General features: G+C 38.9%; 1 protein-coding gene across 1 annotated transcript; it reads right to left on the bottom strand.

Annotated features, from left to right (window-relative positions):
* Positions 1-37974: 37974 nt before the first annotated feature.
* Positions 37975-65100, bottom strand: LOC112803362 (uncharacterized). The gene is made up of 3 exons (XM_025846861.1): positions 64939-65100; positions 38573-38785; positions 37975-38481 (listed from the first exon to the last, which is right to left on the bottom strand). Exons 1-3 carry the CDS (start codon positions 65098-65100, stop codon positions 37975-37977), a joined length of 882 nt encoding a protein of 293 aa, XP_025702646.1.
* Positions 65101-72089: the final 6989 nt, after the last annotated feature.

Genomic DNA, 72089 nt, shown 5'->3' with positions numbered 1-72089 from the left:
AAACTCCTAGCAGGCGGGGCGTTAGTGACAGACGCAAAAGAATCGCTGGATTCTATTCCGGCCTGACCGAGAACTGACAGATGATTAGCCATGCTGTGACAGAGCATAGGAACGTTTTCACTGAGAGGATGGGAGGTAGCCACTGACAACGGTGAAACCCTACATAAGCTTGCCATGGAAAGGAGTAAGAAGGACTGGATGAAGACAGTAGGAAAGCAGAGAGACGGAAAGGAAGGCATCTTCATGCGCTTATCTGAAGTTCCTACCAATGAATTACATAAGTATCTCTATCTTTATCTTTTATGTTTTTATGCGTTCATCACCATATCCATTTGAGTTTGCCTAACTAAGATTTACAAGATGACCATAGCTTGCTTCATACTAACAATCTCTGTGGGATCGACCCTTACTCGCGTAAGGTTTATTACTTGGACGACCCAGTGCACTTGCTGGTTAGTTGTGCGAAGTTGTGTTAATGCCATGGTATTGAGCACCAAGTTTTTGGGGTTCATGACCGGGGATTATGAGAGTTGTGAAAAGTATTGTTCACAATTTCGCGCTACCACACATTTAGCCACGTTAAGAGCCACGTTATTCTAATTAACGTGAACTCTAACATGGGGGAAGGAAGCAATCGCCAATGTTAGTGACACTCACCTTTGTCACTAACGTTGGACTAAGCCAAGAGTGCCCATGTTAGTGGTCACGTTAAGACCACTAACGTGAAGAGTAACGTGGAGCTAAGCATGATGGGCCAACGTTAGTGACACTCACCTTTGTCACTAACGTTGGAGATGGCAAGCACCACCATGTTAGGGGTCACATTAATCCAATTAACGTGAACTTTAACGTGGGAAGCAGGGGCGTTTGGAGCGTTAGTGACAAAGGTAAGTGTCACTAACGCTCTCGAAGCTTAGGCATGCCCACGTTAAGGGTCACGTTAGTTACACTATCGTGAACTCTAACGTGGGGAGAAAACCCAAGAGCCAATGTTATTGAAAAAGGTGAACGCCAATAACGTTTACGAAGGACCAAGATGGCAACGTTAGTGGTCACGTTAGTGCCACTAACGTTGAAGTTAACGTGGATCACTAGTGGGTTGGAACGTTAGTGGAAAAGGTGATCGTCACTAACGTTCTCGAACCCACATTCTCACTTAACGTTAACACCACTAACATCCTAACTAACGTCCATGCCTAACTCACACTTTTTTGCAAGCAAAGCTGAGCCCAGTGACGGTTGTAACTGCTTCAACTCAAGATCAAAGGCCCATATCCAAGGCTTGAAGAACTAACTAGAAGATAAATAAGAGTAGTATATATATGAGTAGTTTTGAACTAGAAAGGAGCTTGGCAATTTGAAAAACTACACCTTGTATATTTACTTTTCTGCACTTTTCTAGTTACAGGGGGAATGTATTCTTTTCTACCATTTTTCATTTCCAGAGCTATGAACACCTAAACCCGCTTTCATTGGGTTAGGGAGCTCTGTTGTAATTTGATGGATCAATTATAGTTTACATTCTTCTTCCTCTTTCTTTTCTCTTGATTTACTAGAAAGCTTTCGATCTTAATTCAATTGGTTAGTTGTCTTGGAAGAAAAACTCTCCATAATTGGATCTCTTCTGAGCCTTGGAAAGGGGATGAGGAGATCATGCTAGAAATGCTTTCTCATGTTGGACCAAATTGGGGTTTGGACGGATATAGTGACATGTAATCCTCCTAACACTTTGATTTGGAGATACATGTGGTATAATCAGTGACCATACTTTATCTCTTCCCATAAGCAATTAAATCAAGGAATTGGGAAATTGTTCAAGTTTAGAGAGATTGGGTTGCCAAGGAATTGGGATCCAATCACCTAAAATTGCCAAGGAGATCAATGAATGCATTGATTGAGGAAGAGATGAGAATGAATTTTATCTGGAGAATGCAACATCTCCTAAGCCCAATGAATTCCCCATTTCTGATCTTACCCATTCTCTTTAATTTTTGCCATTTATCTTCATGCTCATTTCTCCAAATCCCCATTTAAGATTCTGCAATTTACTTTCTGCACTTTACTTTCCCTCTATTTAAATTTTCTGCAATTCTCAACTCAATTTCTGTTGGCTCAACTAGCACATCTTTCCAACTAAAGTTGCTTGACCAATCAATCCCTGTGGGATCGACCTCACTCTATTGTGAGTTTTTACTTGATGACAATTCGGTATACTTGTCGAAGGGAAATTTGTTGAGAGACAAGTTTTTGTGCATCAAGTTTATGGCGTTGTTGCAGGGGATTGATTTTGTATCGACAATGATTAAGTTGGAAGTTCACTAGATTGAGCATTTTCTTTTGATTGTTTATCTTACTTAGTCAATTACCTTTAGTTTCAGTTATTTTCTTCCTCATTCCATCTCCCCTCTTTGTTTTCTTTTTCTTTGTTATTATTTATAATTCTGCTCACTAACCCACTAACTATTTGATAAATTGCACCACTCATACTAACAGCCACTCTAACAAGAATAATCTCTTCATTTTTCTTCTTGCTATATGATCTGTTAGTTGTATGACAGGGAGAAGAAGTGGAGCTTCAACTTCCTTTGATTCAGAACCTAAGAGGACCTTCCTTAGATTAAGGAGGGAAGCAAGAGGGAAAAGAGTTGTTGGTGCTGAGGAAGAGGAAGAATACTTTGAAACAAACATGGAGGAGAATATGGAAAACAACCATGAAGGAGAAACTCACAACCATGCCAGAGAGGGCCCTGTGAATCATGCTGGGCAAGACAGAAGAGTTCTAGACTCTTACATCAATCCAAACCCAGAAAATTGTGGAAGTAGTATCCAGAAGCCAACCATACATGCCAATAACTTTGAATTAAAACCCCAGCTCATCACCCTTGTTCAGAACAAATGTTCACTCGGAGGGAGTGCCCAAGAAGACCCCAATCAACATCTAACCATCTTTCTAAGAATATGTGACACTGTGAAGTCTAATGGTGTTCATCCGGATGTCTATAGACTGCTTTGTTCCCTTTTTCACTCAGGGACAAAGCATCTAAATGGCTGGAATCTTTCTTGAAGGAGAGTTTAACAAATTGGGAAGATGTGGTGAACAAATTTTTGGCAAAATTCTACCCCTCAAAGAATTAACAGGCTGAGAGCTGAGGTACAAACCTTTAGGCAACAAGATGGTGAAACTCTCTATGAGGCTTGGGAGAGGTTTAAGGACTTAACAAGAAGGTGCCCACCAGACATGTTCAATGAATGGGTTCAACTACACATCTTCTATGAAGGTCTTTCCTATGAGTCAAAGAAGGCTGTGGACCATTCATCAGGGGGCTCTCTAAACAAGAAGAAGACCATTGAAGAGGCCATAGATGTCATTGAGACTGTAGCTGAGAATGACTACTTCTATGCTTCTGAAAGGAGTAACACTCGAGGAGTGATGGAGCTGAACCATATGAATGCACTGCTGGCTCAAAATAAGATGATCACCAAGCAGTTAGCTGACCTTACTAAGAAGGTGGAAGAGAACCAAGTTGCAGCAGCCATCACTTCAGCACCAGCTCAAGAAGGAGTGAATACAAGAGAAGAAGGTGATTGGGAACAAGCCAATTATGTTGGGAACTCACCCAGGCAGACCCATGATCCATACTCCAAAACTTACAATTCTGGTTGGAGAAATCACCCGAATTTTAGGTAGAGAAACCAACAAGACCAAGGCCAAGATCAGATACGCCACAACCACAATCCCAACAACAATGCAACTCACCAACACCCCTCACAGAGATCATATCAACACCCACATAATCACCCTTCTCAACCTCCTAACCTCAACCCACCATCACCAACCGAAGATAGACTCTCCAGAATTGAGACTTTACTTGAAGACATATGTAAGAAAGTCCAAGACAACAGAGTGTTCAAGGATGAAGTGTGAGCCAATATCAAAAACCAGGGAGACACCATCAAAAGGTTGGAGCAATTTCCCAAACCTACTGATAGTTTTCCAAGTGACACAGAGAAGAACCCAAGAAGAGAAGCAAAGAAAGTAAGATGGGAGGAATGCAAAATGATCACTCTAAGTGATGAGAGGAGTATAGAAGAAGCATACACACAAATAGAACACTTCCAAGACAATCCAAAGGAAAAGCAGGAAGAGAGAAATCAAGAGGAGCTAAAGAAAGAAGAGACTCTGAACCCATATGCACCTTTTTCCCAAAGGCTCAAGGGTGGTGTAGCAAGGAGAGTATATTCAAGGTTCCTCAACCTGTTTGCATCCCTTCATGTGAACATACCTTTCATTAAGGCTCTACAGCAGATGCCTTCATACATCAAGTACATATAGAAGCTGATGACAAAAAAAAGTTCACTGAAGAGTGGGCAAATAATAGTGATGAATAAGGAGTGCAGTACTCTTATTCAGACAGAGCCACCTACAAAGAAGAAGGACCCAGGGAGTTTTCACATCCCCTGTGCTATAGGAGAAGCAATGATTGATAAGGGACTCTGTGATCTGGGAGCAAGCATCAACTTAATGCCTCTATTCCTCATGAAAAAGCTCCAAATCAATGAGATAACACCCACAGACGTAATCATCAAATTGGCCGACAAAACTCAAAAACAGGCAATAGGAGTGGTTAAAAACGTGTTAGTAAAGGTTGGGAACTACTTCCTTCCCACAGACTTTGTTATCTTGGAGATGGAAGAGAATCACATCTATCCCATCATCCTTGGGAGACCATTTTTAGCCACAGCCAGGGCACTTATAGATGTGGAGCGAGGAGAACTAATATTGAGGATACATGATGAACAACTCACCTTCAATGTCTTCAAACCCTCACAAGAAGCAAATTATGATAACAAAGATTCAAGGGAAGAGCACACTAAGAAACTGATGGAAGGGACAAACACGAGAGCACAAGCACCACACCTGAGAACCCCTATGATTGACAAGAAATGTGGTAAGAAGAAACAACAGCCAAGTGTAACCCAAGAGGAGCTAGACCCACCAGAGTCACATGAGACAAGCAACAAAACCATCTTAAAAAAAGGAACCACAAGGAAAAATGCACCAAGAGGATAGAGGAACAAGAAGATTCCTACAGAGGGTTTCTCTCCAGGAGATGAGGTGATCTCTGCTTATCTTCCACCTATACCACCTCATCTCCGCACCATCCCATCTCAGCTGCCTCAAGTGTATACCATTAGCAAAATTCAGTCCTTAAAACATGTGGAGCTCCTTAACAAAGTCAATAGAGATAGATTCGCTGCAAGATGGGAGGATCTGAAGCACCACCAACCACCCTGACAAAGGCTAGATATCAAGCTAATGGTGTTAAAGAATCGCTTCATGGGAGGCAACCCATGTCTTATATTCATGCCTTTTTAATCTTTAATAGTAGTTAATAAAGCAAGGTTCATGAATTCTAAACCAACTTTGACAAGCACTTATAAGAACCTCTACATGCAACATATAGTGAATGACAAGTTTGGTGTTCAAGGCACACTAAGAGAGCATGAATACAATTCATATCATGTCAACCTTAGAGCCTTAATCAAATTAATTTTTACAACTTGATCACAAACTAAGTTTGGTGTCACCAACATTGCATGCATGAGCACTTGAGTGGTCGGTTGGTTTGCATTCATGAATGGCTCTTAGTTAGCCAAAAGTAAATAAAAAAGGGGGGTGGCTAGCCTCCAAAATTTATTTTTCTTCCCGCCACAATTCAAACTAATCTCTCTTTTCTTTTGTCTTGCAAGGATATTGAAGGGAATGTTGGAAGAAATTGAAGGGAGGTTTGGCCACTTCACCAAAGGAACTACACACTTGTCTTCAAGGGGAATACCTTGGGAAGTGTTGCCATGCAACATTGGGAGCAAGATAGCCTTGGAGACTGAACCAAGAACCTCATAAAAGAAGTGATCCTTGTGCCCATCCAATGCCAAACCCCAACCGTCCATTATTGAGCCGTACCATCAATCCACACTCTTCAATCACCAATCATCCTCCTATATAAATGAGCCCCACTCCATACCTCTCCATATTCAAACATCCGTCCATTCCATCTCTTGTTCTTCTTTCTTCCGAAACTTTACACCTTCACAGCACCAATCCCCACTCATGGCATCATCGAGCTCTAAAAGAAGAAAAGGGAAGGAGCCTGTGGAGCAACCCCCTTTTGATGAGAATAAATTTAGAACCCTTTACCATGCATTACAATTTGGGTGGATGGCTGAGAAAGAAATCATATATGAGTCGGGCCTCCAAGTCACAAAAACTGAGTGCCCTAAAATCACAGAGAAGGTGGTAAAGAGAAGATGGGGAGCTCCTCACTGATCCGGTCACAAGAGTAAACGCAACTCTTGTAAGAGAGTTCTATGCAAACGCGGTCAGATATGATAAGGCAGATGAATCCTATGTCAGCTTCGTAGGAGGGATGACAGTGGATTTTAGTCCCATGAGCATCATGAGGGTGTTAAAACTACGAATCATACCATTCGAAGAAGAAAGCTATCAATCCAAAATAGATAGCAATCCCGACTATGACCAAATTGTAAAAGATATCTGCATACCAAGAGCAGATTGGGTAAGAGATAAGAAACCCAAATTCATTAAGAGAGGGGATCTCACCCTTGAAGCAAAAGGGTGGTTCGAAATTGTAAAGAGATCCATCCTCCCAGCCGCAAACAATTCTGAGGTCAACATTGCTCGAGCTACCATGGTACATTGCTTAATAAAGGGTGGAGGCATCAATGTGCATGAAATTATAGCTGAGGAAATCCAAGATTCAGCCAAGAAGAATGATCCGGGTGCCAGACTTTGGTACCCCAGCACCATCCTTAGACTATATATGAAAGCCAAGGTGGTATTCGAAGACAACAATCCAAAATGGGTAAATCCTGGGAGGTTAGTTACGCTCTAACACATAACCTATGGCACCCGCTCAACAACAAAGAAGGCTTCAAATCAGAAAGAAAACATCACAAGAAGAACATCACCAAGAAGAACCTCACCAAGAAGAACCTCATCAAGAAGAATACCAGCAAGAAGAGTACTACGATCCAACTAACATAAACTTGAATCACATTCAGGGAGCCATTGAGGATCTAACAAGGAGTTATATGGAGGGACAAGAACAACAACTACACGTTCAATCCCAAAGGATAGATCGTCAAGAAGAACTGGTCTCTAATTGGATGAATCAACAAAGGGAGTGGCAGAAATAACAAATGGAGCAGCAACAGGAGCATTACTCCCAGCTCACCCAAGTCATCAATCAAGTAATTGAAAGGCAAGAGCATCAGGACAAGTGCCTTCAAAAACTCAACCAACGTCAGTTGTCTCAGATGAAAGCATTCAACGAGTTCAGTGTGCTCAATAAAGGATGGCAGCTACTTTGGGAAGAGTTTAGCATAAATACTTAGGCCAAGTTGACTTATATAGCTGGGCATATGCATAATTTACACCCTGCCATCCCAAGATATGATGCAGTTCGCAAGGACCTAACAGAACAAGAGGAGGGGAAGGTAAAACAACAGAAGGAAGAATTGAAGAAAAAGATGGAGGATGCTGGTTTCTGGAAAAAGCTGATTAGAAAGCGCAAGGGAAATGGGGATTCAAGCAATCAAGAAGGATCCCAAGACAAAGGAAACAAGGAAGAGAACATGAGCATTCCAATAAGTAAAAGGTGGTGGAGTTCCCTATTCGTTTATCTTTTTCAAGTCTTAAATAAGAAAAATCATGTATGAAATAGAACATGCTTCCATGGTAGCTTAGGAACCTTCAATTCTGCCTTTAAGATTTCAGTGTTTAAGTCTAAAGTGTTTGGTTTAAGTCCCTAGATTTCATCCTCATCTTGCTTATATGTATGCTTGTCCTTTTAAGTCAATTAAAAAGAAAATGTTATGAAAAACAAGAGGGAGTTTATCTTGTGAAGTGAGTTCTTAAGTTTGTGGTATGGTAATTTAATAGCTAAGTTGGTTCACCAAAAAGGTAATTAGGCAAATATATGCTCTATATCACATGCTTGGAACACATCCTTTTGAGACTAACCAAATAACATGATCCTAATAAGAAAAGAGAAAGAACGATAAGAGTTTGAAAAGGAAGGGAAAACAACAAGAAATAAGGCTAGGCACCAAGGGTTTGAATATTGAGGCATATGTCTGTGGTGTTCATGTGCAAGGGATTTGCTTTGATGAATAAGCTTTCAGGGGTGTCTTATCACTTGGTAACTTGGGTTAACTAACCCGGGATTATCAGCTAAAAGTCCACTATCAAGAGTAACCTTTGCTACAGAGCACTTAGTAACCCAAAGAGGTGCTGGACACCAAGGTCTCAAGAAAGAAAAAAATAACAAACCATGTGTCTGTGGTGTGCATGTATGGGGGAAAGAGACTTGAGGGAGTAAGTCCTTAGGGGTGTCTCAACACCTAGAACCTTGAACCAACTGGTTCGGGAGTATTGGCTGAAAGCTTATCTTAAAGAGTTGCCCTCTCATAGAGCACTTAGCCTAAAAAGAATGCAATAAACCCTGGAAAAGAAGGGAGGATCAATAAATAAGAAGTCTCAAAGGATGCAATCAAGCAAGTATTCAAGGGCATTATAAGGACCTGAAGACCAGTGAAGGAATGAACCCAAGTTGCTATGCATGAAACCCCATAAACCAAGAACTTTACTTCTGTAACAATGGATTGTTCATCTTGTTCTTTCATTCATTTTTTCTATGTTTTAGTACTTGCTTAGGGACAAACAAGCTTTAAGTTTGGTGTTGTGATGCCAGGGCATCTTGGCCAGTTTCACTGACCTTTTCTTTACTGTTTTAAGGTAGTTTCATGCATTTTCTTAGTAAATAAGAAAGTTTTGGATGAAAATACACTTACACCTTGATTCAAGCAAACATTGTGAACTTTACATGATTTCATGAGAATTAGGCAAGAATTGAATGATATAATTGATGATGCCTAATCTCATAACTTGGTACAGAGCTTTGATGCACTTTAATTGCTTGATTTCAGGACAAAGGAAGCAAGAAGGAGCCACGTTAGTTGTCACGTTAAGCTAATTAACGTGACAACTAACGTGGAATGGGGACAAACTTGTAGCATTAATGGAAAAAGTGATCGCCAATAACGCCTTCGACGCCATCATAGCCCACGTTAGTTGCCATGTTAAGTACATTAACGTGGTAGCTAACGTGGAGGAAAAGAGAAGCTCCAACGTTAGTGGTAAAAGTGAATGCCACTAACATTCCACAAGGCACATTTAGCCACGTTAAGAGCCACGTTAATCTAATTAACGTGAACTCTAAAGTGGGGGAAGGAAGCAATCGCCAACGTTAGTGACACTCACCTTTGTCACAAACGTTGGACTAAGCCAAGAGTGCCCACGTTAGTTGTCATGTTAAGACCACTAACGTGAAGAGTAACGTGGAGCTAAGCATGATGGGCCAACGTTAGTGACACTCACCTTTGTCACTAACGTTGGAGATGGCAAGCACTACCACGTTAGGGGTTACGTTAATCCAATTAACGTGAACTCTAGCGTGGGAAGGAGGGGCGTTTGGAGTGTTAGTGGCAAAGGTAAGTGTCACTAACACTCTCGAAGCTTAGGCACGCCCATGTTAAGGGTCACGTTAGTTACACTAACGTGAACTCTAACGTGGGGAGAAAACCCAAGTGCCAACGTTATTGAAAAAGGTGAACGTCAATAACATTTACGAAGGACCAAGATGGCAACGTTAGTGGTCACGTTAGTGCCAATAACGTTGAATTTAACGTGGATCACTTGTGGGTTGGAACGTTAGTGGAAAAGGTGATCGTCACTAACGTTCTCGAACCCACATTCTCACTTAACGTTAACACCACTAACATCCTAACTAACGTCCATGCCTAACTCACACTTTTTTGCAAGCAAAGGTGAGCCCACTGAAGGTTGTAACTGCTTCAACTCAAGATCAAAGGCCCATATCCAAGACTTGAAGAACTAACCAGAATATCAAGAAGAGTAGTATATATAGGAGTAGTTTTGAACTAGAAAGGAGCTTGGCAATTTGGAGAACTACACCTTGTATATTTACTTTTTTGCACTTTTCTAGTTACTGGGGGGAATGTATTCTTTTCTACCATTTTCCATTTCCAGAGCTATGAATAACTAAACCCCCTTTCATTGGGTTAGGGAGCTATGTTGTAATTTGATGGATCAATTATAGTTTACATTTTTCTTTCTCTTTCGTTTCTCTTGATTTACTAGAAAGCTTTCGATCTTAATTCAATTGGTTAGTTGTCTTGGAAGAGAAACTCTTCATAATTGGATCTCCTATGAGCTTTGGAAAAGGGATGAGGAGATCATGCTAGAAATGCTTTGTCATGTTGGACCAAATTAGGGTTTGGACGGATATAGTGACATGTAATCCTCCCAACATTTTGATTTGGAAATACATGTGGTATAATCAATGACCATACTTCATCTCTTTCCATGAGCAATTAAATCATAGAATTGGGCAATTGTTCAAGCTTAGAGAGATTGGGTTGCCAAGGAATTGGGATCCAATCACCTAAGATTGTCAAGGAGATCAATGAATGCATTGATTAAGGAATAGATGAGAATGAATTTGATCCGGAGAATGCAACATCTCCTAAGCCCAATGAATTCCCCATTTCTGATCTTACCCATTCTCTTTAATTTCTGCCATTTATCTTCATGCTCATTTTCTCAAATCCCCATTTAAGATTCTACAATTTACTTTCTGCACTTTAATTTTCCGCTATTTAAATTTTTTGCAATTCTAAACTCAATTTCTGTTAGCTCAACTAGCACATATTTCCAACTAAAGTTGCTTGACCAATCAATCCCTGTGGAATTCAACTTCACTCTATTGTGAGTTTTTACTTGACGACAATTCGGTATACTTGCCGAAGGGAAATTTGTTGAGAGACAAGTTTTCGTGCATCAGTACAACTGAGTGTGATCAAACTCTTCCCTATGTCTTTGGCAAATCAAACAGCTAATGCATTAACCAAAACATTAACACCAGCACCATTCTCTGCTGGTCAGTCCAAATTAGTACTCATTGACTTTTAGACTCCCAAATTGAGGGAGAGGTGACTGGGAAATAATAATCAAGTTGGTTAGCGTTGTAATTGCATAGCATGAAGATTCTGCAATAGTAATTAGTTCAACAAAGTTAATAGAGGTTAGTTTGATAGAGTAGTCACACGCAACACGTGCAATTAGTTAGATCAAGTGTAGATATTTTGTAGCTAGATCAACTTGTATATATATTGATTATGAGAGCAAAATGAATCACATTTTCACCATTTCTACTAGCTCTTGCATCTTATATCTCTTCTCATATGAGTAAGCACCAACTCACATCACACTTCTCTGTAAATCAAAACAGAGTTTTCCTGCCTGACCCCCTTACAATTGACAAGCATGATGGTTTTATACTTAACTTTGCTTGACGAACATGTCATTGTATGCTATTTCTTACTTTGCCAAGATATCAATGAGTCATAGGGGAGAAATAGAATCCAGACACAAAATGGCAACTATTTGGACAAAACTCCAATCAAAATCAGAGAAAGCAATGATATTGAAGTCTTTAGAAGCCGAGAAAAGGGCCCGTTTTGCTAGTTCACCCTTGAGGTAGTGAAGAACATTCTAGGCAGGTGCTTGGTAGTAGCACAATCAAAAAATTGGCTAGGTTGCTAATCGCAAAACAAATATCGGATGTGTATTGATTAAATAGATAGATCATATGGTTAATCAATCTTCAATAAGGTGTGACATCATCCAAAGGAGTTCCAAAGATATTGGAGAGCTTGTAGCGAAATTCATAGGGTATTTGTTGGCTTTGCATTGCTCAAAACAAACTCACGAAGCAAATCTAAGGTATACATATATTGATACATTATTATGCCATGGTGACTCCTAGCAATTTCAAGACTAACGGAGGCCAATCATCGGTCTAGAATTTCTCACAAGAATATGATCAAGTCGAAGTATAGTTCCAAACCAATAACCAGTTATTCGGTCAAAGTTTAGTTTTATTGTCACAAATTCAACCCAATAAAAATAACCGAAAATATTACTCCCAGGTCATCCTCCCTAGAATGTGCAATTGTGTGTATCAAGGTTGGTTGAGGTATCCAGAGTTGATAAGCATAGACAAAAATTTAAACTTAGAAAAACTTAATATGCAAGACTTAAATTGCGAGGGATTAAATCAAAGGTGATCGAACCATTATCTAAGCAAATATCAATCTAACAAGCCAAAGTATGAACTTAAATCTATTCTAAAACTAATTAAACTAACTAAAAGTAACTAAAGCAAGAAATAAGCAAAGGAAGTTTTTAGGTTTTAGTATAATTTGCAAAAGAATATTGGCTAAGGTATGGGAATCGAGATCACTATCCTTGTCTAATAACCATATAATGACAGTTATAAGGAATCAACCCCACTAAGTCTACTCCTATGATTGAAGTACATCAAATAGGCATAGTCAATATCACTCGATAAGTCTCAATATAACTACCAATTGACTAGAAGATTAATGTTAATGGGTATCAAATTGACTAACATAGACTCTCAAATCATCAATCCAATTAGACCCAATGACTCAAGGTCACTCAATTCCTATAACTTAGGCCAAGAGTATGAAAAACTACTCCATAATCAAAGAAAATATTTCATCAAATACTTGATATGAACTAATCAAAGACATGAATAAATTGCAAATTAAATAGAATTTAGAACTACCCACTACATATAATCACTATGAAGGACCATAATAAACATAAAAAGAACATAAAACTTCAAATTCAATTAAAGGAAATTCAATATTCACAAGAGTTCAAACTAGAATCATAAGTAACAAAAGTGAATAATTAACAAACAACTATGAAACTAAGAGTGCAACAACTATTAATTCAAGAGGAAAACTAAAATTAAACAAGATCCAAATTAAAATGCAATAACAAAAGTGTAATGATCCTAAGAAAACCTAAAGAGAAAGTAGAGTTTCTATCTCTAGAAAACTAAGAGCAAAAACTAGGTAAATTCTATCTATATGTGTATGAGTGTTGTTCCCCCTCCATCCTTCCCTCAATTAGCTTCAAGTTGGGCTTGGAAATGGGTTCAAAAGACTTCAGAAATCGCCTCTCACGCGTTATTTTAACGAGGAACGTTCCGAATATCTCGCGTACGCGGCAGGTGCATGCGTACGCGACTTTGTCAAAACTCAAGGGTCAAGTACACGGCCATAGTTTTGCATATGTGGGATTATAAAGATTTAGATGATGCATACGCGGGTGTGATCTCGCGTACTGATGAGCGGATAATTTATACGCTTTTTGGCATTGTTTTTAGTATGTTTTTAGTATGATTTAGTTAGTTTTTAGTATATTTTTATTAGTTTTTAGTTAAAATTCACTTTTCTGGACTTTACTATGAGTTTGTGTGTTTTTCTGTGATTTCAGGTATTTTCTGGCTGAAATTGAGGGTTCTGAGCAAAAATCTGATTCAGAGACTGAAAAGGACTGCAGATGCTGTTAGATTCTGACCTCCCTGCACTCGAAGTGGATTTTCTGGAGCTACAGAAGCCCAATTGGCGCGCTCTCAACGGCGTTGGAAAGTAGACATCCTGGGCTTTCCAGCAATATGTGATAGTCCATACTTTGCCCAAGATTTGATGGCCCAAACTGGCGTGGCAAATCAGCCTCAGAAATTCCAGCGTTTAACGCTGGAACTGGCATAAAACTTGGAGTTAAACGCCCAAACTGGCATAAAAGCTGGCGTTTAACTCCAGAAAAGGTCTCTACACGAAAATGCTTCATTGCTCAGCCCAAGCACACACCAAGTGGACCCAGAAGTGGATTTTTACGTCATTTACTCATTTCTGTATACCTGATGAGCGGATAATTTATACGCTTTTTGGCATTGTTTTTAGGTAGTTTTTAGTAAGTTCAAGCTACTTTTAGGGATGTTTTCATTAGTTTTTATGTTAAATTCACATTTCTAGACTTTAATATGAGTTAATGTGTTTTTCTGTGATTTCAGGTAATTTCTGGCTGAAATTGAGGGACTTGAGCAAAACTCTGAAAAAGGCTGACAAAAGGACTGCTGATGCTGTTGGAATCTGACCTCCCTGCACTCGAAATGGATTTTCTGGAGCTACAGAACTCCAATTGGCGCACTCTCAACAACGTTGGAAAGTAGACATCCATAGCTTTCCATCAATATATAATAGTCCATACTTTATTCGGAAATTGACGACGTAACTTGGCGTTGAACGCCAAGTACATGCTGCTGTCTGGAGTTAAACGCCAGAAAAACGTCATGATCCGGAGTTGAACGCCCAAAACACATTATAACTTGGAGTTCAACTCCAAGAGAAGCCTCAGCTCGTGGATAGATCAAGCTCAGCCCAAACATACACCAAGTGGGCCCCGGAAGTGGATTTATGCATCAATTACTTACTCATGTAAACCCTAGGAGCTAGTTTATTATAAATAGAACTTTTTACTATCATATTATCATCCTGGATTGTATTTTGAATCCTGTGATCACGTTTTGGGGGCTGGCCATTTGGCCATGCCTGAACCTTTCACTTATGTATTTTCAACGGTGGAGTTTCTGCACACCATAGATTAAGGGTGTGGAGCTCTGCTGTACCTCAAGTTTCAATACAATTACTATTACTTTCTATTCAATTCTCTTTTATTCTTATTCCAAGATATACGTTGCACTTCAACTTGATGAATGTGATGATCCGTGACACTCATCATCATTCTCACCCATGAACGCGCGTGACTGACAACCACTTCCGTTCTACCTTAGGCCGGGCACAAATCTCTTAGATTCCCCAACAAAATCTTCGTGGTATAAGCTAGATAGATGGCGGCATTCATGAGGATCCGGAAAGTCTAAACCTTATCTGTGGTATTCCGAGTAGGATTCTGGGATTGAATGACTGTGATGAGCTTCAAACTCCTGAAGGCTGGGCGTGATGACAAGCGCAAAAGAATCAAGGGATTCTATTCCAACCTGATTGAGAACCGACAGATGATTAGCCGTGCTGTGACAGAGCATAGGAACGTTTTCACTGAGAAGATGGGATGTAGCCATTGACAACGGTGATGCCCTACATACAGCTTGCCATGGAAAGGAGTAAGAAGGATAGGATGAATGTAATAAGAAAGTAGAGATTCAAGAGGAGCACAACATCTCCATACGCCTATCTGAAATTTCCACTATTGATTTACATAAGTATCTCTATCCATTTTATTTTCTGTTTATTTTTATTAATCATATTTGATTTTCTAAATTCCATAATTTTATCCTCCTGACTGGGATTTACAAGATGACCATAGCTTGCTTCATACCAACAATCTCTGTGGGATCGACCCTTACTCACGTAAGGTATTACTTGGACGACCCAGTACACTTGCTGGTTAGTTGAACGGAGTTGTGTCCACACATAAGTGCCATAATAAGGATTCCATACAACAACAAAGAATACTACATTGATGTGATCACAATTTCGTCCACCAATACCCTAGGCTACTAGTTTACTATTAATAGGATCTTTTGACATTGTATCAGTATCTCATGACACTTTACACGTTTTCTTTGTGTATCTTCCACGGCATGAGTCTCTAAACCCCATGGTTGGGGGTGAGGAGCTCTGCTGTGTCTTGATGAATTAATGCAATTACTACTGTTTCTCATTCAATCATGCTTGCTTCCATTCTAAGATAATACTTGTTCTTAACCCGGATGAATGTGATGATCCGTGACAATCATCATCATTCTCAACTATGAACGTGTGCCTGACAACCACCTCTGTTCTACCTTAGATTAAGTAGTTATCTCTTGGATTCTTTAACCGGAATCTTCGTGGTATAAGCTAGAACTGATGGCGGCATTCAAGAGAATTCGGAAGGTCTAAACCTTGTCTGTGGTATTCTGAGTAGGATTCAATGATTGGATGACTGTGACGTGCTTCAAACTCCTAGCAGGCAGGGCGTTAGTGACAGACGCAAAAGAATCATTGGATTCTATTCCGGCCTGACCGAGAACCGACAGATGATTAGCCATGCTGTGACAGAGCATAGGAACATTTTCACTGAGAGGATGGGAGGTAGCCATTGAAAACGGTGAAACCCTACATACAGCTTGCCATGGAAGGAGCCTTGCGTGTTTGAAGAAGAAGACAGTAGGAAAGCAGAGATTCAGAAGATGGAGCATCTCCAAAACCTCAACCTATTCTCCATTACTGCAAAACAAGTAATCATTTCATGTTCTTTTGTTCTTTTTCACAATCAATCCTGATAATTTCTGATATCCTGACTAAGATTTACAAGATAACCATAGCTTGCTTCAAGCCGACAATCTCCGTGGGATCGACCCTTGCTCACGCAAGGTATTACTTGGATGACCCAGTGCACTTGCTGGTTAGTTGTGCGGAGTTGCAAAGTGTGATTGCAATTTCGTGCACCAAGTTTTTGGCGCCGCTGCCGGGGATTGTTCGAGTTTGGACAACTGACGGCTTATCTTGTTGCTTAGATTAGGACTGTTTCATTTTTGTTGGTTTAGAGTCTTTTAGTTGAGTCTAGTTTCACATTTTAAGTTTGGTGTCAATTGCATGCTTTTAGTTTTTCAATTTTGCATGTTCTTAGTTCCTTTTTGATTCATAAAAATTCTAAGTTTGGTGTCCTCTTTGTGTTTTTCTCTTAAAGATTTTCGAAAATTAGTGTTTGATTTTCTAAAAGTTTTAAGTTTGGTGTCATTTTGTTGTTTTTCTCTTTCCTCTTTTCAAAAATCAAATCTTTTTCATAAAAACTTTTCAATCATATCTTTTTAATTGCTCTTTTCAAAATCTTTTTAATTAACTAATTGATTCAGTTCTCAATTTGCTTTTATCTTATTTTCTTTTTGATTTTCGAATTTTTATCTTAATTTCCTTTTATTTTATTTTATTTTTTTCGTTTAATTCAAAAAATAAAAAAATAAATAAATAAATATATCTATTTGCAATCCATTATGGATCTAAGTGGGATTGATCAGTCCAAAAGGACTCTGGGGTCATATGCTAACCCCATTACAGCTGCATATGGGAGTAGCATATGTACACCTCCCATCAAAGCAAGCAGCTTTTAGCTAAATCCTCAACTCATTATCATAGTGCAGCAAAATTGCCAGTATTCCGGTCTTCCACAGGAAGAGCCTACTGAGTTTCTGGCACAGTTCTTACAAATTGCTGACACAGTACATGATAAAGAGGTGGATCAGGATGTCTACAGACTATTACTGTTTCCATTTGCTGTAAAAGATCAAGCTAAAAGGTGGTTGAATAACCAACCTACAGCAAGCATAAAGACATGGAAACAGTTATCAGACAAATTCCTGAATCATTTTTACCCTCCAAAGAGGATGACACAGCTAAGGCTGGACATCCAAGGCTTTAAACAAGAGGATAATGAATCCCTTTATAATGCCTGGGAGAGGTATAGAGGTATGCTAAGGAAATGTCCCTCTGAAATGTTTTCAGAGTGGGTACAGTTAGACATTTTCTACTATGGGCTTACAGAAAAAGCTCAGATGTCTTTAGACCACTCAGCTGGTGGATCTATACACATGAGGAAGACAATTGAAGAAGCTCAAGAGCTTATAGACACTGTTGCTAGAAACCAATATTTGTACTCTAGCAATGAGTTCTCTCCAAAAGAGGAAGTCATGGCAATAGTCACTGACCCTAGTCCTCAAGAACAGATAATTGAGCTTAATCAACAATTGCTCCTGATGACAGAACAGTTAGCAGACTTTAAAGAGATGCTCCATGAAACTAAAGTTGCTAACAAGAGCATAGAACTGCAGTTGAATCAAGCAAAACAACAAATATCTAAACAGATAACAGAGGAATGTCAAGCAGTTCAACTGAGGAGTGGGAAGACACTGAATAACACTGCTCAGAAGAGTAAAAAGCCAAAAAAGGAACAATTGACAGGGGACAACCAAACCACTGTGCAAAATCCCTCTGAGGACAGTAAGAGCCCAGAGAGGAATGTTATTGGCGTTCAAACGCCAGAAAGGGAAGGAAAGCTGGCGTTAAACGCCCATTCCTTGCCCAGTTCTGGCGTTCAAACGCCAGAAAAGGGGGAAAAGTTGGCGTTAAACGCCCATTTTCCACCCAATCCTGGCGTTCATACGCCAAGGGATGATCAGACAACTGACAGTGCTGACAGTAATCCCTCTAACAAGGCTTCTTCAACCACTTCTGTAAGGAATAAACCTGCAGCATCTAAGGTTGAAGAATATAAAGCCAAGATGCCTTATCCTCAGAAACTCCGCCAAGCGGAACAGGATAAGCAATTTGCCCGCTTTGCAGACTATCTAAGGACTCTTGAAATAAAGATTCCGTTTGCAGAGGCACTTGAGCAAATACCTTCTTATGCTAAGTTCATGAAAGAAATCTTAAGTCATAAGAAGGATTGGAGAGAAACTGAAAAACTGTTTCTCACTGAAGAATGCAGTGCAGTCATTCTGAAAAGCTTACCAGAAAAGCTTCAAGATCCAGGAAGCTTTATGATACCTTGCACATTAGAAGGTGCCTGCACCAAGACAGCCCTATGTGATCTTGGAGCAAGCATCAATCTAATACCTGCATCTACTATCAGAAAGCTTGGGTTGACTGGAGAAGTCAAACCAACCCGGATATGCCTCCAACTTGCTGATGGCTCCATTAAATATCCATCAGGCATAATAGAGGATATGATTGTCAAGGTTGGGCCATTCGCCTTTCCAACTGACTTTGTGGTGCTGGAAATGGAGGAGCACAAGAGTGCAACTCTCATTCTAGGAAGACCTTTCCTAGCAACTGGACGAACTCTCATTGATGTACAAAAAGGGGAAGTAACCTTGAGAGTCAATGAGGATGAGTTCAAGTTGAATGCTGTAAAAGCTATGCAGCATCCAGACACACCAAATGACTGCATGGGCGCTGACATTATTGACTCTCTGGTAGAAGAGATCAATATGACTGAAAGCCTAGAATCAGAGCTTGAGGACATCTTCAAGGATGCTCAGTGGTGCACGAATTTGTAATCCGCACAACTAACCAGCAAGTGCACTGGGTCGTCCAAGTAATACCTTACGTGAGTAAGGGTCGATCCCACGGAGATTATTGGTTTGAAGCAATCTATGTTTATTTTATTAATCCTAGTCAGGATGCCAATAGGATTAATTCGTTTTAATGATAAGAAGTCAAAGTATTTGGAATAAGGAATTGTTACTTTATTGATGGAGAATATGTTGGAGTTTTGGAGATGCTTTGTCCTTTGACTTCAACTCTTCCTTGAAATCCTTCAACACACGCAAGGCTCCTTCCATGGCAAGCTCTATGTAGGATGTCACCGTTGTCAGTGGCTACTTCCCATCCTCTCAGTGAAAACGTTCCTATGCTCTGTCACAGCACGGCTAATCATTTGTCGGTTCTCAATCAGGTTGGAATAGAATCCATTGATTCTTTTGCGTCTGTCACTAACGCCCAGCCTTCAGGAGTTTGAAGCTCGTCACAGTCATTCAATCCCAGAATACTACTCGGAATACCACAGACAAGGTTTAGACTTTCCGGATTCTCATGAATGCCGCCATCAATCCGGCTTATACCACGAAGATTCTGATTAAGGAATCTAAGAGATATTCATTCAATCTGATGTAGAACGGAGGTGGTTGTCAGGCACACGTTCATGGATTGAGGAAGGTGATGAGTGTCACGGATCATCACTTCCTCCATAATTAAGCGCGAATGAACATCTTAGATAAGAACAAGCGTGTTTGAATGGAAAACAAAGGAATTGTATTAAATCATCGAGACGCTGCAGAGCTCCTCACCCCCAACAATGGAGTTTAGAGACTCATGCCGTCAAAAAGTATGTAATTCAGATCTGAAAATGTCATGAGGTACAAGATAAGTCTCTAAAAGTTGTTTAAATAGTAAACTAGTAACCTAGGTTTACAGAAAATGAGTAAACTAAGATAATTGGTGCAGAAATCCACTTCTGGGGCTCACTTGGTGTGTGCTGGGGCTGAGACTAAAGCTATCCACGAGTAGAGGCCTTTCTTGGCGTTAAACTCCAGGTTATGACGTGTTTTGGGCGTTCAACTCCGGATCATGACGTTTTTCTGGCGTTTAACTCCAGACAGCAGCATAAACTTGGCGTTCAACGCCAAGTTACGTCGTCTATCTTCGCGCAAAGTATGGACTATTATATATTGCTGGAAAGCCCTGGATGTCTACTTTCTAACGCCGTTGAGAGCGCGCCAATTGGACTCCTGTAGCTCCAGAAAATCCATTCCGAGTGCAGGGAGGTCAGGATCCAACAGCATCAGCAGTCCTTTTTCAGCCTAAGTCAGATTTTTGCTCAACTCCCTCAATTTCAGCCAGAAAATACCTGAAATCACAGAAAAATACACACACTCATAGTAAAGTCCAGAAATATGATTTTTGCCTAAAAACTAATATTATTCTACTAAAAACTAACTGAAACATGCTAAGATCTACATGAAATTACTCCCAAAAAGCGTATAAAATATCCGCTCATCACAACACCAAACTTAAACTGTTGCTTGTCCTCAAGCAACTAGATAAATAAAATAGGTTTTAACAGAAATTAAGAAGTAATAATATTTTAGAGTTTTAAATGAAGCTCAGATTCTTATTAGATGAGCGGGGCTTGTAGCTTTTTGTCTCTGAACAGTTTTGGCATCTCCCTGTATCTTTTGAATTTCAGAATGATTGGCATCCTTAGGAACTCAGAATTCAGATAGTATTATTGACTCTCCTAGTGTAGTATGTTGATTCTTGAACACAGTTATTTTATGAGTCTTGGCCGTGGCCCTAAGCACTTTGTTTTCCAGTATTACCACCAGATACATAAATGCCACAGACACATGACTAGGTGAACCTTTTCAGATTGTGACTTAGCTTTGCTAAAGTCCCCAGTTAGAGGTATCCAGAGCTCTTAAGCACACTCTGTTTGCCTTGGATCACGACTTTAACCACTCAGTCTCAAGTTTGTAACTTGAACCTGCATGCCACAAGCACATGGTTAGGGACAGCTTGGTTTAGCCGCTTAGGCCTGGATTTTATTTCCTTGGGCCCTCCTATCCATTGATGCTCAAAGCCTTGGATCCTTTTTACTCTTGCCTAGGGCTCATGGCTTTTTCTATTGCTCCTTCTTCTCTCTCTTTTTTTTTGACTGCTTTTTCTTGCTTCAAGAATCAATTTCATGATTTTTCAGATCATCAATAATATTTTTCGTGTTCCTCATTCTTTCGGGAGCCAATATTCATCAAATTCAAAGTACAAATTATGCACTGTTCAAGCATTCATTCAGAGAACAAAAAGTATTGCCACCACATATAATTAATTATAATTTTTATTATTGAGAACTCGAAAAATATAGATTACTTCTTTATTCTAAAAAAAATCTACTACTTTATTTATGCCTGATGATGATGAGAAAAATAAATTATAGCTTAATTGGAAATAAAATCAAAATAGACACACTAATTACTACTACTCCTATATAACTTCTAAGGTAAATTTCTATAAAAATACTATCACAGAGTTAAAGCTTAAAATTAGAACTTAACAACCTGTATTTTTGGGAAGTGGATGTTCCTCTAGTCTGTGGGGTGCTTGGTCCTTCAAGGAATAGCTTCTGACGCTTTAGTTCCTTCAGTTCACATCCTTGCTCTTCCTGTTCCCTTAGGTTCCATGATCTTGATGAGTTTTGGCTCAGTGATCATGGCAACTCACACCAAACTTAGAGGTTTGCTTGTCCTCAAGCAAAAGAAAGAAAAAGGAGAGGGATAGAGGGAGAGGCAATTTCGAAATCCAGAAGATATGATGAGTTGAAAAAGATTTGAAAAAGATTTGGATTGAAAAAAAAAGATTTGTGTTTATGAATTAAGATATATTTGATACTTTTGAAAAAGGGATTTTAGAAATTAGGATTTTTAGAAAACTAATTTGATTTGAGGGATGACAATTTGAAACATGTTTATGCAAGAAATCATGAATTGAAACATAAAAATTTAGAAAAATTATAAAGAAAAATGAATTTTACCTCCTCCCACCATCCTGGCGTTAAACGCCCAAACGATGCATGTTTTGGGTGTTTAACGCCCAAATGCTGCTTCTCCTGGGCGTTCAACGCCCAGCTGATGCTTCTTTCTGGCGTTGAACGCCAGGAAGTCCTTTGTCACTGGGCGTTTTTCTGAACGCCCAGGATGCTAGCAGACTGGCGTTAAACGCCCAGAAGGTGCTTCTTTCTGGCGTTTAACGCCCAGAAGATGCTCCTTTCTGGCGTTTAACGCCCATATGGCTACCCTTACTGGCGTTAAATGCCCAGTGGGTGCTTCTTTTGGGCGTTTAACGCCCAAAGTGTTTCTTACTGGCTTTCTCATGCCAGTGAGCTTCCAAATTTCCCTGTAACTCTGTGACTTCAACCAATTGCTATTTCACCTTTGAAGATACTTGGACTCATACCTGTAAAGAAAAGAAAATTTATTTTAATTAGTAAATAAACTTTGTAAATGGCTGGGTTGCCTCCCAGCAAGCGCTTCTTTATTGTCTTTAGCTGGACTACCACTGAGCTCTAATCAAGTCTCAGTTTTGAGCAATCTTGCTTGAAGTTGCCTTCAAGATAATGTTTAACTCTCTGTCCATTAACAATGAACTTTTTGTTAGATTCATTATCCTGAAGCTCTACGTATCCATATGGTGACACACTTGTAATTACATATGGACCTCTCCACCGGGATTTTAATTTCCCAGGGAATAATTTGAGCCTAGAATTGAATAGCAGAACTTTCTGCCCTGGCTTAAAGACTCTGGATGACAATTTCTTATCATGCCATCTTTTTGCTTTCTCCTTGTAAATTTTTGCATTCTCGAAAGCATTGAGTCTAAATTCCTCTAGCTCATTTAACTGGAGCAATCGTTTTTCCCCAGCTAACTTGGCATCAAGGTTTAGGAATCTGGTTGCCCAGTAGGCCTTGTGTTCCAGTTCCACTGGCAAGTGACATGCCTTTCCATACACAAGCTGGTATGGAGAGGTCCCTATAGGGGTCTTAAATGCTGTTCTGTATGCCCACAGAGCATCATCCAAGCTTCTTTCCCAATCCTTTCTACGGTTAATTACAGTCCGTTCCAGGATTCTTTTGAGTTCTCTATTTGAGACTTCAGCTTGCCCATTAGTTTGTGGGTGATATGGAGTAGCTACCCTGTGGCTAACTCCATAACGTACCAGAGCAGAGTAAAGCTGTTTATTGCAGAAATGAGTGCCCCCATCACTGATTAATACTCTAGGGATACCAAATCTGCTGAAAATATGTTTCTGGAGGAATTTTAACACTGTTTTAGTGTCATTAATGGGTGTTGCAATAGCCTCCACCCATTTGGATACATAATCCACTGCCACCAGAATATAAGTGTTTGAGTATGATGGTGGGAAAAGACCCATGAAGTCAATACCCCATACATCAAACAACTCAATCTCCAAGATTCCTTGTTGAGGCATGGCATAACTGTGAGGTAGGTTGCCTGATCTTTGGCAACTGTCACAATTAAGCACAAATGCTCTGGAATCTTTATAGAGAGTGGGCCAGTAGAAGCCACTTTGGAGGACTCTTGTGGCTGTTCGCTCACTTCCAAAATGTCCTCCATACTGTGATCCATGGCAGTGCCATAAAATCTTTTGCGCTTCTTCCTTAGGCACACATCTACGGATTACTCCGTCTGCACATCTCTTAAAGAGATATGGTTCATCCCAAAGATAGTACTTTGCATCTGTGATTAATTTCTTTGATTGCACCCTACTGTACTCTTTGGGTATGAATCTCACTGCCTTGTAGTTTGCAATATCTGCAAACCATGGCACTTCCTGGATGGCAAAGAGTTGCTCATCCGGAAAAGTTTCAGAGATTTCAGTGAGAGGGAGGGACACCCCTTCTACTGGCTCTATTCGGGACAAATGATCTGCTACTTGATTCTCTGTCCCTTTTCTGTCTCTTATTTCTATATCAAACTCTTGCAGAAGCAACACCCATCTGATGAGTCTGGGTTTTGAATCCTGCTTTGTGAGTAGATATTTAAGAGCAGCATGATCAGTGTACACAATCACTTTTGATCCTACTAAATAGGACCTGAATTTGTCAATGGCGTAAACCACTGCAAGTAGCTCTTTTTCTGTGGTTGTGTAATTCTTCTGTGCATCATTTAGGACACGGCTAGCATAATAAATGACGTGCAGAAGCTTGTCATGCCTTTGTCCCAGCACTGCACCAATGGCATGGTCACTGGCATCACACATCAATTCAAATGGTAATGTCCAGTCTGGTGCAGAGATGATTGGTGCTGTAACCAATTTAGCCTTCAGAGTCTCAAATGCCTGCAGACACTCTTTATCAAAGATAAATGGCGTGTCAGCTGCTAGCAGGTTGCTCAGAGGTTTGGCGATTTTTGAAAAATCCTTTATAAACCTCCTATAGAATCCTGCATGCCCCAAAAAGCTTCTGATTGCCTTAACATTAGCAGGTGGTGGCAATTTTTCAATTACTTCTACCTTAGCTTGGTCCACCTCTATTCCCTTGTTCGAAATTTTGTGCCCAAGGACTATTCCTTCAGTCACCATAAAGTGACATTTTTCCCAGTTTAAAACCAGGTTAGTCTCTTAGCATCTTTTCAGAACAAGTGCTAAATGGTTAAGGCAGGAGCTGAATGAGTCTCCAAAAACTGAAAAGTCATCCATGAAGACTTCCAGGAATTTTTCCATATCAGAAAATGGAGCATGCACCTCTGAAAGGTTGCAGGTGCATTGCACAGGCCAAATGGCATCCTTCTGTATGCAAATACTCCAGATGGGCATGTGAATGCCGTTTTCTCCTGATCCTGGGGATCTACTGCAATTTGATTATAACCTGAATATCCATCCAAGAAGCAGTAGTATTCATGACCTGCTAGTCTTTCTAGCATCTGGTCTATGAATGGTAAAGGAAAATGATCCTTTCTGGTGGCTGTATTGAGCCTTCTATAATCGATGCACATACGCCACCCTGTAACTGTTCTTGTAGGAACCAGTTCATTTTTTTCATTATGAACCACTGACATCCCTCCTTTCTTAGGGACAACTTGGACAGGGCTCACCCAGGGGCTGTCAGAAATAGGATAAATAATCCCAGCCTCTAGTAATTTAGTGACCTCTTTCTGCACCACTTCTTTCATAGCTGGATTCAGCCGCCTTTGTGGTTGGACCACTGGTTTGGCGTCATCCTCCAGTAAGATCTTGTGCATGCATCTGGCTGGGCTAATGCCCTTAAGATCACTGATGGACCACCCAAGAGCTGTCTTGTGTGTCCTTAGCACTTGAATTAGTGCTTCCTCTTCCTGTGGCTCTAAGGTAGAGCTTATAATTACAGGAAAGGTATCACCTTCTCCCAGAAATGCATATTTCAGGGATGGTGGTAATGGTTTGAGTTCGGGTTTTGGAGGTTTCTCCTCTTCTTGAGGGATTTTCAGAGGTTCTATTATCTTCTCTGATTCCTCTAAATCAGGCTGAACATCTTTAAAGATGTCCTCTAGCTCTGATTCGAGACTCTCAGCCATATTGACCTCTCTTACCAGAGAGTCAATAATATCAACACTCATGCAGTCATTTGGGGTGTCTGGATGTTGCATGGCTTTGACAACATTCAACTTGAACTCCTCCTCATTGACTCTCAAGGTTACTTCCCCTTTTTGGACATCAATGAGGGTTCGGCCAGTTGCTAGGAAAGGTCTTCCTAGAATGAGAGTTGCACTCTTGTGCTCCTCCATTTCCAGCACCACAAAGTCAGTAGGAAAGGCGAATGGCCCAACCTTGACAATCATGTCTTCAATCACTCCTGATGGGTATTTAATGGAGCCATCAGCAAGTTGAAGACATATCCTGGTTGGTTTGATTTCTTCAGTTAAACCAAGCTTTCTGATAGTAGATGCAGGTATTAGGTTGATACTTGCCCCAAGATCACATAAAGCTTGCTTGGTACAAGTACCTTCTAATGTGCATGGTATCATAAAGCTTCCAGGATCTTTAAGCTTCTCAGGTAAGCTTTTCAGAATGACTGCACTGCATTCTTCAGTGAGGTAAACTTTTTCGGTTTCCCTCCAATCCTTCTTATGACTTAAGATCTCTTTCATGAACTTAGCATAAGATGGTATTTGCTCAAGTGCTTCTGCAAACGGAATCTTTATTTCAAGAGTCCTGAGATAGTCTGCAAAGCGGGAAAATTGCTTATCCTGTTCCGCTTGGCGGAGTTTTTGAGGATAAGGCATTTTGGCTTTGTATTCCTCAACCTTAGTTGTTGCAGGTTTATTACCTACAGAAGTGGGTTGGGAAGCCTTTTTAGAAGGGTTGTTATCAGCACTTATTTGTGACTGATCACCCACTGGCATTTGAATGCTAGGGGTAAAAGCTAGAGTGGCGTTAGACGCCATCTCCCCATTTGTTACTGGCGTTTGAACGCCAGAACCATGTTCCCTTTGGGCGTTCAACGCCGGATTCATGCTTGTTTCTGGCGTTGAACGCCAGAAATGAGCATGGTCTGGGCGTTCAACGCCAGCTTTATTCCTCTCTGGGCTCTGACTGTCCTCAGAGGGATTTTGAGTAACCAATTGTTCATTTCTTGGTTTTCTGCTGCTTTGAAGTGAGGTATTTAATGTTTTCCCACTTCTTAATTGAACTGCTTGGCATTCTTCTGCTATTTGTTTTGACAGTTGCTTTTCTATCTGCTTTAATTGCACTTCCATATTCCTGTTTGCCATTCTTGTTTCCTGTAATATTTCCTTGAATTCGGCTAGCTGCTGAGTTAGAAAGTCTAATTGCTGATTAATTTCATTAGCCTGATCCACCGGACTGAGTTCAGCAGTTACTGTTTTAGCTTCTTCTTTCATGGAAGATTCACTGCTTAAATACAGATGCTGATTTCTAGCAACTGTATCAATAAGCTCTTGAGCTTCTTCAATTGTTTTTCTCATATGTATAGATCCACCAGCTGAGTGGTCTAGAGAAATCTGAGCTTTTTCTGTAAGCCCATAGTAGAAGATGTCTAATTGCACCCATTCTGAAAACATTTCAGAGGGGCATTTTCTTAGCATCTCTTTGTATCTCTCCCAGGCATCATAAAGGGATTCATTATCTCCTTGTTTGAAGCCTTGGATGCTTAGCCTTAGCTGTGTCATCCGTTTTGGAGGGAAATAGTGATTCAGGAATTTTTCTGACAGTTGTTTCCATGTTTTTATGCTGTTCTTAGGCTGGTTATTTAACCACCTCTTAGCTTGATCTTTTACAGCAAATGGAAACAGTAATAATCTGTAGACATCCTGATCCACTTCTTTATCATGTACCGTGTCAGCAATTTGTAGGAATTGTGCCAGAAACTCTGTAGGTTCTTCCTGTGGAAGACCAGAATACTGGCAGTTTTGCTGCACCATGATAATGAGCTGAGGATTCAACTCAAAGCTACTAACTCCAATGGAGGGTATACAGATACTACTCCCATATGAAGCAGTAGTGGGGTTAGCATATGACCCCAGAGTCCTCCTGGACTGTTCATTCCCACTTAATTCCATGATGGAATAAAAGAGATGATATGTATGTTGATATTATTTATTTTATAAAAATTTATATTTTTTTATTTTTATTTTTTTTTAAAAATAAAACTAAAAACGAAACAAAAAGAAGAAATTGAAAATATTTTGAAATTGAAATCTGAATTTTTATAGAAAATTTTCGAAAATATAGTTTAAAATTAGTTAGAAAAGATATATTTTTTTGAATTTTGAATTTTATGATGAAAGAGAAAAACACACAAAAGACACAAGACTTAAAATTTTTAGATCCAATGCTCCTTATTTTCGAAAATTTTTGGAGGGAAAACACCAAGGAACACCAAACTTAAAAATTTTAAGATCAGAGCACAAGAAAGACTCAAGAACACCTTGAATATTCACAAGAACACCAAGAACAAAAGAAAGAACACCAAACTTAAAATTTTTAGAAAACCAAGACAAATTTTCGAAAATTATATCAAAATTAACAAGAAAACACCGAACTTAAAGTTTGGCACAGATTAAATCAAGAAAAATTATTTTTGAAAAAGATTTTCAAAAGAACTGGTGCCCAATTGCCAAGAACATAAGCCAACGTTATAACCAACTGAGTTAAAAATGTAATGTATTTTAAAGATGTATTATTTTTGTGGATAAAAGTATAATTTTTGAAAGTTAATGTTTTGAAAAAGCACAAGAAAAATAAGAAAAGACACAAAACAAGAAAAACTCAAGATCAAACAAGAAAAATAACCAAGAACAACTTGAAGATCAATGAAGAACAAATAACACAAGTTCGAAAATTTAAAGAAAAATATCAAATATGCAATTAACACCAAACTTAGAATAAGACACTAAACTCACGAAAAATTAACAATTAATTAAGGAAAATAAATTTTTTTTTGAAAAGAATTTTTTTTGAAAAGAAATTATCCTATCAGAATTTAATGACTCTATAAAAATAAATTATTCCTGATCTAAGAAATAAAATATGCCTTCAATTGTTCAAACTCAATAATCCCCGGCAACGGCGCCAAAAACTTGGTGCACGAATTTGTAATCCGCACAACTAACCAGCAAGTGCACTGGGTCGTCCAAGTAATACCTTACGTGAGTAAGGGTCGATCCCACAGAGATTATTGGTTTGAAGCAATCTATGTTTATTTTATTAATCCTAGTCAGGATGCCAATAGGATTAATTCGTTTTAATGATAAGAAGTCAAAGTATTTCGAATAAGGAATTGTTACTTTATTGATGGAGAATATGTTGGAGTTTTGGAGATGCTTTGTCCTTTGACTTCAACTCTTCCTTGAAATCCTTCAACACACGCAAGGCTCCTTCCATGGCAAGCTCTATGTAGGGTGTCACCGTTGTCAGTGGCTACTTCCCATCCTCTCAGTGAAAACGTTCCTATGCTCTGTCACAGCACGGCTAATCATCTGTCGGTTCTCAATCAGGTTGGAATAGAATCCATTGATTCTTTTGCGTCTGTCACTAACGCCCAGCCTTCAGGAGTTTGAAGCTCGTCACAGTCATTCAATCCCAGAATCCTACTCGGAATACCACAGACAAGGTTTAGACTTTCCGGATTCTCATGAATGCCGCCATCAATCCGGCTTATACCATGAAGATTCTGATTAAGGAATCTAAGAGATATTCATTCAATCTGATGTAGAACGGAGGTGGTTGTCAGGCACACGTTCATGGATTGAGGAAGGTGATGAGTGTCACGGATCATCACTTCCTCCATAATTAAGCGCGAATGAACATCTTAGATAAGAACAAGCGTGTTTGAATGGAAAACAAAGGAATTGTATTAAATCATCGAGACGCTGCAGAGCTCCTCACCCCCAACAATGGAGTTTAGAGACTCATGCCGTCAAAAAGTATGTAATTCAGATCTGAAAATGTCATGAGGTACAAGATAAGTCTCTAAAAGTTGTTTAAATAGTAAACTAGTAACCTAGGTTTACAAAAAATGAGTAAACTAAGATAATTGGTGCAGAAATCCACTTCTGGAGCCCACTTGGTGTGTGCTGGGGCTGAGACTAAAGCTATCCACGATTAGAGGCCTTTCTTGGCGTTAAACTTCAGGTTATGACGTGTTTTGGGCGTTCAACTCCGGATCATGACGTTTTTCTGGCGTTTAACTCCAGACAGCAGCATGAACTTGGCGTTCAACGCCAAGTTACGTCGTCTATCTTCGCACAAAGTATGGACTATTATATATTGCTGGAAAGCCCTGGATGTCTACTTTCCAACGCCGTTGAGAGCGCGCCAATTGGACTCCTGTAGCTCTAGAAAATCCATTCCAAGTGCAGGGAGGTCAGGATCCAACAGCATCAGCAATCCTTTTTCAGCCTAAGTCAGATTTTTGCTCAACTCCCTCAATTTCAGCCAGAAAATACCTGAAATCACAGAAAAATACACACACTCATAGTAAAGTCCAGAAATATGATTTTTGCCTAAAAACTAATATTATTCTACTAAAAACTAACTGAAACATGCTAAGATCTACATGAAATTACTCCCAAAAGGCGTATAAAATATCCGCTCATCACTCAGCCTGATCAAGAAGAATCAGTGGAAACAAGGGAATTTTCGAAATTTCCTCAGGAGGAGGATAAGCCTCCCAAACCTGAACTCAAACCACTACCACCATCCCTGAAGTGCGCATTTCTGGGGGAGGGTGACACTTTTCCAGTGATTATAAGCTCTGCTTTAAATCCACAGGAAGAGGAAGCACTGATTCAAGTGCTAAGGACACACAAGACAGCTCTTGGGTGGTCCATAAGTGATCTCAAGGGCATTATCCCGGCTAGATGCATGCACAAGATCCTATTGGAGGATAATGCCAAACCAGTGGTCCAACCACAGAGGAGGCTAAATCCAGCCATGAAGGAGGTGGTGCAGAAAGAGGTCACTAAATTACTAGAGGCTGGAATTATTTATCCTATTTCTGATAGCCCCTGGGTGAGCCCTGTCCAAGTTGTCCCCAAAAAGGGAGGCATGACAGTGGTTCATAATGAAAAAAATGAACTGGTTCCTACAAGAACAGTCACAGGGTGGCGTATGTGTATTGACTACAGAAGGCTCAATACAGCCACCAGAAAGGATCATTTTCCTTTACCATTCATAGACCAAATGCTAGAAAGACTAGCTGGGCATGACTATTACTGCTTTTTGGATGGCTATTTAGGCTACAACCAAATTGCAGTAGATCCTCAGGACCAAGAGAAAACAGCATTCACCTGCCCTTCTGGCGTGTTTGCCTATAGGAGGATGCCTTTTGGTCTGTGCAATGCACCTGCAACCTTTCAGAGGTGCATGCTCTCTATCTTCTCAGACATGGTAGAGAAATTTCTGGAAGTCTTCATGGATGACTTTTCAGTATATGGAGACTCATTCAGTTCCTGTCTTAATCACCTAGCACTTGTCCTGAAAAGGTGCCAAGAGACTAACCTGGTTTTAAACTGGGAGAAATGTCATTTTATGGTGACTGAAGGAATTGTCCTTGGGCACAAAATTTCAAGCAAGGGAATAGAGGTGGATAAGGCAAAGGTAGAGGTAATTGAAAAATTACCACCACCTGCCAATGTCAAGGCAATCAGAAGCTTTCTGGGGCATGCAGGATTCTACAGAAGGTTCATAAAAGATTTTTCGAAAATTGCAAAACCTTTGAGTAACCTGTTAGCTGCTGACACACCATTTGTGTTTGACACACAATGTCTGCAGGCATTTGAGACCCTGAAAGCTAAGCTGGTCACAGCACCAGTCATCTCTGCACCAGATTGGACATTGCCATTTGAATTAATGTGTGATGCCAGTGACCATGCCATTGGTGCAGTGTTGGGACAGAGGCATAACAAGCTTCTACACGTCATTTATTATGCCAGCCATGTTCTAAATGACGCACAGAAGAATTACACAACCACAGAAAAAGAGTTACTTGCAGTGGTCTATGCCATTGACAAGTTTAGATCCTATCTAGTTGGATCCAAAGTGGTTGTGTACACTGACCATGCTGCTCTTAAATACTTACTCACAAAGCAGGATTCAAAACCCAGGCTTATAAGATGGGTGTTGCTTCTGCAAGAGTTTGATATAGAAATAAGAGATAGAAAAGGGACAGAGAACCAAGTAGCTGATCATCTGTCCCGAATAGAACCAGTAGCTGGGGCGTCCCTCCCTTCTACTGAGATCTCTGAGACTTTCCCAGATGAGCAACTCTTTGCCATTCAGGAAGCTCCATGGTTTGCAGATATTGCAAATTATAAAGCTGTGAGGTTCATACCAAAGGAGTACAGCAACGTGCAAAGAAAGAAATTGATTTCAGATGCCAAGTATTACCTCTGGGATGAACCATATCTCTTTAAGAGATGTGCTGACGGAGTGATCCACAGATGTGTACCCAGAGAAGAAGCACGAAGGATCCTATGGCATTGCCATGGATCACAGTATGGAGGACATTTTGGAAGTGAGCGAACAGCCACTAAAGTCCTCCAATGTGGCTTCTACTGGCCTACTCTCTATAAAGATTTCTGAGAGTTTGTGCGTAACTGTGACAGTTGCCAAAGAGCTGGCAACTTGCCTCATGGATATGCCATGCCTCAACAAGGGATATTAGAGATAGAATTGTTTGATGTATGGGGAATTGACTTCATGGGGCCATTCCCACCATCATACTCAAACACTTACATTCTGGTGGCAGTGGACTATGTATCTAAGTGGGTAGAAGCAATTGCTACACCCACTAATGATACCAAGACCGTGTTGAAATTCCTCCAGAAACACATCTTCAGCAGATTTGGTGTTCCCAGAGTACTAATCAGTGACGGAGGCACTCATTTCTGCAATAGACAGCTATACTCTGCTATGGTTAGATATGGAATTAGCCACAAAGTGGCAACTCCGTATCATCCACAGACAAATGGGCAAGCTGAAGTCTCTAACAGAGAGCTAAAGAGAATCCTGGAATGGACTGTGGTAGCCCGAAGAAAGGATTGGGCATAGAAATGGCATGACAAGAAGTTGTCAACCAGAGTCTTTGAGCCAGGACAAAAAGTCCTGCTCTTCAACTCTAGGCTCAGACTGTTTCCAGGAAAACTTAAATCCCGGTGGAGGGGTCCGTATGTGATTACAGGAGTATCACCATATGGATATGTTGAGCTTCAGGATATTGATTCTGACAAAAAGTTCATTGTTAATGGACAGAGAATCAAGCATTATCTTGAAGGCAATCTTGAGCAGGAATGCTCAAAACTGAGACTTGAATGATTCTCAGTGAAGGTCCAGCTAAAGACAATAAAGAAGCGCTTGCTGGGAGGCAACCCAGTCATTAGGAGGTTATATGTTTTGTTTTTACAGAGGCAAGTATCAAAAATGAAGGAATTCACAGAGTTACAGAAGGATTCAGCTCAAAAAGCAGAGAAAAAGAGCTTACTGGTGAAAAAATGCCAGTAAGGGGCATTTTGGGCGTTAAACGCCAGAATGGGTACCATTCTGGGCGTTTAACGCCAGGAATGGTGCCATTTTGGGCGTTAAACGCCAGAATGGGCACCATTCTGGGCGTTTAACGCCAGGTGTGCAGCATCCTGGGTGTTCAGAAAAACGCCCAGTGATAAAGGATTTCTGGCGTTTAACGCCAGCCAGGGCACCTGGCTGGGCGTTAAACGCCCAAAAGGGGCACCAAATGGGCGTTAAACGCCAGAATGGGTGCCATTCTGGGCGTTTAACGCCAGTAAGATGGGGGGACCACAATTTTGTTTTCAAATCAAATTTTTTCAAACTTTCCTTTTCTTACCCATATTTTTCTACAAAAACACATTTCAATCTCTTATCATTCACTTTCAAATTTTCAAAAATCTAAAATCATTCTTCAAATCTTTTAAATCATTCCCAAATTTTGTTCAAAAACTCACCTTTCTCTCAATTTCTTTCTATATCTTCTCAAATCTCTTTTCAAGAACTCCCCTCCCCACCTTATAAATTCACGTTTGGCTCCCTCTTTCCACCACACCATTCGAATTTCCTCTTCCTCTCTCTCTCTTCTTTCCTTTCTTTTGCTCGAGGACAAGCAAACCTCTAAGTTTGGTGTGCTTTTCCGTGATCACTAAGCCAAGATTCATCAAGATCATGGCTCCTAAGGGAAAACAAACCAATTTAAGAGGAAAGAAAGAGAATAATCCAAAGAATCTTTGGAATCAAGAGAAGTTCTTAACCAAAGAACATGAAGACCATTATCACAAAATAATGGGTCTGAGGTCAGTGATCCCGGAAGTTAAATTTGATGTGAAAGAAGATGAATATCCGGGGATCCAAGAGCAAATTCGAAACAGAGGATGGGAAGTTCTAACCAATCCTGAAATAAAGGTTGGAAGGAACATGGTTTAGGAATTCTACTCAAATCTGTGGCTAACAGATAAGCAGAGAATGACTGGAACTGCTTACCATACCTATAGAACCATGGTCAGAGGGAAAGTTATGTACTTCCATCTGGACAAAATAAGAGAAATCTTCAAACTACCTCAACTGCAAGATGATCCTGATTCCTTTAATAGGAGGATGGTGAGAGCAGATAAAGGGTTGGATCAAGTTCTAGAGGACATATGTCTCCCTGGAACTAAGTGGATAACCAATTCAAAGGGTGTCCCAAACCAACTCAAGAGGGGAGACCTCAAACCAATTGCAAGAGGTTGGCTAGACTTTATTGGGCGTTCCATACTACCCACTAGCAACCGTTCTGAGGTCACCATCAAGAGAGCAGTGATGATTCATTGCATCATGCTTGGAAAAGAAGTGGAGGTTCATCATGTGATTGCTTGTGAAATCTACACAATTGCAAATAAGAATTCCACTGAAGCCAAATTGGCTTACCCAAGCTTGATCTCCTTGCTCTGTAAAGAGGCTGGGGTGAAGATGGGAGTAGATGAGTTCATACCCATTGAACACCCAATCACCAAGAAGTCAATGGAAGGACAAATGCAAGACAACTCTATCAAGAGGAGGGCGCAGGAATTCCTCCATGAATTCCCAAGAATTGACTACTGGACCAGCCTGGAAGCATCTATCACCAAGTTGCAAGAGACTATGGAGCAACTGAAGGAAGAACAGCAGAATCAGAACTGCATGCTCTGCAAATTGCTGAAGGAACAAGAGAAGCAGGGGCGTGAACTCCAAGAGTTGAAATGCCAAAAGCTCTCCTCTCAAGCTGAGGGAGCATCCACTTCTCAAAATCAAGGTTGTTGAGTCCTAACTCTGTGAAAACCTCTATCATTAGGAGCCTATGTTTTTGCGTTTTTTTTCTTTTGTTTTGTTTTCTATTTTTATTTTTTTTTATTTTTAGTCTCATCTTATATTTATCTTTGAGTCTTGTTCTTAATTCATAATTAATAAAATTGAAACTTTATGCCTTAAAGATATGAATGTCCTATGAATCCATCACCTCTCTTAAATGAAAAATGCTTTAATCACAAAAGAACAAGAAGTACAGGATTTCGAAATTTATCCTTGAAACTAGTTGAATTAGTTTGATGTGGTGACAATACTTTTTGTTTTCTGAATGAATGCTTGAACAGTGCATATGTCTTTTGAATTTATTGTTTTGAGAATGTTAAAATTGTTGGCTCTTGAAAGAATGAGGAAAAAAGAGAACTGTTATTGAGGATCTAAAAAATCATTAGATTGATTCTTGAAGTAAGAAAAAGCAGTGGATACAAAAAAAAAATTTCGAAAAAAAAGAGAAAAGAAAAAGAAATAAAGTTGTGATCCAAGGCAACAAGAGTGTGCTTAAGAACCCTGGACACCTCCAATTGGGGACTCTAGCAAAGCTGGGTCACAATCTGAAAAAGGTTCACCCAATTATGTGTCTGTGGCATGTATGTATCCGGTGGTAATACTGGAAGACAGAGTGCTTTGGGCCACAGCCAAGACTCATACACTGGCTATGTTCAAGAATCATTGTACTTAACTAGGAGAATCAATAACACTATCTGAGTTCTGAGTTCTTATAGATGCCAACCATTCTGAACTTCAAAGGATAGAGTGAGATGCCAAAACTGTTCGGAGGCAAAAAGCTACTAGTCCCGCTCATCTAATTGGAGCTATGTTTCCTTGATATTTTGGAGTCTATAGTATATTCTCTTCTTTTTATCCTATTTTGATTTTCAGTTGCTTGGGGACAAGCAACAATTTAAGTTTGGTGTTGTGATGAGCGGATAATTTATACGCTTTTTGGCATTGTTTTTAGTATGTTTTTAGTATGATTTAGTTAGTTTTTAGTATATTTTTATTAGTTTTTAGTTAAAATTCACTTTTCTGGACTTTACTATGAGTTTGTGTGTTTTTCTGTGATTTCAGGTATTTTCTGGCTGAAATTGAGGGATCTGAGCAAAAATCTGATTCAGAGACTGAAAAGGACTGCAGATGCTGTTGGATTCTGACCTCCCTGCACTCGAAGTGGATTTTCTGGAGCTACAGAAGCCCAATTGGCGCGCTCTCAACGGCGTTGGAAAGTAGACATCCTGGGCTTTCCAACAATATATGATAGTCCATACTTTTCCCAAGATTTGATGGCCCAAACCGGCGTGGCAAATCAGCCTCAGAAATTCCAGCGTTTAACGCTGGAACTGGCATAAAACTTGGAGTTAAACGCCCAAACTGGCATAAAAGCTGGCGTTTAACTCCAGAAAAGGTCTCTACACGAAAATGCTTCATTGCTCAGCCCAAGCACACACCAAGTGGACCCAGAAGTGGATTTTTATGTTATTTACTCATTTCTGTATACCCTAGGCTACTAGTTTACTATTAATAGGATCTTTTGACATTGTATCAGTATCTCATGACACTTTACACGTTTTCTTTGTGTATCTTCCACGGCATGAGTCTCTAAACCCCATGGTTGGGGGTGAGGAGCTCTGCTGTGTCTTGATGGATTAATGCAATTACTACTGTTTCTCATTCAATCATGCTTGCTTCCATTCTAAGATAATACTTGTTCTTAACCCGGATGAATGTGATGATCCGTGACAATTATCATCATTCTCAACTATGAACGTGTGCCTGACAACCACCTCCGTTCTACCTTAGATTAAGTAGTTATCTCTTGGATTCTTTAACCGGAATCTTCGTGGTATAAGCTAGAACTGATGGCGGCATTCAAGAGAATCCGGAAGGTCTAAACCTTGTCTGTGGTATTCTGAGTAGGATTCAATGATTGGATGACTGTGACGTGCTTCAAACTCCTAGCAGGCGGGGCGTTAGTGACAGACGCAAAAGAATCATTGGATTCTATTCCGGCCTGACCGAGAACCGACAGATGATTAGCCATGCTGTGACAGAGCATAGGAACATTTTCACTGAGAGGATGGGAGGTAGCCATTGACAACGGTGAAACCCTACATACAGCTTGCCATGGAAGGAGCCTTGCGTGTTTGAAGAAGAAGACAGTAGGAAAGCAGAGATTCAGAAGATGGAGCATCTCCAAAACCTCAACCTATTCTCCATTACTGCAAAACAAGTAATCATTTCATGTTCTTTTGTTCTTTTTCACAATCAATCCTGATAATTTCTGATATCCTGACTAAGATTTACAAGATAACCATAGCTTGCTTCAAGCCGACAATCTCCGTGGGATCGACCCTTGCTCACGCAAGGTATTACTTGGACGACCCAGTGCACTTGCTGGTTAGTTGTGCGGAGTTGCAAAGTGTGATTGCAATTTCGTGCACCACGTACGCAGGCTGGCAAAATTCCTAAGCATCTAATTTTTATGATTCCTCACTTTTGCATGTTATCTTCTTCACTTTTCCATACCATTCTTACCCTATATATCTTGAAACACTTGAATACATATGTCAAGGCACCAAATAGAAGGAATAAGTGAAATAAATCAATTACTTAAAGTCTCAAAAAGTATGTTTTTAATCACTAAGCACAATTAGGAGAAATTCACAAAACCATGCTATATCAGTGAATAAATATAAGATAAGTTGATAAAATCCACTCAATTCAATACAAGATAAACCATAAAATTATGGTTTATCACGCTTCTGCATACGCGAAGAGTGGCTGTGTACGCGGGGTTGGAACAAAAAAAAGGGTCGCTTACGCAAAAACCTGGTCACGTACACGAGTATATTAAGACTCCAAAACCAAACTACTACAACAAAACTCTTTAGAACTTAACTATTTACATCCTATATGACTAAACTTTTAGAAGACAACCAAAAATGAAAAAATGAACTAGACATAAGAAAGGAAATTGGAAGATCATATCATGGTGGGGTGACTCCCACCGAGCACCTTTCTTTAACGTCCTTAAGTTAGACAGGTGCATCCATGAGAAGATACACCTCCAACTCCTTCTGTGATTTATAGCCATGATAACGCTTCACCTGATGACCATTCACTTTAAACGTGGTTCCACTTTGAGGATGAAAGAGCTTCATTACGCCATAGGGCTTCACTTCCTTAACCTTATAAGGACCATTCCATCTTGAACAAAGCTTGCCCGGCATGAGATAGAGTCTTGAATTGTAGAAGAGAACCTCATCACCTTCTTGAAAGTCCTTCTTGTGGATACAGTAATTATGGAATGCCTTAGTCCTTTCCTTATAGATCCTTGCACTTTTATATGCTTTGATTCTAAGGCATTCTAGTTCTTCTATTTGTATATTTCTGGCAATACCCGCTTGTGTAAAGTCCATGTTGTACTGCTTAACTGCCCAATATGCTTTGTGCTCTATCTCAACTGGGAAGTGGCATGTCATACCATAGACGATCCAAAAGGGACCCATCCCTAATGGGGTGTTATAAACCGTCTGGTAAGCCTAAAAGGCATCACCCAACCAAGAACTCCAATCTTTCTAATGTGGGTTCACCACTTTCTCCAAAAATTCTTTTGATCTCTCGGTTGGATACCTCAGAATGAAAATTGGTTTGAGGGTGATAAGTAGTGGTAACTTTGTGCATTACACCATATCTCTTCATCAATGCTTCCATTTCTCTATTGCAAAAATGCGTTCTGTGGTCGCTCACGATTGCTTGTGGTGACCCATATCGGCAAACAATATTGTATCTTATGAAAGAAACAACCATGTTAGCATCGTCAACATGGGTTGGAATCGCTTCTACCTACTTTGACATATAGTGAACAGCTAAAAAGATGTAAAGAAACCCATTTGAACTAGAAAAAGGTCTCATAAAATCAATGCTCCATACATCAAAGATTTTACAAAAATACATGGGTTGCTAGGGCATCTCATCCCTTTGGAAGACATTTACATATTTCTGACATTGGTAACAAACAAGACAATATTGGTTTGCAACTCTAGATAACGTCGGTGACGTTAGAATTTTTGCTAGTAAAGAATTTTATAAAAATAGTCGTGTTGTAGATATAGATTCTAAACCAAAAGAAATCCCTTCGTACAAACGTTTTGGTTGTCACAAGTAACAAACCCCTTTAAAATTGATAACAGAGTATTTAAACCTCGGGTCGTCTTCTCAAGGAATTGCAGGGAGGTATGTTCTTATTATTGGTTATGAAGATTGTAAATCGGGGTTTTGAAGTTTGGGCAATGGGCACAGGTATATTTAAATGACAAGTAAAATAAATTAACAATAATAAAATCTCTTGGCAAGGTATAAGAACTGGAAGTCCTATCCTAGATATCCTTATCAATTGTGATGAGAATTGGATTTTTCTCCCACTTTGTTAACCTCTAACTATGAAGGTAAGTTAAGTGGATGAATTAATTCGAATCCTCAAGTCCCAGTCTTTCCTTGGGAAAAGTTAGAGTTATTGGATCTCGAATCAATTCTTGATGAATTCCAATTTTCAATCAACAATGAGTTTGATAACTCAAGAGTTACTGATGCCAGGGCATCTTGGCCAGTTTCACTGACTTTTTCTTTACTGTTTTTAAGGTAGTTTCATGCATTTCCTTAGGAAATAAGCTAGTTTTGGGTAGATATTCACTTATACCTTGATTCAAGCATACATTGTGAATTTTACATGATTTCATGAGGATTTTGCATGAGTTTAATAACAAATTGTATGTTGCATTACCCATGACTTGGACTAGAACTTTGATGCACTCTACTGCTTGATTTCAAGACCAAAGGAAGCAAGGAAGAACCACTTAGCAGTCACGTTAATCTAATTAACGTTACCACTAACGTGGAATGGGAGGTAACTTGCAAAGTTAATGAGAAAAGTGATTGCCAATAACGCTCTCGAAGCCATCATTGCCCACGTTAAGAGTCACGTTAACTAAGTTAACGTGAAGAAAGGACTTTGAGCCAACGTTAGTGACACTTAACATTATCACTAACGTTGGCCAATGATCATAAGTGGCTACGTTAGAGTCCATGTTAACTTAGTTAACGTGGCCTCTAACGTTAAAAGGGGGAAGGAAGCCAACGTTAGTGACACTCAACATTGTCACTAACGTTGGCCTAAGGTGCAATGTACCACGTTAACTCTCACGTTAACTTGGTTAACGTGGGAGCTAACGTAAGAGGCAAGGGTGGTCGACAACGTTAGTGACACCCAACATTGTCACTAACGTTGGAAGCAACCACAAAACCCCAAGGAGCCACGTTAACTTCCACGTTAACTTAGTTAACGTGGAAAGCTAACGTTGATGAGTGAAAGATGAGCCAACGTTAGTGACACTCAACATTGTCACTAACGTTGGGGATGGCTAAGAATGGCCACGTTAGAAGCCACGTTAACCTAGTTAACGTGGACTCTAGCGTGAGACATAGGGGCACATTGGAACGTTAGTGACAATGTTGAGTGTCACTAACATTCTCGAAGGATGGCAAGGCCACGTTAGAAGCCACGTTAACCTAGTTAACGTGGACTCTAACGTGAGACATTGGGGCACATTGGAACGTTAGTGACAATGTTGAGTGTCACTAACGTTCTCGAACTCATACTTTCACTAAAACGTTAACATCCCTAACGTCCTGAGCTAAAGTTTCTGCCCACTTCACACTTTCTCTCTGCAAGTAAAACCAAGCCCAAATGAAGAAAAGAACTGCTTCAATCTCAAGATCCAAAGGCCCAAGACTTGAAGAGCCAACTAGAAGCTGAGAAGAGTAGTATATATAGGAGTAGCTTTGAATTATTTGTGAGTTCGGGAAGTTGGGGAAAATAGCACTACTCTCTGTATTTTACTCTGCTCTTCTAGTTCCATGATGTATTCTCCATCTTTGTTTTCATTTTCTAGAGCTATGAACAACTAAACCCCTTTCATTGGGTTAGGGAGCTCTGTTGTAAGTTGATGGATCAATACTAATTTTCATTATTCTTCTTCTATCTTTTCTCTTGATTTTACTTGAAAGCTTTCGATCTTCATCCCATTGGGTAGTTATCTTGGAAAAGGAGCTATTCAAACTTGGATCTCTTCTGAACCTTGAAAGAGGAATGAAGAGATCAAGCTAGAAATGCTTTCTCATGCTGGACCAAATTGGGTTTAGATGGATATGTGACTATAATCCTCTCAATACTAGATTTGGGAAATGCATGTGGTATAATCAGTGACCACACTTCATCTCTTCTCATGAGCAATTGACCAAGAAATTGGCTATTGATCAATATTTGAGGGATTGAATTGCAAGAAATTGTAATTCAATCAATTAAGATTGCCAAGGAGATCAATGAGTGCATTGATTGAGGAAGAGATGAAAATGAACTTGATCCGGAGAATTGCAACATTTCCTACGCCCAATGAACCCCCAATTCTAATCTCACCCATTCTATTTAATTTTTGCGTTTACTTTCATGAGCAAACACCTCATTCCCATTTACAATTCTGCAATTTACTTTCAGTCATTTACTTTCAGCCCTTTAATTCTAGCATTTACTTTTTCTGTTATTTACATTCCCGCCATTTTATTTTCTGCAAATCTCAAGCCAAATTCTGAATTTGCTCAACTAGAACATTCTTCTAATTAAAGTTGCTTGATCAATCAATCCCTGTGGGATTCGACCTCACTCTATTGTGAGTTTTTACTTGACGACAAATTCGGTACACTTGCCGAAGGAAATTTGTTGAGAGACAGTTTCCACATGCATCAAGTTTATGGCGCCGTTGCCGGGGATTGATTGTGCATCAACAATGATTAAATTAGGAGATCACTAGATTGAGCTTTTTTGTTTTGTTGATTTAATTTTCTGTATGAGTAATTTACTTTCTGTCTTAGTTAACCTCTCCCCTTCCCCCTCTACTCTTTCGTGTTCTTTGTTATTTACTATTCAGTTTGCTAACCCACTAACTGTTTGATATATTGCATCACTCACAACTAACAGTAATTCTGACAGCAATACTATCTGAACATATTGTTACTTGCTTGTACTTGTTGGTTGTATGACAGGGAGAAGAAGCGGGGCTTCAACTTCCTTCGATTCTGAACCAGAGAGGACCCTCCTTAGATTAAGGAGGGAAGCAAGAGGAAAACGTGCAATCGGTGCTGAAGAGGAGGAGGAACACTTTGAACTAAACATGAAAGGCAACATGGAAAACCAACATGAAGAAGAGGCTAATAACCATGGGGGAGGAGGTAGAGCAAATCATGCTGGGGAGGATAGAAGAGTGTTAGGCTCTTACATCAATCCAAACCCAGGCAACTGTGGAAGTAGCATTCAGAAGCCCACCATACATGCCAACAATTTTGAGCTAAAACCTCAGCTCATCACTCTTGTGCAGAATAATTGCTCATTTGGAGGAGGTTCTCAAGAAGACCCGAATCAACATTTGACCACCTTCTTGAGGATTTGTGACATAGTGAAGTCCAATAGAGTCCACCCGGATGTCTATAGGCTACTCTTGTTCCCTTTTTCACTTAGGGACAAGGCATCTAAATGGCTTGAATCCTTCCCAAAAGAAAGCCTGACAAATTGGGAGGAGGTAGTGAATAAGTTTTTGGCAAGGTTTTACCCCCTCAAAGGATCAATAGGCTGAGAACTGAAGTGCAGACGTTCAGACAGCAAGATGGGGAGACACTTTATGAAGCTTGGGAAAGGTTCAAAGACCTAACAAGGAGGTGTCCACCAAATATGTTCAATGAATGGGTGCAGTTGCACATCTTCTATGAAGGCTTGTCATATGAATCAAAGAAGGCAGTAGACCATTCCTCTGGAGGATCATTGAACAAGAAGAAGACCATTGAAGAAGCCATAGATGTAATTGAGACTGTAGCTAAGAATGACTACTTCTATGCTTCCGAAAGAGAGAACACTAGAGGAGTGATAGAGCTAAACAATGTAGATGCTCTGCTGGCTCAAAACAAGCTCATTACCAAGTAGCTAGCTGACCTCACCAAGAAGATGGAGAGGAACCAAGTGGCAGCAATCACCACCTCCTCAATAACCCCAGAAGGAGTTGAAGAAGAAGCAGAGGGTAACCTTGAGCAAGCCAACTACATTGGGAATTCACCTAGACAGAACCATGATCCATACTCCAAGACATACAACTCTGGATGGAGGAACCACCCAAACTTTGGGTGGGGGAATCAGCAAGATCAAAGCCAAGACCAGAGATGTTACAACTCCAACAACAATGCAGCTCATCAACAATTCACACAGAGGACATATCAACACCCCCACAACAACACTTCTCCACACCCATATCAAAACCACAACAACACCTCTCATCCTTCCACCTCTAATCCCAATCTACCATCAATTGATGACAGACTCTCTAAGCTTAAAACCTTACTTGAAGGAATATGCCAAGAGATTCAAGAAAACAAGGTGTTCAAAGAGGAGGTGCGAGCCAATATTAAGAACTAGGGAGAGACCATCAAGAAGCTGGAATTCCAAGTGGGATGCCTAGCTTAGAAGATTCCCAAACCTACTGATAGCTTCCCAAGTGACACGGAGAAAAACCCAAGAGGAGAAGCAAAGAAAGTAAGATGGGAAGATTGCAAAATGGTCACTACAAGTGATCAAGAGGCTGAAGACAAGCAAGGCAAACTCTCCAAACAGCCTGAAGACAACTCAACAGAGGAGGAGGATAGAGATCACCAAGAACCAGAAATCTCACAACAAGAGTTGCTTAAGCTCTATGCACCATTTCCCCAACTGCTCAATGGTGCTGTGGGGAAGAGAATATACTCAAGGTTCCTAGACTTGTTTGCATCTCTGCATGTGAACATACCATTCATCAGGGCCATCCAACAAATGCCTGCATTCATCAAGTATATGAAGGAACTTCTTCCCAGGAAAAGCTCACTCAAAGAAGGCCAGACTATAGTGTTGAACAAGGAATGTAGTGCCCTTATTCAACCTGAGTTGCCTGCAAAAAGAAAAGACCCAGGGAGTTTTCACATCCCCTGTGCCATAGGAGAAAAAATGTTCGATAGAGCACTCTATGATTTGGGGGCAAGCATCAATTTACTGCCATTATCATTGGTAAAGAGGCTGCAGATCAATGAGATAATGCCCACAGATGTGGTCATCAGACTGGCTGACAAGACTCAAAAGCAAGCAATAGGAGTGGTGGAAAATATGTTGCTAAAAGTTGGGAAATACTTTCTCCCATCAGACTTTGTCATTCTGGACATGGAAGAGAGTCACACTCACCCAATCATATTGGGAAGACCATTCCTAGCTACAGCCAGAGCATTCATAGATGTGGAGAAAGGGGAGCTAATATTGAGGATCCATGATGAACGACTCAGCTTTAATGTCTTCAAACTCTCACAAGAAGCAGACCAAGAGCACAAGGAACCAAGCCAAGATCACAATGAGATGTTGAAGGAGGAAGCAAGCATTGAAGCACACCCAACCCATCTAGGGAAACCCATGCATGAGGAACAAGGAAATAGGCAATTGTCACAACTCAAGGAAAAACTAGAGGAACCTAAACCACCAGAGATATGTGAAGGAAGCAACAAAACCACCTTAGAAGAAGGAGTCATCAAGAGCAAGGCAATGTCAAAAGACACAAGGAAGAAGGTACCAAGGAAGTAGAGGAACAAAAAGATCCCTACGGAAGACTTCTCTCCAGGGGATAGAGTGATCTCAGCTTACTTCCCAGATATTCCCCCTAATCTCCCCACTGTACCATCTCAGTTACCTAAGGTCTTCACTATCAACAGAGTTCTCTCCCTGGAACATGTCGAGATCATTGATACAACCAATGGATACAAGTCCACAGCAAGAAGGGAAGACTTCAAGCATTACCAACCACCCTGATGAGGGAGAAACGTCGAGCTAGCGACGATAAAAGAGCGCTTTGTTGGGAGGCAACCCAACCTTAGGTAACTACTTTTTCAGCTGCATTTCAATAAAGATCACAAGTTGTTTCCCCTGCATTGCCAGGAGCTAAGTTTGGTGTTCTACACCAAAACAATTCAAGAGTGAAAGTGCGATTCTAAGTTTGGTGTCCCACCAAAGGATGCTAGTTAGAATCACACTACACTCTCAAAGCACATTGCTAGCTTTGACCAATCAAGGGAACCACTTGGATATAGATTAGTCTTTAGTTAATTAGTTGCTAACAGCAAGATACGAGGTTCTACGCATGCATGCAAGGTTTTGTAGTAGGCAAGGAACTAAGTTTGGTATTCACACACCAAAATAAGTTCAGAAATCATAAGCATACATGCAAGCTGACTATTCCTCAAGTGCTTGGGAAACAAGCAACTTCCAATAACCTTGCAGGAAGCTTATGAGGAGATGGTGCACCTTCAACTAAGAAAGTGGGGCATCAAGAACTATGACAATGACAACAAGAGGGCAACTGGATTGGTGTGGCAAACCATCTCCCAAAGGTTGTATTGCTACTTAATTCCATCTACTCATCGTGTTAAAAATTGGAAGTCCGAATGCACTGTTAATTAATAGTCATGTGTTGATTGGAACCTAGTTCAACTATGCATTTGAAGTTTTCTGATGAAGAAGTCTATGCTTGCTAGTCTTTGTGTTACTGCATCATACCATTACTTATTGTATGCTTGTCTTTTAAATCAAATGAAAAAAAAGAGAATGATTGTGTTTTAAATAGACCAGAGTGGAGTTCATAATATGGAAGTGCATTCATGAGTCTTTGGTGTGATCATAAGTTAGCTAAGTTGGTTCAACCATAAGGTGGGGATGACAACTATCTGGCCTGAATACTATACTTTGAATATACTCATGAGACTAAGTAAATAACAAGATCCTAATAAAAGAAAGGGAAAGAACACTTAAAGTGAAAAACAAAAGAAAAAGAGTAAGCAATAAGGCTAGGCACCAATGGTTTTAATCTTGAGGCATGTGTCTGTGGTGTTCTTGTGTGAGGGATTTACTTGGATGAATAAGCTCTTAGGGGTGCCTTATCACTTGGTAACTTGGGTTAACTAACTCGGGATTATCAGCTGAAAGTCCACTATCAAGAGTAACCCTCACTACAGAGCATTTAGTAACCCAAAGAGGTGCTAGACACCAAGGTCTCAAGAAGGAAAATAAATGAACCAGATGCCTGTGGTGTGTATGTATGGGGGAGAGACTTGAGGGAGTAAGTTCTTAGGGGTATCTCAACACCTAGCACCTTGAACCAACTGGTTCGGGAGTGTTGGCTGAAAGCTTATCTTAAAGAGTTGCCCCCTTACAGAGCACTTAGCTTGAAGAACACAAATAAGCCCTGGAATGACAATAAAAGGATCAATAAAAGTCTCATGGGATGTAAGCAAAATCAGTGTTTTAGGACATGATAAAGGTCTGAAAGCCAGTAATGGAATGAACCTAAGTTGCTATGCATGAAACCACCATAAAATCAGTGACATGACTTCCACAAGAATGACTCATTTCTCTTGGCATTCCATTCATCATTTTCTTGTTCCAGTACTTGCTTAGGGACAAGCAAGCTTTAAGTTTGGTGTTGTGATGCCAGGGCATCTTGGCTAGTTTCACTGACCTTTTCTTTACTGTTTTTAAGGTAGTTTCATGCATTTTCTTAGAAAATAAGCTAGTTTTGGGTAGATATTCACTTATACCTTGATTCAAGCATACATTGTGAATTTTACATGATTTTATGAGGATTTTGCATGAGTTTAATAACAAATTGTATGTTGCATTACCCATGACTTGGGCTAGAACTTTGATGCACTCTATTGCTTGATTTCAGGACCAAAGGAAGCAAGGAAGAACCACTTAGCAGTCACATTAATCTAATTAACGTTACCACTAACGTGGAATGGGAGGTAACTTGCAAAGGTAATGAGAAAAGTGATTGCCAATAACGCTCTCGAAGCCATCATTGCCCACGTTAAGAGTCACGTTAACTAAGTTAACGTGAACACTAACGTGAAGAAAGGACTTTGAGCCAACGTTAGTGACACTTAACATTATCACTAACGTTGGCCAATGATCATAAGTGGCTACGTTAGAGTCCATGTTAACTTAGTTAACGTGGCCTCTAACGTTAAAAGGGGGAAGGAAGCCAACGTTAGTGACACTCAACATTGTCACTAACATTGGCCTAAGGTGCAATGTACCACGTTAACTCTCATGTTAACTTGGTTAACGTGGGAGCTAACGTAAGAGGCAAGGGTGGTTGACAACGTTAGTGACACCCAACATTGTCACTAACGTTGGAAGCAACCACAAAACCCCAAGGAGCCACGTTAACTTCCACGTTAACTTAGTTAACGTGGAAAGCTAACGTTGATGAGTGAAAGATGAGCCAACGTTAGTGACACTCAACATTGTCACTAACGTTGGGGATGGCTAAGAATGGCCACGTTAGAAGCCACGTTAACCTAGTTAACGTGGACTCTAACGTGAGACATAGGGGCACATTGGAACGTTAGTGACAATGTTGAGTGTCACTAACATTCTCGAAGGATGGCAAGGCCACGTTAGAAGCCACATTAACCTAGTTAACGTGGACTCTAACGTGAGACATAGGGGCACATTGAAACGTTAGTGACAATGTTGAGTGTCACTAACGTTCTCGAAGGATGGCAAGGCCACGTTAGAAGCCACGTTAACCTAGTTAACGTGGACTCTAACATGAGACATTGGGGCACATTGGAACGTTAGTGACAATGTTGAGTGTCACTAACGTTCTCGAACTCATACTTTCACTAAACCGTTAACACCCCTAACGTCCTGAGCTAAAGTTTCTGCCCACTTCACACTTTCTCTCTGCAAGTAAAACCAAGCCCAAATGAAGAAAAGAACTGCTTCAATCTCAAGATCCAAAGGCCCAAGACTTGAAGAGCCAACTAGAAGCTGAGAAGAGTAGTATATATAGGGGTAGCTTTGAATTATTTGTGAGTTCGGGAAGTTGGGGAAAATAGCACTACTCTCTGTATTTTACTCTGCTCTTCTAGTTCCATGATGTATTCTCCATCTTTGTTTTCATTTTCTAGAGCTATGAACAACTAAACCCCTTTCATTGGGTTAGGGAGCTCTGTTGTAAGTTGATGGATCAATACTAATTTTCATTATTCTTCTTCTATCTTTTCTCTTAATTTTACTTGAAACCTTTCGATCTTCATCCCATTGGGTAGTTATCTTGGAAAAGGAGCTATTCAAACTTTGATCTTTTCTGAACCTTGAAAGAGGAATGAAGAGATCAAGCTAGAAATGCTTTCTCATGCTGGACCAAATTGGGTTTGGATGGATATGTGACTATAATCCTCTCAATACTTGATTTGGAAAATACATGTGGTATAATCAGTGACCACACTTCATCTCTTCTCATGAGCAATTGACCAAGGAATTGGCTATTGATCAAGATTTGAGAGATTGAATTGCAAGAAATTGTAATTCAATCAATTAAGATTGCCAAGGAGATCAATGAGTGCATTGATTGAGGAAGAGATGAAAATGAACTTGATCCGGAGAATTGCAACATTTCCTGTGCCCAATGAACCCCCTAATTCTGATCTCACCCATTCTATTTAATTTCTGCGTTTACTTTCATGAGCAAACACCCCATTCCCATTTACAATTCTGCAATTTACTTTCAGTCATTTACTTTCAGCCCTTTTAATTCTAGCATTTACTTTTTCTGTTATTTACATTCCCGCCATTTTATTTTCTGCAAATCTCAACCCAAATTCTGAATTCGCTCAACTAGAACATTCTTCTAATTAAAGTTGCTTGATCAATCAATCCCTGTGGGATTCGACCTCACTCTATTGTGAGTTTTTACTTGACGACAAATTCGGTACACTTGCCGAAGGAAATTTGTTGAGAGACAGTTTCCACCTGCATCAAGTTACCAATTAATCAACCAAAGCCAAAAGGGAAAATATCTAAATTAAATTAAAAATATTCATGTAAATAAAGCAATCAAACTACGTCTAAATATAAATTCAAGTCATAACATGGAAAGGTTCATAAGCCAATTGGGCACGATAAATCAAATACAAATAAAAGTATTAGAGTAAATAAAAGTAGAAAGTAAATATTGAAGGAATATATAACCTGGAATAAAGATGAATTGAACTAAACTAATAGAAATCCTAAAATCCTAAGAGAGAGGAGAGAACCTCTCTCTCTAAAAACTATATCTAATCCTAAAATCGTGAATTATGAGAGCATGATGATAAATGGATGCATTCTCCCACTTTATAGCCTCTAATCCTTATTTTTCGGGCCAAAAACTGGGTCAAAAATAGCCTAGAAATCGCCCCCTGCGTATTCTAGTACGTTCATGTCACGGGCAAGTGACGCGGAGGCGTCGCCCACGCGGCCGCACGGATTGAAGTTCGCAGATGCGATGCGTCTGCGTGGATCACACGTTCGCGTCACCTAGCATCAGGGCAACTATGGCATATTATATATCAAATCGAAGCCCCAGACGTTAGCTTTCCAACGCAAATGAAACCGCATCGTTTGGACCTCTGTAGCTAAAGTTATAGCCGTTTGAGTGCGAAGAGGTCAGGCTGGACAACTTAGTAGTTTCTCCAACTTCTTGTATTCCTTCCATTTTTGCATTCTTCCTTTCCATCCTCTGAGCATTCCTTCCCTATAATATCTGAAAACACTTAACATACATATCAAGGCATCTAATGATAATAAGAGAGGATTAAACATAGGAAACTTAAGGCCAAAGAGAAGCATGTTTTCAATCAAAGCACATAATTAGGAAGGCAAATGTAAAACCATACAAATAGTATGAATAAGTGGGTAAAGAGTTGATAAAATCCACTCAATTAAGCACAAGATAAACCATAAAATAGTGGTTTATCAACCTCCCCACACTTAAACAATAGCATGCCCTCATGCTAAGCTCAAGAGAAACTATAAAGATGAAGAGGAATGGTAGGATGTATGAAATGCAACCTATCTATATGAATGCAACTACATGCAAAAATGTTTCTACCTACTTGGTTAAAAATAAATAAGTTCTCCAAGAAAAACATAAATCAGATTTCACTAATTCAAATCATATAAAATAAAGACAAGTAAACTTGTAAGAGGATAGCTCATGAAAGCAGGGAACATATAATTAAGCATTGAATCCTCACTGGTAGTGTATATCACTCTAATCTCTCTAGTGTATAGGGTAATCACTCTACTCTTCTCTAGTCATGCTTTTTAAAACTTTGTTATTCATCTAATCAATCAACAAATATTTAGCATACCAATGCAAACATCATGAGGTCTTTTCAGGGTTGTAATGGGGCTGAGGTAAAGGTAAGGGTATATATAAGGCTAAGTGAGCTAGTAAAGTGAATCCTTGAGTAGTCTAAGATCTCACCTAATATATACATACTCTATAAAAATTTTAAAATTATACTTAGCTTCCCATAATTTTCCCACTTTTTATCACATACTCATGTACCAATTTTATTTTGATTTTACTTCCATGTGCATTGATTTCTCTACTAAACTTATTATTGGGGTAATTTTGTCCCCTTATTCATAATTTTTTTTTTGAATCATAAAAGCAAATATAACTTATCAATGCACATGGATTTTCCATTATTTTTTTATTTTGGTTTTTTCATGAGTAGGTTCCCAAATTCCCAATATTCAAATAAATTAGAAACATGATACATTCCCTTATTAACCCATGTTCCCACAGTTTCCCCACACTTAAATTATACACAATATCTATCTTAAGCTAACCAAGGATTCAACTTGAGATTTTTATTTTGTTTTTTTGCTTAAGGCTAGTAATGTGGTTATGAAATAGAAGGGGATTAAAAAGTTCAAAGTGGCTAACAAGGGCGATGTAAAAAGGTAGGCTTATTTGGGATAAGTAAGCTAATAACAAATAATGGCCTCAATCATATGCAAGTATGTAAATACACTAAATAATGGACATATAGAATGGAACAAAGCAGATATTGCAATTATAGAGAAGGAAACACACAAGAATAAAAATTTATGGTTAAATAATGTAACCATATAAATAAGCTCAAAATCTCACAGGTTGTGTGTTCTTTGGCTCAAAAACCATGTTCCAAATACAACTTCAAACAAGTGTAACAAAAAATTTTATTCAAATTAGTGAAATGCTATAAAAAAGTTTCTTGCAAAAGAAATTATTACTTTAACCAAGTGGTAAAATATGCAAAAATCAAACAAATATGCAAATGCAACAATGAACTATCAAATAAAATAAAACATTGGTGTTGAAATAGGAAATAACTAACCCATGGAGATCGGTATCGATCTCCCCACACTTAAAGATTGCACCGTCCTCGGTGCATGCTAAGATGTGCAGATGGACGGGTTGTTCCAACTGATGCTTTTCTCCAAAGATTGTGCAGATGGACTTGTCTTCTCTCCCCATGTAAACGTCTTCCGCTTCCCTTCCGGGTGGCCATCCTGAAGGAAAATAGGGAAGAAAAGTAACCCAGAAATAAAGATAAGAAAATAAATGAAGTATGGTTGGGTTAATGCCAAATGATAAGGGTCTCATTTACATGGAAGCTTCAACATGTACGTGAGAAAATAATAGAAGCCATGGCATACTAGTGGGACAAAATGTACAACAATGGGGAAGAGAGTGGGTAACGAAAAACAATGTAAGTTCATGCCAATGCAAAAGGAATACAGGTTTAAAAGATTGACATTGACAGAAAATTAACATTACCCAACATTGTAAAACAAGTCACTAAGCATCAAAATGACACCAGAAAAGATGCAACAGTTAAATAAGAAAATCAACACCAAAGGAAAAATAAGAAATTTAGAAAAGAAAAGAAAAATATGCACTAAATTAAAATGCAATGAATGAAATATGCAAATAAATTAAGTAAAATAAAATAAAAGATAAGAAGAATGAGAAGGGAAAGAAGTGAGTAAGAAAGGAGGGAGGGAAAAATTAGGATTGGGGAAGAAAAGATAAGATATTTGGCCAATTAGGATAAGCTGTGCGGCGCAAGCGACGTGGACGCGTGGGACACGTGGTCGCGTGACTTGCGCTTAAGTTAATCGACGCGGTCGCGTGACACGTTTTATGCTACTGGCACGAGGGCAGCCTCGTGCTCGCACAACTCTCTGTTCGAATTATTTTATTTGCCAAATTTGGGGTGACGTGATCGCATGGGGCATGCGATCGCGTGAGTGGGCTTTAGAAGGGAATGACGCGGACGCGTGAGCCATGCGACTGCGTGGTAAGGTTGTGCTTTCAGCACCAGTCCAGTACCACTCCAGCATAACTTTCGGCTATGCACCCTGTTCACGTCGATTTTCATGGCACGCGGCCGCATGGGTGACGCGGTCACGTGGGAGGCCAAAGTTCCCACATGACGCGGTCGCGTGAGCGACGCAGTCGCGTGGTGTCAAATCATGCTAAAGGCACGCCTCCAGCCACGCTCTCGCGTGACTCTCTGTTCAATTCTTTTCTACCCAACGCACTAGTGACATGGACGCGTCAGCGACGCTACCGCGTCGCGTGCGTGTTTTCTCTTTTTTTTTTCATATGCAGAATGCAAAATGCAATGAATGTCATGCAAAAATTTTAGGTTCAATAAAAATTCAAAAATAGACTAAAATTAAAACTAAAAAGAGAACGATCATACTATGGTGGGTTGTCTCCCACTTAGCACTTTTAGTTAAAGTCCTTAAGTTGGACATTGGATAAGCTTCATGCTATGGTGGCTTATGCTTGTATTCGTCCAAAAATCTCCACCAGTGTTTGGAATGCCAGCATCCTCCGGGGTCCCAAACAAGGTACGTAAAGCCCTTAGGTGAGTTCACATAGGCTTGCAGGCTCCCGGAGTGTTGAATGTCAGAATAGACTCCAGGATCCCAAACTTTTCTTCTACACCCATCTTTGTCTTGATCTACATCGTTCCAAACGGGTGATGAGTAATCTGAATTCTCACTGCAGTGACCAAACAGCTTCCGAGATCCTTTAAATTGAGCTTTACACCAATTTCTACACCTCAAATTGAAGTGCGAAACCTCATTGAATCTTGCATACCAGCGCTGAGTACGAGTCATTTCCCTTTTTCTCTTAAAGCCACAAAGAGCTCTAAGCTGGCCATCTATTTCAAGCAAACCATATTCAAGTGAAAAATTGAAGATGAAAGTCAAGGATTTTACCCACTTGAGGTTTGTCTTGGGTGGTAGTGGCCTTAGGGTCAGTGTTTTCAGAGGTTCTGCAAGCTCTACTCCCTCGTGGTCTTCAGTGAATCCCTCCACTTCCTTGCAAACCTTTTTCATTCCAGCCATGTCCTGGTCAAAGTCTTCTATATCTTCCTCATCACTTGAGTCATAAATAGGAGGTTGAGAGAAGTCGACCTCAGCATCATCTTCATATTCGCTTGGGGAAGATTTTTCTGTCTCAAAGAATTCACTTGCGGATGCAAGTTCATTACTAAAAGGACTTGACTTGTGATCATCATCATCAAGGAAACATGTGTCTTGGGTAATTCCGTCTAGTTCCCCATAAGATACATGCTTTGGGGGTTGTGCACTATCCTCCTTAGCATCAATTGTAGCGTTCTTGACAGAATTCTCCACAACTCTAGATTCAAGTGGCGGTTCGGCATCTCCTAAATCTTCAACCAATTCTTCTTCTTCTACAATGACAGCGTCCTCTACTTGTTTCAGTATGAAGTTATGCTCTATGCTGTCCACTGGAGTCTCTAGTGTCTTTTTCGTGTTGCGTTCTTCATTAGATTCTCCACATGAAGCCATGAGAGTCTGTTGAGTGTCTGAACATCTGGAAGATAATTGATTTATTGCTTGCTCCAGTTGATGAAGAGTTGCATTAAACTGGTTTACTGATTCCTCGAAGCGAACCTGTGATTTTTGGCTTGATGGATATGGACATGGTGCGTAGGAGAGTGATGGTTCTTGGGAGTAATTGGATTGGCGTTGGGACGGATAAGGATCATATGGTGGCGAATGGTGAAAGGAATCCTGTGAGTGTGGTGGTTCGAAATTATGTCGAGAGGATGGTCTCTGAGCACAGGGTGGGCTTGTTGGTGGTTACAAGGCGGTCCACCAAATCTATCAGTTGGGCATGCATTGTAAAATGGTCTTTGTCCATGATATCTAGGAGGATGTTGTTGCCTAAAGGGTTGATTGGATCCTTGTGGCTCCATCCATCTTTGATTGCTTAGACCTTGATGCATAGTCCTGTTATAGCTTCCATTCCTTGCAACAAAATTAGAACCAAACTCAAAGCGAGAGGGGTAAGAATTCATAATAGATATCAGAAATAAGAGGGAAGAGAGAAAACAAATAAACAAGTAAAAGAAAAATATATTTTTTTTGAAAAATATTTACAATAACCAATAATAAGGCACACGTTTGCAATTCCCCGGCAACGGCGCCATTTTGACGTTAGGATTTTTGCTAGTAAAGAATTTTATAAAAATAGTCGCGTTGTAGATATAGATTCTAAACCAACAGAAATCCCTTAGTGCAAACGTTTTGGTTGTCACAAGTAACAAACCCCTTTAAAATTGATAACCGAGTATTTAAATCTCGGGTCATCTTCTCAAGAAATTGCAGGGAGGTATATTCTTATTATTGGTTATGAAGATTGTAAATCGGGGTTTTGAAGTTTGGGCAATGGGCACAGGTATATTTAAATGACAAGTAAAATAAATTAACAATAATAAAATCTCTTGGCAAGGTATAAGAACTGGAAGTCCTATCCTAGTTATCCTTATCAATTGTGATGAGAATTGGATTTTTCTCCCACTTTGTTAACCTCTAACTATGAAGGTAAGTTAAGTGGATGAATTAATTCGAATCCTCAAGTCCCAGTCTTTCCTTGGGAAAAGTTAGAGTTATTAGATCTCGAATCAATTCTTGAAGAATTCTAATTTTCCATCAACAATGAGTTTGATAACTCAAGAGTCACCAATTAATCAACCAAAGCCAAAAGGGAAAATATCTAAGTTAAATTAAAAGCATTCATGTAAATAAAGCAATCAAACTACGTCTAAATATAACTTCAAGTCATAACATGGAAAGGTTCATAAGCCAATTGGGCAAGATAAATCAAATACAAATAAAAGTATTAGAGTAAATAAAAGTAGAAAATAAATATTGAAGGAATATAGAACCTGGAATGAAGATAAATTGAACTAAACTAATAGAAATCCTAAAATCCTAAATCCTAAGAGAGAGGAGAGAACCTCTCTCTCTAAAAACTATGTCTAATCCTAAAATCGTGAATTATGAGAGCATGATGATGAATGGATGCATTACCCCACTTTATAGCCTCTAATCTGTGTTTTTCGGGTCAAAAACTGGGTCAAAAATTGCCCAGAAATTGCCCCTTGCGTATTCTGATATGTTCAGGTCGCGGGCAAGTGACGCGGAGGCGTAGCCCACGCGGCCGCGCGGATTGAAGTTCACAGATGCGACGCGTCTGCGTGGATCATGCGTTCGCATCGCCTAGAGTCAGGGCAACTATGGCATATTATATATCAAATCGAAGCCCCGGATGTTAGCTTTCCAACGCAACTGGAACTGCATCGTTTGGATCTCTGTAGCTAAAGTTATAGCCATTTGAGTGCGAAGAGGTCAGGCTGGACAGCTTAGCAGTTTCTCTAACTTCTTGTATTCCTTCCATTTTTGCATTCTTCCTTTCCATCCTCTGAGCCATTCCTGTCCTATAATATCTGAAAACACTTAACACACATATCAAGGCATCTAATGGTAATAAGAGAGGATTAAACATAGGGAACTTAAGGCCAAAGAAGCATGTTTTCAATCAGAGGACATAATTAGGAAGGCAAATATAAAACCATGCAAATAGTATGAATAAGTGGGTAAAAAGTTGATAAAATCCACTCAATTAAGCACAAGATAAACCATAAAATAGTGGTTTATCAGTCGGCCACCAGAATCCACATTCTAACACTTTTTTAGCAGTCCTTTGGGGGCCAAAATGGCCTCCGCTCTCAGATGAGTGACAAAACTCAAGTATAGATTGAAATTCCGATTCTGGAACACACCTACGGATTACTTGGTCCACCTCACCTCTCCATAAATGAGGGTTCCCCCCAAATATAATATTTGAAATCACTCCTTATTTTATCACTTTGGTGTTTGGAAAAATTGGAAGGAAAGATTCGGGCGACCAAGTAATTAGCCATAGGAGCAAACCAAGGGGTACTACTAGAGATTGCTTGCAAGCTATCTAACGGGAATGAATTGTCTATAGGAAATGGATCATATTTAATGTGCTCAAGACGGCTCAAATGATCCACAACCAAGTTTTAGGATCCACTCCTATCCCTAATCTCAATGTCAAATTCTTGCAAGAGTAAGATCCAATGAATGAGTCTAGGCTTCAATTCATTCTATGTTAGCAAATACTTGAGGGCTACATGATCCTAGTACACTACTATCTTAGAGCCTAGCAAGTACGATCTAAACTTGTCTAATGCAAAAACAACCGCTAAGAACTCTTTCTCGATAGTAGTGTAATTGAATTACACCACATCCAATGTCTTTGAAGTATAGGTAATAATATAGGGAAGCTTACTCTCACACTGTGCAAGCGCGACACCCACAGCATGATTGGAGGCATCACACATGATTTCAAATGGTTGTGTCCAATCAGGGCTTCTCACAATTGGAGCTATAGTGAGGGCCTTCCTCAGCTTCTCAAATGCCTCTTTGCAAGTATCATAGAATTTAAATTCAACATCCTTTTGCAACAGATTGGACAGAGGTAGGGCTATCTTGCTGAAATCCTTGATGAATCATCTGTAAAAACCCATGTGTCCTAAAAAGGAATGGACCTTCCTTACAGAAGAGGGATAAGACAAACTAGAAATAACACCAACCTTAGCTGGGTCAACAGAAATTCCATTACTAGAAACAACATGTCCCAACACTATACCTTTTCTAACGATAACATGACATTTTTCAAAATTTAATACAAGGTTAGTGTTGACATATTTTTCCAAAATCTTAGTTAAGTTGTTTAAACAGAAGTCAAAAGAGGTACCATATACGCTGAAATCATCCATAAAAACTTCCAAACAATTTTTTATAAGATCAGAAAGATACTTGTCATGCACTTTTAGAACGTAGCTGGTTGATTGCACAAGTCGAATGGCATTCTTTTATAAGCAATGGTTCCAAAGGGGCAAGTAAAAGTAGTATTTTTCTGGTCTTCAGGAGCAATGTGTATTTGGAAGTAACCAGTAAAACCATCAAGAAAGCAATAATGGGATTTTCCAGATAACCTGTCGAACATCTGGTCGATGAATGGTAAAGGGTAGTTGATAAACCACTATTTTATGGTTTATATTGTATTAAATTGAGTGGTTTTATCAAGCTTTTCACCCACTTATTCATATGATTTGCATGATTTTACAATTTCTTCCTAATTTAGTTCTATGATTGAAAACATGCTTCTTTGGTCTTAATTTAGCTAATCTTAATCTCTCCTATTACCATTCGATGCCTTGATCTGTGTGTTAAGTGTTTTAGGCTTCATAGGGCAGGAATGGCTTAGTGAATAAAGAGGAAGCGTGCAAAAACGGAAGGAACACAGGGAATTGAGGAGATGACCAGCGAGAAGTCACGCGGTCGTATGGCTCACGCGACCACGTGAAATGGAAGAAATCAGAGTGCCGCGATCGCGTGCCTGATGCGACCGCGCGGATTGGAAAAGCACAAGTGACGTGGAAGCGTGGACGACGTGAACGCGTGGTAGGGAAAAACGCAAATGACGCGTCCGCATGGATGACGCGATCGTGTGACGTGCGCGATCTGCAGAATTAGAAAAGTCGCTGACAGAAATTCTCGGCCGCATTTCAACCCAGTTTTTGGCCCAGAAACACAGATTAAAGTCAGGGAACTTGCAGAGACTCAGGATGCTTTCATAATTCACAATTTTTAGTTTAGATGTAGTTTTAGAGAGAGAGGCTCTCTCCTCTCTCTTAGGATTTAGGATTAGGATTTTTAGGAATTAGGAATTTGTCTCATATTCACATCAGGTTCAATATTTCTTTATTTTGACTTCTCTTCTACTTTGAGATACTTAAATGCTTTCATTTGTATTTGATTTATGTTGCCCAATTGGCTTATGAACTTTTCCATGTTAGATTTTATTGCTTTGAATGTATTGTTATTTGAGGTTTTCCAGATATTGATGATTTTAATTTAGCTTTCTACATTTTTAGTTTTGGTTAAGAAATCAGTAACTCAGGAGTTACCTCAACTCAATATAATTGATAATTGTTATCTTCGCTAATTGAATTGAACTTCAATAATCCCAACCTTTTCTTAGGAAATAAATATGATTCAAGATCAAACTAATTAGTCGCTTGACTTTCCTTTGCTTTAGTAAAGGTCAACTAAGTGGAATTAAGATTCAACTTTCATCATCCTTAGTCTGGACTTCCAATTTCTTATACCTTACCAAAAATTTATTTTATAGTTATTTATTTGTTTTAATTGTCATTTGAATTACTTGTCATACTTCTTCCTTATTTCCAAAACCCCTAATTTTACCTTTTTCATAGCCAATAATAAGAACATACCTCCCTGCAATTCCTTGAGAAGACAACCCGAGGTTTAAATACTCGGTTATCAATTTTAAAGGGGTTTGTTACTTGTGACAACCAAAACGTTTGTATGAAAGGACTTTTGTTGGTTTAGAAGCTATACTTGCAGCGGGAATTTATTCTGAATTCTAGACCACACAAAAGTTCTCTCATCAAAATGGCGCCGTTGCTGGGGAATTGCAAACGTGTGCCTTATTATTGGTTATTGTAAATATTTCTTCAAAAAAATATTTTTCTTTTACTTGTTTATTTGTTTCTCCTTTTTCCCCCTTATTTCTGATAACTACCATGAATTCTCACCCCTCTCGCTTTGAGTTTGGTTCTAACTTTGTTGAAGGAAATAGAAACCACAGCAGGAATATGCATCAAGGTCAGACCAATCAAAGATGGATGGAGCCAAGAGGATCTAATCAACCCTTTAGGTAACAACACCCTCCAAGATATCATGGACAACGACCATTCTACAATGCATACCCAGCTGAAAGATATGGTGGACAACCTTGTAACTACCAACAAGCCCCACCTTATGCTCAGATACCATCCTCTCGACATAACTTCGAACCACCACACTCACAAGCTTCTTTTCACCATTCACTACCACATGATCCTTATCCACCCCAACGCCAATCCAATTACTCCCAAGAACCACCACTCCCTTATGCACCATGTCCATATCCATCAAGCCAAGAATCACAGGTTCGCTTCAAGGAATCAGTAAACCAGTTCAATACAACCCTTCATCAACTGGAGCAAGCAATAAATCAGTTATCTTCCAGATGTTTAGACACTCGACAGACTCCCATGGCTTCATGTGGAGAATTTAATGAAGAACGCATCACGAAGAAGACACTAGAGACTCCAGTGGATAGCATAGAGCATAACTTCGTACTGGAACAAGTAGAGGGCGCTGTCATTGCAGAAGAAGAGAGTTGGTTGAAGATTTAGGAGATGCCGAACCGCCACCTAAATCCAGAGTTGTGGAGAATTCCGTCAAGGATGTTACAATTGACGCTAAAGAGGATGTTGCACAGCCTTCAGTGTAGATATCTTATGAAGAACTGGACGGAGTAACTCAAGACGCATGTTTCCTTGATGATGATAGTCACCAGTCAAGTCCTCCTAGTGATGAACTTGCACCCGCAAGTGAATTCTTTGAGATAGAAGAATCTTCCCCAAGTGAATACGAAGATGATGTAGAGGTCGACTTTTCTCGACCTCCTAATTATGACTCGAGTGATGAGAAAGATATGGAAGACTTTGACCAAGACATGGCTGAAATGGAAAAGGTTTGCAAGGAAGTGGAGGAATTCACTGAAGACCACAAGAGAGTAAAACTTACAGAATCACTGGAGCCACCGATCCCAAGGCCACTACCAACCAACACAGACTTCAAGTGGGTAAAATCCTTGACTCTTATCTTTATTTTTCCACTTGAATATGGGTTACTTGAAACAGATGGCCAGCTTAGAGTTCTCTGTGGCTTTAAGAGTAAAAAGAAAATGGCTCGCACTCAGAGCTGGTATACAAGGTTCAATAAGGTTCCACGCTTCAATTCGAAGTGCACGGATTGGTATCATGTTCAATCAAATGGATCTCGAAAAACGTTTGGTCATCTTGGTGAGAATCTAATTTCCAAACCACCCGGATGGAAAAGTATAGATCAAAACGAAAGCGGATTTGGAACCAAAGTTTGGGATCCTGGAATATATTCTGATATTCATCACCCCGGAAGCCTAAGAATCTATTTGAAGCTTCTTAAGGGCTTTACATGCCTAGTTTGGGACACCGGAGGCTACTGGAAATACAAACATTGGTGGGGATTCCTGGATCAGTACAAGCATAAACCACCATAACAGGGAGCTTACCAAATGTCCAACTTAAGGACTTTAACTAAAAGTGCTAGGTGGGAGACAACCCACCATGGTATGATCGTTTCTTTTTCATTTTTATCTAGTTTTATTTGTTTCCGAGTCTTATTTTATCTTATTATATTGAACCTGGAGTTTTGCATAACATTCATATTAGCATTGCATTCTGCATTTTTCATGCATAAAAAAAATGCCACGCGACGCGACCGCATCAGCGACGCGTCCGCGTTGCAAGGAGAGGGGAGAAAATAAAAACGAACAGAGAGTCACGCTGGAGCGTGGCTGGAGGCGTGCCAGTGGCACAAATCGACCCACGCGACCGCGTCGCCGACGCGTCCGCGTCACATGGAAATAATGGCCTCCCACGCGACCGCGTGCCCCACGCGGCCGCGTGCCCCACGCAGCCGTGTGCCATGATTTTCGACGTAAAAAGGGTGCACAACGAATTATTGTGCAAGAGTGGTGCTGGATTGCTGCTGGACGCACAATTTCTATCACGTGACCGCGTCGTCGACGCGTCCGCGTCATTCCTTTCTGGAGCCCACTCACGCGATCGCATGCCCCACGCGATCGCGTCACCCAAAATTTGGCAAAATAAGATTTTGAACAGAGAGTTGTGCGAGTGCGAGGCTGCCCTCGCGCCAGTAGCATAACCTGAGTCACGCGTCCGCGTGACCGACGCGACCGCGTCAATTAATTTAAGCGCAAGTCGCGCGACTGCGTCCCCACGCGTCCGTGTCGCTTGCGCCGCACAGCTTATCCTAATTTGCCAAATATCTTATCTTTTCTTCCCCAATCCTAATTTTTCCCTCCCCCCTTTCTTACTCACTTCTTTCCCTTCTCATTCTTCTTATCTTTCATTTTATTTATTTGCATATTTCATTCATTGCATTTTAATTTAGTGCATATTTTTCTTTTCTTTTCTAAATTTATTAATTTTCCTTTGGTGTTGATTTTCTAACTGTTGCATCTTTTCTAGTATAATTTTTAGTGACTTGTTTTACAATGTTGGGTGATGATATTTTTCTGTCAATGTCAATCTTTTATGATACCTGTATTCCTTTTGCATTGACATGAACTTACATTGTCTTTCATTACCCACTCTCTTCCCTATTGTTGTACATTTTGTACCACTGGCATGCCATGGCTTCTATTGTTTTCTCACGTACATGTTGAAGCTTCCATGTTAATGAGACCTTTATCATTTGGCATTAACCCATCCTTACTTCATTTATTTTCTTATCTTTATTTTTGGGTTACTTTTCTTCCTTTTTTTTCTTTCAGGATGGCCACCCGGAGGGGAACCGGAAGACGTTTACATGGGGAGACAAGACAAGTCCATCTGCACAATCTTTAGAGAGAAACATCAGTTGGAACAACCCGTCCATCTGCACATCTTAGCATGCACCGAGGACGGTGCAATCTTTAAGTGTGGGGAGGTCGATACCGATCTCCATGGGTTAGCTATTTTCTTCTTTTCAACACCATTGTTTTATTTTCTTTGTTTGTTCATTATTGCATTTGCATGTTTAATTGCATGTTTGTTTGATTTTATGCATTTAGCTACTGCTTGGTTAAAATAATAAGTTTCTTTTTAAGATCCTATTTTTGAAAATTTTCACTAATTTAAATTGAAAAATTTTGTGTTAAATTTGTTTGAAGTTGTATTTGGAACATGGTTTTTGAGCCAAAGAACACACAACCTGTTAGATTTTGAGCTTATTTACATGGTTACATTATTTAACCATAAATTTCTATTCTTTTGTGTTTTCTTCTCTATAATTGTAATCTTTGCTTTGTTCCATTCTATATGTCCAATATTTAATATATTTACATGCTTGCATATGATTGAGGCCATTGTTTGATTCCAGCTCACTTATCCCAAAATTAGCCTACCTTTTACATCACCTTTGTTAGCCCCCTTTAGCCTTTAATTTCCTCTTATTCTATAAACCACAACACTAGCCTTAAGTAGAAAACAAATTTAAAATCCCAAGTTGAATCCTTGGTTAGCTTAAGATAAAAATTGTGTAATTGTTTAAGTGTGGGAAACCTATTGGGAACATGGATGATAAAAACAAAGGGTGGGAAGTTGAAAAGAATGAAATAATTCAAAATAAAATTTTTTGGGAAGCATGCTCATGTGAAATCAAAATAATTGAATTACCATGTGCATTAAAAAAAATATAATATAATTCAGTATTTGAATAAAGGGGTACAAAAGAATTCGCCAAATGCAAAATAAAGCAATGCACATGGGACAAAATTAAAACTAATGCATGAGCATGTAACATCAAAAGTGGGAAAAATATGGGAGAATAGGTAAAGAAGCTTTGCTTTACAAAGTATGTATGTTAGGTGAGATCTTAGACTAATCAAGGATTCACTTAATTAGCTCACTTAGCCTATATATATATATATATATATATATATATATATATATATATATATATATATATATATATATATATATATATCCCTACCTTTACCTCAGCCTCATTACAATCCTGAAAAGACCTCATGATGTTTGCATGAGTATACTAAATATTTGTTGATTGGTTAGATGAAGAATAAAATTTTAGAAAGCATGATTAGAGAAGAGTAGAGAGATTGACCCTAGACACTTGAGAGATTTGAGCGCATATACACTACCGGTGAGGGTTCAATGCCTGATTCTATGTTCCCTGCTTTCATTAGCTATCTTCTTACAAGTTTACTTGCTTTTTATTGTATGATTTGAATTAGTGGAATTTGGTTCATATTTGTCTTGGAGAACTTATTTACTTTTAACCAAGTAGGTAGAAACATTTTTGCATTTAGTTGCATTCACATTCATAGGTTGCATTGCATGAGTCTTGTCTTTCCCTATTCTTTTATTTGATCTCCTTGAGTTTAGCATGAGGACATGCTAATGATTAAGTGTGAGGAGGTTGATAAATCACTATTTTATGGTTTATATTGTATTAAATTGAGTGGTTTTATCAAGCTTTTCACCCACTTATTCATATGATTTGCATGATTTTACAATTCCTTCCTAGTTTAGTTCTATGATTCAAAACATGCTTCTTTGGTCTTAATTTATCTAATCTTAATCCTCTTCTATTACCATTCGATGCCTTGATCTGTGTGTTAAGTGTTTTAGGCTTCATAGGGCAGGAATGGCTTAGAGAATAAAGAGGAAGCGTGCAAAAATAGAAGGAACACAGGGAATTGAGGAGATGACCAGCGAGAAGTCACGCGGTCGCATGGCTCACGCGACCGCGTGAAATGGAAGAAATCAGAGTGACGCGATTGCGTGCCTGATGCGACCGCGCGGATTGGAAAAGCACAAGTGACGCGGAAGCATGGACGACGCGAATGCGTGGCAGGAAAACCCGCGAATGACGCGTCCGGATGGATGACGCGATCGCGTGGCGTGCGCGATCTGCAGAATTACAAAAGTCGCTGGCAGAGATTCTAGGCCGCATTTCAACCCAGTTTTCGGCCCAGAAACACAGATTAAAGTCAGGGAACTTGCAGAGACTCAGGATGCTTTAATAATTCACAATTTTTAGTTTAGATGTAGTTTTAGAGAGAGAGGCTCTCTCCTCTCTCTTAGGATTTAGGATTAGGATTTTTAGGAATTAGAAATTTGTCTCATATTCACATCAGGTTCAATATTTCTTTATTTTGACTTCTCTTCTACTTTGAGATACTTAAATGCTTTCATTTGTATTTGATTTATGTTGCCCAATTGGCTTATGAACTTTTCCATGTTAGATTTTATTGCTTTGAATGTATTGTTATTTGAGGTTTTCCAGATATTGATGATTTTAATTTAGCTTTCTATATTTTTGGTTTTGGTTAAGAAATCAGTAACTCAGGAGTTACCTCAACTCAATATAATTGATAATTGTTATCTTCGCTAATTGAATTGAACTTCAACAATCCCAACCTTTTCTTAGGAAACAAATAGGATTCGAAGATCAAACTAATTAGTCGCTTGACTTTCCTTTGCTTTAGTAAAGGTCAACTAAGTTGAATTAAGATTCAACTTTCATCATTATTGATAAGGATAACTAAGTTTGGACTTCCAATTTCTTATACCTTGCCAAAAGTTTATTTTATAGTTATTTATTTGTTTTAATTGTCATTTGAATTTACTTGTCATACTTCTTCCTTATTTCCAAAACCCCCAATTTTACCTTTTTCATAGCCAATAATAAGAACATATCTCCCTGCAATTCCTTGAGAAGATGACCCGAGGTTTAAATACTCGGTTATCAATTTTAAAGGGGTTTGTTACTTGTGACAACCAAAACATTTGTATGAAAGGACTTTTGTTGGTTTAGAAGCTATACTTGCAACGGAAATTTATTCTGAATTCTAGACCACGCAAAAGTTCTCTCATCAGTAGTCATCCTTTCTAGTTGTGACATTGACTCTTCTATAATCAATGCAAACTCACCAAGAGTTTTGAACCCTTGTTGTGAACATTTCATCATCTTCTTTCTTCACTGTTGTGATCCCAGACTTCTTAGGAACTACCTGAATCAGACTCACCCACTCACTGTCAGAAATCGGATAGATAATATCTGCATCTAACAGTCTAGTGATCTCCTTTTTCACCACATCAAGAATCATTGGATTAAGCCTTCTTTGTGGTTGTCTCACTGGCCGAACTCCGTCTTCAAGGAAGATGCGATGCATGCAAGTGTGTGGGCTAATCCCTACAATGTTGGCCAAGCCCCAACCAATGGCTCTTCGATACTTCCTTAAAACCTCAAGGAGTTTCTCCTCCTCTTGTGTAGAGAGCTCACTTACAATGATGATTGGAAATTTGTTGTTATCCTCAAGGAAAGTATATTTACGATGAGGAGGTAGGTTTTAACTCATCACTCAACTCATGTTGTGGTTCCTTATCCTCATGACCATGGAAATCATTCTCATCAATTTTCTCATGTTCACCCACACCTTGAATCTTGTTAAGACTCACATCTCCATGAATCTCCTTTTGTACTTCTGCTACCACTTCATCAATGATATCACACCGAAGCATGGAGTGCTCCTCTGGTGGATGCCTCATTGCTTCTTCCAAATTGAACTTAATGGTCTTGTCACCCACCTCGAATGAATAAGTGCCAGTGAAGGTATCTACCTTGAATTTTGAGGTCTTTAGAAAGGGTCTACCAAGCAGAATGGATGAAGGTTTCCCATTATTCGTTGGAGGCATCTCAAGAATATAAAATTCAACAGGGAATACCAAATCCTTAATCTGCACAAGCACATCTTCTGCTATCCCGACCACGATAATAACACTCTTGTCGGCCAAAATAAACTTTATGGCCGACCTCTTCAATGGAGCTAACTTTAACCGTGCAAAAACTAAGAGGGGGTATGATGCTTACGCACGCTCCCTAATCACACATATAATCATATAATACAACATCATCAATCCAATAAAAAACTAAACACGGTCCCAGATCACTACATTTTTCCAGAATAGACTTCATCAACAAAGATATAGAATTACCCAAAGAAAGAGTTTCAAGCTCACCTATCCAATTCTTGTGTGCAAATAGGTATTTTAAAAACTTGGCAAACTTGGAGATTTATTGAATAACATCAAGGAGTGGGATTATTACCTCAACCTTTTTGAAAACTTGCATCACGTTGAGATCAAATTCCGGAACCTTCTTAACTTTCTTGACCATAGTAGAAAAGGGGATGGGAATAGGCTCATCCATTATGGCCTTCCTCTTAGGTTTTTTGAGGTTTAATTCATCTTCTTCTTGCCTTGACACTTCCTCCTCATTCACATCTTGTGCCTCAACAACTACTTTCTCATTGTGAACATCTTCCAGGGCCTTAGGAATCACTTCACTTAACTAGGTTCTAGATCTTAGGGTGATTACATTGAGGCTACTCTTTAGGTTAGGGAGAGGTTGAGAAGAAAGGCTATTGTAACTAGAAGGCTGAAGGTGTTTTTAGTGTTGTTAAAAAAGGGCAAAGACATTCTAGATAGAGCCTCAACTATGGAAGCCATTTGGTCACAAAGAATTCTATGGTTTTCATTTTGTTTCTCAACTATAGACCGGAGTCTCTCTTGCTCTTAGAGGAATGGATGGAGGGAATCCTCAATAGATGGTTGATTGGGAGAAGAAGAAGGTTGGTTGGTGAGAGCTTGTTTCTCAAGGACCATAATAAACATAAAAAGAACATAAAACTTCAAATTCAATCAAATAAAATTCAATATTCACAAGAGTTCAAACTAGAATCATAAGTAACAAAAGTGAACAATTAACAAACAACTATAAATCTAAGAGTGCAACAACTACTAATTCAAGAGGAAAACTAAAATTAAACAAGATCCAAATCAAAATGCAATAACAAAAGTGCAATGATCGTAAGAAAACCTAGAGAGAAGGTAGAATTTCTCTCTCTAGAAAACTAAGAGCAAAAATTAGGTAAATTCTATCTATGTGTGTATGTGTGTTATTCCCCCTCCATCCTTTCCTTAATTAGCTTCAAATTAGCCTTAGAAATGGGTCCAAAAGCCTTTAGAAATCGCCTCTCACGTGTTTCTTTAATGAGGCACGTTTTGGGTATCTCGCATACATGACAGGTGCATGCATACATGACTTTGTCAAAACTCAAGGATCGCATACGTGGCCATGGTTTCGTGTATGCGGGACTGTCAGAATTCAGATGATGCATACGCAGGTGTGATCTCGCGTACGCGGGTTGGCAAAACACCCAAGCTTCCAATCTTTATGATTCCTCACTTTCGCATGCTATCTTCTTCACTTTTTCATGTCATTCTTACTCCATATATCCTGAAACACTTGAATACACATGTAAAGGCACCAAATGGAATGAATGAGTGAATTTAATCAATAGCCTCAAAAAGCATGTTTTTAATCATTAAGCACAATTAGGAGAAATTCATAAAATGCTATATCAATGAATAAATGCACGATAAGTTGATAAAATTCATTCAATTCAATACAAGATAAAACCATAAAATTGTGGTTTATCAATGATCAAGAAATTTTTTGAAGTTTTTAACTCATCGAATCTTTAATCTTGAAATTATTATCATCAAGGAATTTCGTTAATCATAGAATCTCAAAGTAACACGGTGAGGGGTGTGACAATGTAACATTTTATATGTCTATTAATATTTATGACTAATTGAAACTAATTTTAAAGCACATTCTGTCTTTTCCTTTATTCTGAATTTCTAACCAATCAATTTTATTTTAATGACTCGACCTTCTTTAATTAAGTATCAATGTTCGAATGCTTCCTCTAAATTTTTTTCAAAAATTTTTGCCACAACCATCTTGGTACCTATAAGCAATAATATGAAAGTTAAGGTAGTGGAGATCTCCACAAAATGTGAAAACACAATTGATAGAGAAAATTATTTTCTATATATAGAGTCACAATATGCTCATAATAGTAAAAAACATTCCAAAGATGTACAACATCCAACGTTTATTAAAATAAGTGTAGTTTAGTCTAGTTTGAGTTGAAGTCTATCGCATATAAAAATTGCATGCATAACATTTAAAAAGAAATCTATACATCAAGAAATAAAGCTAAAGGGTGACAGTTCTAAGAACTATTAATATGAAACAAAAAATTAACCCAAATTATTTAATAAGATTAATAAATATACAACTTTACTTTTTTCATATAGATCCTAAAGCTCAGACCTTTTTTTGGCAATATTCTTTTCATCTGTAGCAGCAAACAACATCCACATTAGGTATCAAGTAAAATCATAGGATGCAAGTTACGATGAAGAGAAAAAATGATAAAAAGATAAAGATTTACTTTGATAGATAGTTGTTATTTTATTTTTATTAATTTTTAAAAATAAATTTATATACATTTTCTTATTCTCTTCTCACAAATTTTTTTATCATAGAATTATTCAAATAGAATAATACAATTGGGAAAAGTTATACATTTATTAAATAAATAATAACCACAACAAATATTTTCACTGCTTATAAGATAGAATGAAAGTGAATAGGTTTCATTAATATGACCAAGGTATATATAGACCACCAACCTAATTAACTAGAACTAACCAAGTATAGTTTAATAATTATAAATAAAGAAAAAAAGAAAAAAAAAAGAAAGAAACTTGTGAAACAATCATAATGATAAAAAAGAATCTAGATATGACATGTAGGTTGGTTAAGAAATAGAGAACTGAAATCTAGTGGAGAGTGTAGGTTGAAGGATAATAGCCAAGCTTATGCATGAAAAAGGTGACTATTATGACTATACCAATTTAGTTTTGGATTTTCTCTATCAACGATTCTACACCAGACAGAGATGCTTCTACACAATAACAAAACAAATCTCATCAACATGAAAACATATACATCATATCAAATAGTAAGGAACACAAACAACTCATCATCAGAATCCATTACCAATCTGTGATTGAAGAAGTAGTAATGTTTTTTAACATCTAGTTATTATACTCCAAGAAGCTGGACTTGTCCATTGGTTACAGATCTAAAGAATTGTAGTGCTGAATCGAAATAGTTTCTTAGGACTAGCATTCATGCTAGACGTACTCAATTGGGTAAAATTTTTGAATTATATTGTGCCTCTTTAAAATAAGATGGTGTTTTTTTAGCAGTCTAAGGGGTTGGTTTACTTTTGGACAAGCCTCGTTTGCTCTTCTCTTCTTTTTCGAGCACATTTGGCATGGTGCTAGAACATTGTTCCGAGATATTTTTGCTGGCATCAACCCTGATTTGGATGGTCAAGTAGAATTTGGAGCATTTTAAAAACTGGACGATCCGACTACAAGAAGGCAAATAGTCTGATTCGGATCGAACGTTATTTTTTTGTTGTTGTTTCTTTTTCACTATACTTTTGTTTGGAGTAACAAACCTTTGATCCATGCCTAAAAAGAAAGGGGTAGGTCATACATCATATAAAATCAATATATTCATGATAAAATTTCAAAATATATTTTTTATTACATTTTTTTATAACGAAATCGAGGAATTGGGATCAAATGGTATAGTTTTCTTTTGTTGGTAAATTGGAGGATTTTTTTGTTTTTTTTTTTACTATACTTTTATTTAAGGTGATTTAAATTAAATCATAGAGAATTTGATTAATCTTGATTTGAATGATTATAAATAGATATGAAAGCTATAATTGAAAACCACGATGAAATCTATGGAAGCATTGGTACATTTCTCTTAGTCTCGACTTTAGGAATTGTTTTTTTTTTTGCTATCTTTTTTAGAGAACCCCCTAAAGTTTCAACTAAAATGACGAAATATTTTTTATTATCTCGATTGAAGTAATAATCCCCAATATTGGTCCGTTCTAGGCACCAAAGATCAAATTTCAGAAAGTAATTTGAATGAATGGTAAAGTATTTTGTTGTGTTATGAAGCAAACTATAGTAGGTATGACCGCCACCGCCTCTTGCTTTCTCCTTATCTACCACAAACATATCTACTGCCACCATGTCTCAACTATCACCATGATGACAAATTGAAAAAAATAAGAAAACGGAGAAGCAATTGGAAGACTATACTAAACAACGGAAGTAGAAGGGTTTATAATAGGTGAGAGTAATACATATAATATATGGAGGGTAAATTTAAATTTTGAAAACAATAAAAATTTGAAAAAACAAGTATATATAAGAGAAAATGATCAGAAGACAAGAAAATTAATTGAAATAAGAGGGTTGTTAACAGAAGAAACGATTGGTAATGAAGGAGAATAGTTGGAAGGAGTTATTAGGACTCTGAAGACATGGAAGCTAAATAACAAAGTTCATTCGAACAAAGAATGAAGGGATAAGTAGTATTTTGGTATGTTTGAAGTGTGAATCAAAATTATTCCTAATATTTTTTTATTTAAAATTGGTTTTAATGTTAAATTTAATATTAAAATTATCCTTTTAAAATTTTTGGATAAAAATGCCTTTCTATTTGTTATTGTTAGTTATGAATTTTAAAATAGATAAATAGATAATAAATAAATATAATAATTATATATACATATCATTGGCGTTGTTCTGGTGAGGGTTTGGTCATTGTCAATTCATCATTGTAGAAACCCGAGATTTGGAGAAGAACCTACTGTGAGTTGTACTAGAAAATTTGGCTCTGCATTTCTTCATCCCAGTTTTTCTACTCTCCCCTTAGCTTCTTTTGCCTCCATCTCTATTGATCCCATAAAACTATCCACCATATGAAGTAGTTGTCGTCCTTCTCACCTAACAATAGCAAATTCGCTTCTTTAAGCTTGACAATAATGCCAAACAACAAAGGCTACAAATTCCAATGGAATGATTATCATGATTTGAATCATCTTTAGGAAATATAGCGCAGGTAGTTCTACCTCTCTACTTAAAGTTGTCTCTACAATTTCTTCTTACATCTCATCCCTCGGTGGTGTTGCAGATTCCAAGAATGACTCTACTTCTTCTCCTTCTTTATGATAATACGAACATGTGAATTGTAAATCATTCATGTTTGTTTCATTTTTTTACACATAAATTTCTTACTATCTTAAGGTCAAACCTGCTTCACACTTTGCCCGCCCTGCCTTCCAATCGTTATCCAAGAAAATTCTCTCTTTGCTTCAATATATAATTATCATATTTATTTCTTTCTTTATCTAAGAATATTAACGCAAGACAGTTTTTGTTTGAAAATTTTAAAAGAATGATTTTACTATTAAATTTGTAAGAACTGCGACTAATTAACCATTTAATTTAATAATTAATATTGCCCAACTTATATTCCAAAAAAAGTTAGAATGACAATTGGAGGATTTAAATATGATTTTTCGACTCAATAGATTTTTCTGAGTCAGAAAATGTATTTTTTGCCAAAAACCGAGTAAAACCGTGAACTGGTAGCCAAACTGGATGAACCGGTTTAAGTCTGCTCGGTAATGTGCGAAAAAAATTAAAAATAGTAGAAAACCTTAGGAAAAATATTTAAAGTTGAAAACCGAGCGCTAATTTTAAAGGTTTGGCCCAAAATTGAGCCAAACGGGCTAAAAATGCTAACGGGTTGGACCGGGCTCAAGTTGGGCCCAAGCCCAACATATATAACCTAATTAATGAACCCTTACACTCTCATAAACACAACACACAGCAGCTGCATTGAGAGGAGAAGGAGAAGAGAGAGCACTATTCACCTACAACTTCTTTCGCTTGTAACTTGAGCTACGGAGCTCCGATTGCCGCACTGTTTGTGGCCACACGATCCTCACAAAGAGATCTACAAAATTCACCCAAGAAATTGGTAAGAAAATTACAAAATTCCTCTCAGTTCTTCCTTCCAAAAATTTGAATTTTTAGAATTTTGTATTGAGTAAAATTTTGTGATTTTGGGTGTTTAGGTACACTCTAGCCTTTGATTCCTATTGGGTTTGGACTCAATCAACATTGGGTATGGTGAGCAATTCAAATCTCTTGTGGTTTTGTGGATTTAATGAACCCTAGGTTGAATTGTTGTAAATTATGTGTATATAGATTGATATTGTGATTGTTGGCAATTGATTGGAGCTTTAGAGTGATTGTTGATGCTTGTTGGAGTTGATTGGTGGCTTGGATTGTGGTTGAA

Source organism: Arachis hypogaea, chromosome 5 (genome assembly GCF_003086295.3).
Source record: "Arachis hypogaea cultivar Tifrunner chromosome 5, arahy.Tifrunner.gnm2.J5K5, whole genome shotgun sequence".
Lineage (NCBI taxonomy): Eukaryota > Viridiplantae > Streptophyta > Magnoliopsida > Fabales > Fabaceae > Arachis > Arachis hypogaea.
Note: the sequence above shows the minus strand (reverse complement) of the source record. Positions and strands in the feature narration are given on the sequence as shown.

Excerpts from the sequence above, each read along its gene's own strand:
- LOC112803362 (XM_025846861.1), bottom strand. The coding sequence starts at position 65,100 with ATGATTCTTGATGTGGTGAAAAAGGAGATCACTAGACTGTTAGATGCA. Across the intron at positions 38,786-64,938 it reads ATGAAATGTTCACAACAAGG|GTAGAAGCGATTCCAACCCA; the intron begins GTTCAAAACTCT and ends ATGTCAAAGTAG. Across the intron at positions 38,482-38,572 it reads AAACCAATTTTCATTCTGAG|GCTTACCAGACGGTTTATAA; the intron begins GTATCCAACCGA and ends GATGCCTTTTAG.